Below are 72089 nucleotides of genomic sequence, written 5' to 3'. Positions count from 1 at the left end.
ATCATCCTACTTAGTTATGAGTGTGGGGTTTCCTTCACATCATTGTAGGGCTTAAGAGAAGGATAGAATCCAGGGACTGGCACTGCTAGTCAAGAGGTCTTGGCTTCCTTGGCTGTGTTGGCTGCAACTTTGGTGAATTATTTAACTTTTAGTTAGCACTGGTATGCTAATTTGGGGTCTTAAAGACCAGATAGCGAGATTTCAGAATTCCCTGTCAGAGGTTTTTTTTCCCCTTATACCAAATATGTGAGAGGAAATATTCACCTGAAATATTAAAACAAAAAATTTAAAAGTGTTTTTTTTTTTTGTTGTTGTTGTTTGTTTAATGGAGAAGAAGAAACCATTCCTCCTGGAGAAAAGCACTCATCTTTGAGTAAATGTGCATGAGTCCTATTTTGCTACTGATGGCGCATCAGTAATTCTTGACTTGTACCATTTGTGACTTGAAATCCAAGTCTAAACTTAGATACTTTGGATTACTCAGATAGTGGATGTGGCTGTGTCTCTGTAGGATGGCTATGATATTTTGAGTAGAGTGCCGGATTATTTTGATCATTCATGTTAATACATTCATTCAGCATATTATGATGTGCTGTTTCTCATCCACACTCATGTTTCCCTGGGTTTTAAGGAATATTGATGTCCCAAGAAATTCAGATATTTTTCTTGGGAGGGAAGGAACATGGAGGGGACAGTCTTTAGTCATCTTAAATTTGAAAAATTCTGGGTTAAACAAAAGTTAAGCAGATTTCTGTGCTGAAAGACTTCCCTAGAGTCTCTAATATGCTGTGTGTATATTTTGAATCTCTACTTCCTCCTTTCCTTTTTTGGTAGGCTATCTGTTAATATGATGCATACGACTTTTTCCTGTAAGACAGTTTGGGAAAGCTACTCGATTCTAAGCATACAACGAGATGCAATTGTTTAATCATGACCAGAGGGATTTTAGCCTCACCAGATGGCTGTGAAAGTAAGGCCCTAGGAGCAACTGTTAGCTCCATTTTTGGAAGGCCTTGGGAAAAAGATGTCTATTTAGCTCAGATACCATTATATAGTCTTTTTAAGAAGGAAAATGAACCAGAAGACCCTATAACTCCCTGATTCTAGAATGTAGTCTTTTAGAACACTTTATCATTTTATCAATCATGTTTGTCTGAAAATGTTAGACTAAATCTAAAAAAAAAAAGTGTCTCTGCTATCTACCTTTGTGCAGTAATTTCCCTAATATGTAGTGGGTTAAAATGAAAAATGTCTCATGGTTTTTGTGACTTGGGAATTCAGGGGTTATTTAGCTGGATTGTTCTAGCTCAGAGTTGGAGTCAGGAGGTAGGCAGAGACTGCAAATCCCAAGGACTGACTGGGGCTGGAAGTTCTGCTTCCAAGATGGCACACCTCCCCATCTATTGGCTGGTAATCTCTGTTCCTCACCAGTTGTACTTTGCCTTAGGTTGCTTGTGTATTTTCATGGCATGATAGCTAGCTTCACCCACCATGAGCAATTCAGGAGGGAGAGGGAAGAGGAAGCCACAGTGTCTTTCAAGATATGGTCTCTGAGGTTGTATAATGTCACTTCAGCTTTATTCTTTTTGCTAGAAGTGAGTGACTGAGTCTAGTTCACACTCGGGAGTAGATTTGGGCTTCACCTCCTATACAGAAAAGAATGAAAGAATTGTGGACATAGGTTAAAGCTACCGCGGAAGGTTTCAATAACAAGGACATGAGAAGGGGCAAAACACGGCAGTGCCTAGATGATTTAGTTCAGCAGATGAGTGCCATCATCAAGGATCCAAGTTCTTTCCATCTTCTGTTCTGCCACACTCACTGACTTGGCTTTGTGTTCAAGTTAGTTCCCCACATAGTTGCCAGATGACTGCACAAATACTGGCTCTCATGTCCAGTCACAACAATATCCAGAAGAACAAATGGATTGCATCTTTCTTGTGACACGATTTTTCCATTGAGAAACCTTTCCTGGGATCTCTCAGTGGCTTCCTGTCTTGCCAGGGGATCAGAACTGCATCATATGCTCAAGACTGAACCAGTCACAAGCAAAAGGAGTGGGATTGCCATGAATGACTTAGGTAGATTTACATAGACTTGGGGTCAGGGTATGTGCCCTCAGGGTGATCCTGAAACAGATCAGAGTTCCCTTGAAAAGGAAGAGTGGGAAATGACTACTGTGTTGACAATGAGCTGGTAGTTTACTGTGGATCCTTCAGCTCTGTCCATAATGGTCTCCAGTCACCATGCCGTTTGTACAGGGCACCATCACTTCTTTGGTAGAGTATAAGGGTTTATGCTTTAGACTGAAGACCAAGTCTAGGTAACCCTTTATATAAACAATCCCTTAGTTGTTTATATAAAACTCTTCCTAGTAAAAAGTGTAAAAAAAATTTCAGAAAATGTCATCTCAAAACACATCTTTAATAATATTCAGTGTTGTTGGAAGAGAGGGGTTATGGATTAAAATAAATCTACCACTCAGAATGGGACCATTATATCATTAGGGCTGTGGGGAGGCTCCATTTCTTCTTATTTGGAGTTCGTAACAGAGTAAAATTTGCCATTTGTCTTTATGGAAACCTAACATTGAAAGAGGAATCTTGAGCTGTGTATTAAATGGCCTAGTATTGAATTGGTTGTCTTATATTTTATTTCCCCTCTGTTTCATATCCCTCAATAGTCTTGCTAAATCAGAGCCTTGCATAGGGCCTTCCTCTCTCCCCTCCATGCTCCTGAGACCTGCAGAGCTATTCAGCTTTTCTGAGGTGCTCACCCCAAAGTGAATCTCCCCAGCAGTTTGTCATGTCTCAGCTTTAATCTGTTTTAGTCATTTCATGGAGTTTTACAATTGCTGGACAACTAACTGCCTGAGACAAATTCAAGGGAACTGAAAGGAGAGGAAAAAGCAAAAATAATCTGCCCCTTTTGAGAGGAAGGCCAAACTTGCTTAGTTCAAAGGAATTCGGTTAGGTTCTTTGCATGGAGTAGGTTTTTCCTCCTTCCTTCTTTCCCTTCCTCCCTCCCTCACCGAGCACTCACTTATTTAGCTTGAAGTCTACCTAAAAGCTTCAGTTTCCAGTCACTCAAGGAGCAAGTGAATGACTGGGGGTGGAAAATGTTATTTGCCACACAGGAAATGCCTTGACAAATTGAGTAATGGGAGTTCCAGTACACGGAATTAATTCCCTCAGGATTTTGCCAGCCCTGAAAATATGTGAACATTGCTGTGCAGATTTCTTATTTCCTAAAAAATTCTGCGTCAGTCACGCACATGTTAAGAAAAAGAAAGATTTTTTTTTTTTTTTTAATCAGTTTGACAGCAATCAGGGTATCTAGCTTAAAAGCGTCTAAATATGCGTGGTCAGCACAAGCTCCTTAGAGCATGTGGTGAGGAAAGGTCCTTGACCGGAAGCCAGACCTCTGCAGGCGTGGTTTGCTGGTATTGGCTCCTGAGGCCCGGAGGCTGACCATTGGGGTAGGTGGAGGACTAAGGACTCCTTCCCCCCTCAATCCATTGGCTGTCTTCTTTAAAAAGCTGAGGCAAAATCCCTTAAAGTTGCCTCGTTTTGGATTGTATACTTGCTCCAAAAGACATAGCAATTTATAAAATATTCATATCATTTTACAAGAGCAAGATTTTGCCAAGATTAATTTGGAACCAAAGGCATCGTAGGACCCCATAAAAATTTAAGCTTTCACAGCTAGCTACCTGCTCGTCAACCCAGTAGTCCTTTCCTTCTCTTCCTTGTAAAGGGAAATCTCATCGGCTTCAGTGTGTACCTCAGGACAGATGTGCCGACCTGAGCTCAGGAATATATCAGGATCTGTATGAGTCACTCATGACAATCCCATTCCTTTTGCCTGTGATTGGTTTAGTGTTGAGCACGGGATGGTGTTATTTCTACTTGCAAAGGCAGTAGGAATCAATGTATCATCTAAACTATTATTTCCATTTACTAAATGATCCTTTTCCTTTTATTGGGGAAGGGCTGGGGTAAAGAGTGTTAACCACTCTACCATAGTGGCCTGTTTGGCTCTAAATCTAGACAGAAAACATAGACATTTATTATATTTATCCTAATGGGAAGTAGATGTATAATGATGTAAAGAGTGCCGTGTTAGATATTGCTCCAGGATAGGGGTGTGTGTGTGTGTGTGTGTGTGTGTGTGTGTGTTTAAATATTTATTTATTTATTTATTTGACAGAGAGAGATCACAAGTAGATGGAGAGGCAGGCAGAAAGAGAGAGAGGGAAGCAGGCTCCCTGCTCAGCAGAGAGCCCAATGCGGGACTCCACCCTGAGATCATGACCTGAGCTGAAGACAGCGGCTAACCCATTGAGCCACCCAGGTGCCCCTGTATGTATGTATGTTAAAGTGGGACACACAGGAGTGCCTGGGTGGCTCAGTTGGTTAAGTGACTGCCTTTGGCTCAGGTCATGATCCTTGAGTCTCAGGATCGAGTCCTGCATCAGGCTCCTTGCTCAGTGGGGAATCTGCTTCTCCCTCTGACCCTCCCCTTCTCATGTGCTCACTTGCTCTCTCTCTCTCTCTTTCAAATAAAAAAATGAAATCTTTATAAAAAAACAAACTGGGACACACATACACCAGGAGGTACGTGAACATTTTCCAGTGAGTATATAAGTTGGTATCGTTTCAGGAATAAACTTTCATTCTTTAACTTCTAAAAGTATTCTTTCTTAAATAGTCTACCTAAGAATGTGTCTGTGGTCTATAGGTTCTCTCTTCCCATCTCCCCTTTTACAGTTACCTTCCTTTCACTTCACTCACCCTAAATTTGGCCATGATGTATTGTCAGGATTAACCATCAAGGTGCTGAAGGGAACAATTGGAGACTTCACAACTCATAGGGAGCATTGTGTGTGTGTGTGTGTGTGTGTGTGTTTGTGAGGTGGGTGGTGGGAAAGGGCTTCTGTTAGATAAGTCTTCAGGAAGAATCACAGTATTTCATCAGGTTCCAAACTTAAGGATCCTTGTTTGCATTATCTTTTTCAGGATTGAGATTCAGAAGTCAGATGGTTAACAAAGAACACAGATTAATACACGCATTTTGATTCAAATACCATGCCAGATTTTTTTTTTTTCTGACAAAAATTAAATCTGTTTTCCCCAACTGATTTGAAACTGAGAACTTTGTCATTTTCCCCCTAATGACAATTTCTATAAATTAAAAAAGCTAAATCCAAGACTTCAAGGTTTTGAGGGAAATAAATTTAAAGCATGCATATTATATGCCAGAAATCACAAACTTCTTAACTATTTAATTTTATGATAAAAATTCTAGATGTTAAAAATCTGTGGGCGCAGATAGTTGGGAAAATTCTTTAGGAGATGTGTGACCAAAAATATTTGGAGACTGCTACTCCAGAATGTCATATTATCTCAGATGAAAAGGAACAGGGGGTAGCTCATGGCAAAATTGTCAAGTGAGGAAGCCTTTGGCATTTATCCCTCCTTCTGTCTCCACTTTTTCTTTTCCCTAGAGTCTTTCTTTATAAGATTGCTGGCAGTTGGGCTTCTCCAGTCCAGAGCCCCCAAAGCAGCAGACCTTTTCATAGTCTTTGCTCTTCATCCCACTCTGAGTTTCAGTCTGTCAGAGCCCTGACCCACAAGAGCATCACTTGGCTCATCTTTTAAACCGGTCTATCGGGTTATATAATGGACATTGGCCATTCTTTTATGCCTGCCATCATGTGGTTTGGAAATTTCCCCATCTTTTGAGTCTTGATTGGGTGTTGAGCCTGTCTCCCATAATAAAATCTGAAAGGTCCAGATATTTCCTTCTCTAATTGCTCATGATAATAGACATCATCACTTCTAAGCATTTGACATATAGTAATTCAATCAATCCTCAATAATCTTGTGAAGTAGGCACTATTATCAAATTGATGCAGTTCAGGAAACTCAAGCACACAGAGAAAAAGTAAATTTCTCATGGTCACACACAAGTAATTGCAAGAGCCAAGATTTGAACTCCAGGAGTTGATTCCAGACTCTAAGCTCTTAGTCACCATGCAAAGGTACATGGTCCAGGTTCAAACAGGTATAATCATTGCAGACTTTAATTCAAGAGCTGGTGTTTCAGAAAAACAGAGACAAGAGACTCCACCTCGGACCAGGGAGAGCCACCATTCAATACCTAGACTCTCACAGAACAATGACAGTTGGACCTGGGCTGGCTCAGAGTACTGGCTCTCTACAGTGCAGCTTGAAATGCCAGCAAGGGCAGTTGTGGACCACTTCGAGAATGTGCCTATGACTGTGGCTTTGGTCATGCAACTCTCTACCTGATTCTCCATCTCTTTTGATAGACTTGGGAATGACAGCTAACTATCCATCTTTATCTATCTATCCGTATCTATCTAGCTATCTAACCATAAAACTCTTTATAGTTATATTTATAACTATATTCTATATATAATAGATAGTTCCTATCATTATATATAGGCTGATATAATATAATTTCATATATATATATATATATGTATATATGTATATATAGACTATATGTAACAACCTAGTGCTTGCAACTAAGGACCCTGATAGTCTGTTTCTAAAGGTGAGGGTGGTTTATTCCCTTGTACTCTTCCTGGCTTCCAGAACAAGGCCCGGAATGAATCAGGTGCTCAAAACACATCTGTTAAATGAATCATGAGCTGATGCACAACAAGGTGTTAGCGGGTGATAATCACTTATAGGGCAATTCTTCTAGTAATATTAGCATTTGGATGCAAGTCCTTAATGTCCCAAGGCACTGGTTGTAACCCACTAATGAGCCCTGAAATCAATTTAGTTGGTTGCTGCTGGCATTTAGAAATGAAATAGATTCATTTATAACAGAAAACATTGGAAAATAGAGTGCATCACAGGTAATAAGAGCAAATATTTCACAAAATGTTTGTTTTGATTGTGTTTATGTTTAGTATGTACGAGCCTGTGTGGTGGTATATTGGGTTGTGGGGTTACTATGGACTAAAATGTTTGAGAACTATGGCCATAGGGTTCATGTGACTAATGATCGGTATGTTACATCCTCTGACAGAAGAGAAAGGGGAAGGATTGGGGGACAGGGTCTGAGCGGTCTCAGTGATTATCTATACTGCCAAGTTTAAGGCAGATCCAAGAAACATCAATATTCACTCACGCTGTAGTAAGGTGGAAAGAAAAGGCCACAATTCATTTTGCCTCTTACTCTCTTCCCTGCCACACACACATATACCTTTCTAGGGCAAGATGGATTATTTCTTAGTGATCAATTCGAGAATATAAAGTAGTTATACCTATGTGAAAGGCCACTAACAGTTTTAAGTTGGCATGCCTACATCGTTCTTTATGCATACAAATTTTCGGTATATATAATTACTAGCATACTTTCAAGTTAAAAATATTTACAGGAGGGGTGCCTGGGTGGGGGTTGAGGCACCCCTCCTGTAAATATTTTTAATATTTAAAATTATTGAAATATTAATTTCAATAATTAATTGAATTATTTCAATTCGGTTGAAATACTTGAGGGTCCAGCTCTTGGTTTTTGGCTCAGGTTGTGATCTCCTGGGTCATGGGATCCAGCCCTGAGGCAGGCTCCATAGTTCAGCAGGGAGTCTGCTTGAAGATTCTCTCCCACTGCGCCCCCCCCTCCACTCACTCTTGCTTGTTCCCTCTCTCTAAAATAAATAAATACACCTTTTTTTTTTTAAAGATTTTATTTATTTATTTGACAGAGAAGTAGGCAGAGAGGCAGGCAGAGAGAGAGGGGGAAGCAGGCTCCCTGCTGAGCAGAGAGCCCGATGTGGGGCTCGATCCCAGGACCCTGGGATTATGACCTGAGCTGAAGGCAGAGGCTTTAACCCACTAAGCCACCCAGGCGCCCAATAAATAAATCTTGTATCTGTGTTTCATAAATGGCTTTTTTTCTGCTCCCCCTCAGCTTCATTCACATGTGCACCCTACAACTTAACAGGATATGTGTGTTTGCTTGTGTGTGTGTTTGTGTGTACCTCACCTAGGTAACCAGTCTTCTGCTTCTAACTTGAGTGTCCTTGGATATGACTGCCTGAAGTTGGGGAAAGCTGTCTGCAGTGAGGGGAATGGGATAGCTAGATGCCAAAAAAGACACACAAAAGATACCAGACCCCTATGTGTAAGTGACACGGACATGTGCTGAGGAGAGGAGCACTGACTGAGACTCAGACGCTCTTGAACGCTTTCCCAAGAACACGCAGGGGGCTTTTCCTATGCCTGTCATGGCCTTCTTCACAGTCTTACCCAAAACATGCAAGCGAGACTTTATTTGTCTAGTGTCTTAGGTCACGTTTCCTAGAGGATAAATGAGATGAGAATTCATGAGCAAGTAATTTATTAAGGAAGTGCTCCCGCAAGAAGCTGGAAGGATGTGGGGAGGAAAGCACTCTAAGAGAAGAGGAGACGAAGTTGTGACTTCTGGTCAAGTTTATGGAAGGTTGGGCTCCCTTGACCAGAGTCCGGAAAGCTGGACTCTGATTGTCCTACACCGTCTGTCACTGGGTTAGGACTACCTTTGGGAGAATGCAAACTCCCAGGCATGCCTGGTTCCCTCTGTGTACATCTCAACAGCCTGAGGGGGGTCCCCAAAAGAAAGCCACTGAATAGCACAACAAAACCAGTGCAAAGGCACACAGAAGAGGTCTAAGGAATCCAAGGGCATCAGGCTGGATTCATAGCTTTTGCTGTATCCGGTCGGGGTGGGTAGCTATGCCTGTAGTTAAAAGGATATTTTTGGTACAACATAATCATTTGATATTTGTATGTATTGTGAAATGGTCACCATACTAAGTCTAGCTAACTTCTGTCATCATATAGGAATTTTATTAATTCATATTGTGTAGCTTGAGAAAAGCAGTTAAAGAGAAAAACAAGATTTTTACAAAAATAGGAAGGCCACTCCCTGAAAGTGTTGTTGGGCACATTCCTAAGTTCATATCCAAGAAGGCTGCACATTTAAGTTTCTTGAGGTTCTCTACCCACCTAAAGTGGAAATGTTCTGCCTTAAAGGTGTGTTCTGTAAGCAGAGGGAGAGAGGCTGAGAACCTTTCTCAATAAGTACTTCAGCTAAAGACTTAGCATGTCAGGCTAAAGATGGCTCATTATGGTGATTTTGGGGTCTGAAATAAGAATATTTCCCTTAGGCTGGTGCCTACTTTTGCACATGACTGCTATTTCCATATCAGGTTTTTTTTTTTTCCCTGTCAATGAATTCTAATCTGAAAGTACCTATGACCACCAAGTCATCTTTGCTTTTTGATGCCTAAGGATGCTTGCATTCCTTATCACCTATTCCTTTATCAAGCTGGGCATGCTTTTAGTTTTCGAAAGTACATCTCTGGCTTGACTTGAATTTAATGATGAGCTGCCCTCATCTATCATTAGGTAAAAGCTGCTATTTCAGAGTAGAATCTGTCCTACTTCTCTTATCTTCTCACACTTTGTTAGTCTTTTTGCAAGAATAGTACCATCCCTCTAATCAGAGCCAGAAATGGGGAAAAGAGAGAAATTGGGAAATTGACCCTTCACCCTTGTGAAGCAGGAAAGCCTGTTTTCAGCACCCATGCTTCCTCACCTTATTCTATTAGTTCCTTCTTTTGGCTTCTGGTTCTGTTCTGGCCGTTGGGTGCCATCACCTTACTTTTTGGTCATTTAGGGCCCTGAACTCTATAATCATTTCCCTGCTAATCTGGGAAGATACCTATTTAAATATTCTGAAACATCCCTTTCTCACATCAAAATGCACCTACCCTGAATTCTGTTCGTAGGAGGTCATTCTTTCTGCCTGGAGATAACTTGATGCTTTTGTCAACAAGTCTGTAGTGGTAGATGAGAGACAATATGCTAGCTCCCTATCTCCTGAAAACACCTGCAGGTGTTAAGAGGAATGTTTTTATGAGACACTCTCAATGAGGTGGTGTGGTAGAGTGAAAAAAGTGAAGTCTCCTATTTGAAATTAAAGTGACATTGGATCCAGGCCATCTCTCTTATTCCCTAAGAGATCATCCATAGTTACCTAACCTCTCGGAATTTGCCAACTTGCCTTTACCAAACTGTAAAAAGGGGAGATACGAATACTTATTTACCTTCCATATTTTGGGGACTGTTTAATTAAAAATTATAAAAGTATTTGTTAATTTCTGATACATAGCAGGTGCTTCATATATTGAAACTGATACAGTAACAATATGGTAAACCAAATAAGTAACACGGGTAATCTTAATGGACAGATATTCCTTAGGCACTCTGTACAGAAGGAAAGAGATGCAAGTGGTGCCTCTTAACTTAGATTGTTTCACCCTATACCAGTTCTTCTATAGTCTGTTCATTCCACCAGCCAACTATCCATTCATTTATTTGTGCTCTTATTAATGTCCTTACCATGTACAAAATGCTGGGCTGCACACTCTGAAGGACACGATGATATATGGTACATAGTCCCATGCTGGCTTATCACAGAGTGTGGCAAAGTCTTGAGGCATTTTGGATATTGGAAAAGCAGGAAATTGAAAATACCTCAATCCTCTCTGAAGTGTTGTCCGTGAAAGTTCAGAGTCAAAGAAGAGAGACAAATCTGTATCTTTCAGGAAAGTTGAGGAATAGGTCATTTTTGGATGTGTAGAAGAATAGATTATGAGTCAAGCTCCACGGGCCGGGTCAGTAAATGGACATACAGAGGATCTGTGACAGACTGGTTGTCAAGGGCACCGGGAGAACAGGAAGGGTGCTGAGTGGATTAAGAGCTTTCATAGGTAAATCATGCTCACTTGAAATGTGGCCAGCCAGACCCTTACCCATTTGGGATTCAGTCACTAGCGGGAGTTACACCAGACTGAATGGGGGGGTCTGAGAGAAGAGTATGATAAATGCAGAGAGGAAGGAAAAGGCCAATGAGTGTTGTCATACCAACTTACACTAATTCATGAAATGGGAAGAAAAATACAAGCACACAAAAAAGTATGAAGACCATTCTAATTAAAATGTTGCATATTCTAGCATAAAATTTGTAACCTTAGATATGTTAAGCATACTAGATTTACGTCTGTATAAGGCAGATGGCGTAGTGCTTATTAGCTGAACTCTAGAGGCCGTGAAAGACCAGAGATTACCTTTGTCCTTGCCAATGGTCAGCTGTGTACCTCTGGACAGGTTGCTTAACCCCTTCACAACTTAGTTATGTCATCTCTAAAATGGGATAGAGACTAGTATTTGCTCATGGAATGGTTCTGGATACTAAATGAAAGGCTATACGTATATGTCTAGGCACAGGGTTTGGCACATAGTAGGTAGGCAATGAGTATAAGTTATTCGGGGTTTGGATTTTATGCCTGTTTAGAGGTCCCCTCAAGCTTATGCAACCCGTCATATGGTTGCGCCTATTTTTATGTCTTTAGCTGCTCATAAAAATAACTTTCAGACCCTATGACCAAAGCCAAAAAGAAGTCAAGCTAAGCCTGAAGAATAGTAGCACACATGTGAGTCATTTAATCTCTTCGGCATTTCCTTTTCTTTCTTATTTGTGAATTATTTATGGGATCTGTGTTTTTGGGGAAAAAAAATCCAAACACTTCTCCAACTCAGACTCCTGGGGGAGGGGGTGTCTCTTTGGGGCTCAGAATGAATTCTACCACATAGCAGGTTCCCAGTCAGTGTTTGCCTTGATGAATGGCATTAGAAATGTGGATACTACCAAAGCAGATATTTGGTATTTATTGGGTTGAACTAGCAATAAGTACTGTTTCTGGGAAAATGTGTAAGGTATGAAATAAGGAAAATAAACAGGTCATTGGTCCATCAATTTACTCAGAAAAACCTGCTGAGTAGCCACTATGTGGCAGACCTTGCTCTGTGCCTTGGAGATACGCAGAACAGTGGGTGACGGGGGGTATTTCTAGAATACTCAACAGCCAGTATCACTTAAATACTAATCATAACTGATACTAGTGATGGGAGAGGCGCTCTTCTCTGCCAGGTGATGCCCCCCACTGAAGCATCCCCCCTAGGAATGGGGTAGGGTTGTAGGAGACCCTTTGGGGGATGCACACCTGTAACTATATGGACTAATCAGAAGGTAATCATTTAGTATTTGGAAACTTGTTCTTTAAAAAGCCAGGTTTGCTGATGTATTCTGGCAGTGAACAAGGCAGAGAAGGTCCCTTTTCATGGGGTTTTCTTTCTTGGAGTTACTCCAATGGCATTAGAAGCCTTAGCTCCTGAGAATGCCTTGAGTGTATTGTAGTTTGAGGCCAAGTTCCTCAGCTCCACAGCCCAGGGGCGTGATCCTACCTAACAGCACCATGCCCAAACCCATCCTTGGCAAGTATTATCCTTAGCACCTTTCATATTATTTGAATCTTATCTTAGATCCAATTTGCAATTTACCATAAGTTTCTTCTCATGGAGTCAGCCAATTCTGATAAGTACGTGAGGCCCTCTGAGTCGTTCATTTCTTAATATCGTTTTGGTTATGAGAACACCCTGCTACCAATCCCCCATAATAAAGACAGCAGCCAACTAATTCCCACACATTGGCCCTCTCTGATAGTCCCTGTGAGAACTCTCATGATGGAAAAAAAAAAAAAAAGATGATTTAACTTACCCTTATAGAGAAGTGACAAGCTCTTTATTTAGTCTATATTTATAAAAAATTTAAGATGCTTTCATGGCAGAGACTAAAATGAATGTTATCTTTCTTTGGGACCCAAAGTGAAAATTCCGGGAGGTATGTGGACAGTCAGGAGTGCGGTTGGCTTTTACCAGGGTATAATCAGGATAAATCTGGCTAGCTGAGGATAATCGAATTTACGGAAATGAATAATATAACGTTAGTCTACAAAAGAATCAGTAATTTATATTTTCTTGTAAGTGCGCATTATATGATAACAGTAAATTATATTGTGCCTGCCCGAGTCTTACTAATCAAGTCAGTCTTCTGTGTAGAAAGAAAGAAAGAAATCACAAATAAAGCTGTGGGCCAGAGACTTAAATCCTAACTGCCTACCTAACCTACAAAAGGAGGATTTTACAGTTAGAATTGCAGGGATGTCAGTGTGGTGATGTCGGAGCAATCTGTATCTGATTGTGTCTCACATGTTCCTCACAAAACTGTCAGATGAATTGTTACCGCTCAGTCTGTTCTCTGTCTTTGATTGGAAAGAGAACCTGGGAGAACACGGTTTGGTGTTGAGGCTCTGGGTGGAATTTGCATCAGAAAATGAAAAGCACGTGGAGATGGAATACATTTGAGGTGTAAGCCATTACAAAAGGATACATGGGGATCCCCACAAAGAGACTTCCCAGCTGTAACCTCTGTTCCAGTATCTCTGTTCTTGTTTTGGTGCTTTTAGATCATAAAGACTTAGAAGCCAGTTGGGCTGGAAGTACATTTGCTTCCCATGGGAAAAGCAAACTTACCACCCCAGTTCATTACCCAGCGATACTGTGAGCGGCTGAATTCAGTGACAGAGAAGCTGGTCACATTTCATTTCGTAAATGCGTAAGATAACGCTTGATAATAAATCCTTTAATGAAATGATCATCAATATAAAAATCAATGCTATTCAAAGTGCAGATTACGAAACCAACCCCAATTGTGCCAATGAGCACTTTATTTGTTGTTCTGCGCTGATGAAGGGAAGAAACTCAGCTCCGTGTCCATCTTCTTGTGCCGGCTTAGTTTTTCACCGAGAATTTGTCTTCCCCTCGCTGTGTGTACGGGGAGCGATGGGGCTAGGAATAGGACTTAACAAAAGATCCATATTCCTGAGAAAAGGGGGGCAAGCGAGTATTTTATAGGTAAGAACCCACAACTTCAGTGAGTTTTTAAGAGCAGGTTTAAGAAATATAAAGCTTTCACGTGCTTTGTCTTTAAATTATAGGCTTATCGTATTACGTATTTCCTAAATATTAAGAGATTAGTTCGTAGATGTGTTGGCCTCATTTTTCGTCCTGAGCCGTAGAAGTATTTCCCTATTTGCGGTGGTGGGTCCACGAAGTGATTTTCTTGCCCCCTCCCTCCCCTTTTCCAACTTCTCCCTTCCCCTCTCCTCACTTCCACCACATTCCCTCCCTCCCCTCCCTCTTTTTTAATCTAACAGGTGTTTATTGAATACTCATTAGGGAAGATTCAGTAGTCCACATATTACGAATTTAAAACATTAGTGTCACACGAAAACTAATCACTAATATTTAATGTTTATTAGACTTTGGTTATTACAATTAGAATAAAACATGGTTCTGTGAAATCACAGGGTTCATTATTCTAGACAGAAAGGCTAAATTGCTTCTTAATTTTCTTAGACTTCTTTTTACTTCTCTGGCATTTTAACTTTCTAACGTACTTGGTCTTTTAAGTTGAATTATGCTAGTGCTCTGCCTGAAACTCTCTAGTTATCCTGTCTTTCACTCCAGTAAAAGACAACATTTTCACAATGGCTGACAAGGCCCTCTATGCTCTGTCATGTTGCCTCTCTGAATTCATAGTCTTCCTCTTCCCCACAGAATCTGGCCAAAGTTGTACTTGGAGTAAAATTTGTAGACTTGAATCTCCTCACTAATAACAAGAAAGAATTTTAAATTGTGAACTAAGCATTTAATTCAAAAAGAACCCAAGTAATCAAGCAATCATATTTTACTCATCTTGTTTTAGTAGGAGTGTTGTAATTTATATTTTATTCTTTGTACTTGTATGTCATTTTTCTGTATTTTCATAATAACCTATGTTAGTCTTGAAATGGGTAAAAAAAAAATTTGTCAATACAGAATGAAAAATTTAGGTTAGGAAAAGGGAGTCTATTAATAATGGAGAACCAAAGTTAGAGTAAACCCACTAAGCATGGAGAAAGAGGCTATAATTCAAGTTTCATAGTCTGTTCCACTGTTTGAGTCATAATAGGATTGAAGTAATCATGGAAAAGTTAGGGTGCCAGCAAAGAAGTCTCGGGTAGATGTCAGCTAGGACAGGGATGAGCCAAGAGAGCAGAAGGAAAAACAGCATGTTTAACACAGAAGGCAGCCACATAAATTTTATCAAGCATGGGAAAATTAGATTGCAGAGAAGGAACATAGGAAAATTTGCCTGGGTTGAGACCCAGTTCAGATTCTCTTCAGGAAAAAGTCAAGCAAGAGTTCACTTTCAGTGTCATATGGTATGAATTAGGCTGTAGAATGCACTGGTGGAGTATTTTCTTTCAGTATTGGGTTATCAAACACTTATGTTCTAATTCTGTTTTTAATAATTACCAACAGGATCACGGGCAAATCATTGACTCCAGGTGGGGAAACAGTTTTCTTATTTTAAAAATATATAAATATTTGCCTTTCCCGTGTCACAAATTGCGGTGAAAATAAAATTTTATCCACATAGGAAGTACGTTGAAAATCACAGTGTGTTATTAGAATATAAGATTTCATTTATTAGGGCGCCTGGGTGGCTCAGTGGGTTAAGTCTTTGCCTTCAGCTCAGGTCATGATCTCAGGGTCTGGGATCGAGGCCCGCATCGAGCTCTCTGCTCAGTGGGGAGCCTGTTTCCCCCTCTCTCTCTCTGCCTGCCTCTCTGCCTACCTGTGACCTCTCTCTCTCTCAAATAAATAAATAAAATCTTTAAAAAAGAAAAAAAAAAGATTTCATTTATTATTAATAGTAATGTATGCTGACCTTTGTGAGCACCATGTTTGAATCTAATGAATGACACTTGGCCTCCAATATCAATAGTATAATCAAAAATTTAATATTACTAAGTGACATGCATGATGACTAAATGTATTGAATATTGAAAGAATAGATGGTATTTAATTGTGGGTTCCTGGACTGTCTGGGACTAAGAATAAGAAATTATATTGTGATCCAAACATCTTCTGTGAGTTTCTACCTCTGTTCTTGCCCTACCCCAGTCTCTAATAGATTTACATTCAATTTTCCATTATCAGGAAAACTTTGAAAAGGACACAGGGTTATTTGCTCAAGATTTTTCAGTAGAAAACTAAGTACAAAGGTCAGTATGTTTGTTGATTAACATTAAATGAGGCTGATCTTAGTTAAATGTAGGGGGGAGGGAATCAGAAGTGCTGGTAGGTAGGCCATGAACTATGGAAGTTATTCCTCAGAAAATGAGCAGATACTCCAGTCCCAGTGGTTGGTGGCCTTTCCTGTATTAATTACCTAAATTTATGCATAGGTTTCTGGATATTAGTTATTTCCATATTCCATATGCTGGTTAATGTCACATTTATACAAGTACCCAAATGGTACAGGTACTTGTTACACAACCTCTTGTGGGTGCTTTATAGGCATCTAAAACTTAAGGTACCTAAAATAAAATCCTTGATCTTACCCCCAAAAGTCTGTTCTTCCCCTAGTTTTCTCCATCTTAGTAAATGACTACCATTTACTCAATTGTTAAGCCAAAACTTCATTATAATCCTTGATTCTTCAGTTGCTCCCCACCTCTAGTATGTACTGTGATCACTTTGACTTATCTCCACTGCTGTGACTCTACTCCAAGTCACCACAGTCTTGAATACAGACTTTTCCCAGCAGCCTCCCACTAGCATTGTTGCTTCATCTCATGTTGCCCTGCTCTGACTTCTAGTCTCTGCTTAGCAGCTAAGGCGATCTTTTTGAAAACAATTTGAAAAAAAAAAATCATTTTGCTCCCTCCTTTTTTTTTCCCAAGTTCTTATTTTAATTTATTTTAGAAAGAGAGAGACAGATGAGCTGGGGCAGAGGCAGCAGGAAAGACTGTCAAGCAAACTCCCCATTAAGCATGGAGCACGACTTAGGGCTTGATCTCCTAACACTGAGATCAAGACCTGTGTGCTCCCTTTCTTAAAGCGCTATGAAAGCTTTCAGTCACAATTGTAAGAAGATCTGGACTCTTTACTGTGATCTATGGCAGAGTTGATACTCATCCAGGATCCAGTGGTACAGCCATATGTATTATTTATAGACAATGCCTATCTTGTTTGGCTGCTGTTCATGCCCCATGCGGTGTTACATATTTTGCCCATTACTCCTGCTTCTAAGGCCTTCCACGAGCTGGTGGTTCTCAGCTGGAGAATTTCGGACATTTGGCGAAGTCTGGAGACATTTTTGGTTGTCCTGCTTGGAGAGCATTCCTGGCATTAGGGAGAGGCCAGAAACAACACTTCAGTTACATGATAGGAAGAAGAGTTTCTCTGCCGCAGCATAGAGAACAGTGCCTTGATATTTGCTGAGTGTTTGTCGGTCCCTTTCATACCCATCCACCTACCCCAACCTCATTTGCTTTTTCACTCTTGCCGGTTCCTAAGCTCTAGTCAATCCCCAATCTCTAAAGCGTGTAGTGAGGTTTTAAGATAACATGTGCGTATCTGTTCCACACATCACTGGGTACTAAAAACAGTCAAAAGTGTATTGGTTTGTTTTTTAGTCCCCATCAGATTGTCTTTGTCAATGCCCCCAGCATCAGCAGCACACAGCAGCTTCGAAAGGCATAAATAAAACCAATCTTGAGAGCCTTCCCCTCAATGGTATTCTAAGAGCTGTGCACCAGGACTGTTTGCCAAGACATCCTCTGCTTACCATGAGTTATAACTTTCCTGGTGATTAAACATCTTACAATGCTGTTGCAGAAGATCTGATTTCAATTTATCCTGATAACTGTGTAAATATTGTGGTGGTTCCTCACTTAATGTGAATAGCCTTCCCATCCTGACCTTGAGATAACTCCACTCTGGTCATAATCTTAAGGTACACACCCACAGGGCTGTCTGCTGTGTCCATCAACAATTACAATCTCCGTGCCTGTCCTTCAGGCAGGCTGGATCATCAGTAAGAAGCTGGGCCAACGTTTGAGTTGCTTCGAATCAGTAGATTAATTTGTCTTTGGAACTGAGGAAATCAGGTTTCAACACAAAAGTACTCATGCTTTTGGAAAACATGGTTTTCCACTTGGCTTGACTCTGAAAGATCAGATTTCAAGGAAGAATCACAACTGAATCCCCAAATTTCACCATCCTGAATTTTGTTCCAACAGGACCTCAAACAAATGAAAAAAAAAAAAAAAAAAAAAAAAAAAGAAAAAAAAAAAAAGGAAAAAAAAAGGGCAAAACAAAACAAAGGGGAAAAAAATGCCTCAAGGTGTGCTGACAGAAACCATGAATTCATTCTAAGCCTTAATTACAGAAATGTCCATTTCTCTTTAAACAATAAAATTGCCTATCTTAAACATAGCTATTTAAACTGATTCTACTCAATGTGTTCTGTTTGAACTGAGATGAACCAAGAGTTTTTATTTGGAAAATGCATTATTTATCATTATTTACAAACACTGAAGAAATTCAGAGGATTGCAGTTACTGTGTTTTTCAGACCTCTCTGTAAAATTTCTTCTCTCACCCTTTCCTGCCTCATGATAATTGTAAGACTGTAAAAGGAATCTCGAATGCTCAGGCACCCCCGATATTAAATGGTAAATCAACTCTTCAGATTTAACCCTTAAGGTAGATGTATTTTCACACACCATTTTATGTGGCTTTAATTTGTTATTTTCCTGTTCTCAGCTGATTGTGAAGTTCTCATACTTTAAGTTCTTGTTTTGGAAATAAGGAATCAAGTTTCCCTAGAAACATTTTTAAATGATGCTTGAATGTCCCCCCTGAGCTAGCACCCAGTAATAGCCTAGAGATAGAAAAAGTGCCCTAAGGGTTTTTCCATTTTGTCTTTGATCAGTGAAACAACTGCACCGCTTCGTTTCTAAAAGCCTTAATTTTTTCCTTGACTCAACTTACAGTGTATATAGAATCTACCAACTGTCTGAGTATTGCCCAAGTTGGTGTTTTCGTGTTATTTCCCTATTTGGCCCTGAGCTTTTGTATGGTAATCGCGGTGAAAGCAAAGAGCCATCCTGATGACTCGACAGAAATTATTTGCAGCTGCTAGGCTTTTTACCCTCTGTTTTGTTTTCCTGGGATTTGGATGGTATCTTCATCTAGACAGGAAGGTCTGGCTGCAACTGCCATGTCACACAGCAAACACTCCGCCTGAGCTGACTTCCTGTGTAACATCATGGGACCTGCTGCTGGTAGGTCAGTGGCAGACATGGGGAATCAATAAAGTTGTTTTTCCACTGGAGTTCTAGATGTTCTCCAATTTAACATTTGGCTCAGTTAATCAGTATTTTCCTTTCACGTAGTAGAAGGTGGGCTTGGCTTCGGTTAACAAAAGATTCACTGACCCTGACAGCCTAAGAAACCCAAGACCCAAGGTGGATGGAAGCCCAGACAAGTGTCTTGAACGGTTGCCTGAGGGGAGCCGCTCTCAGGAGACGCGCTTTGTGTCTTCTGAGTGGTTTTCTTGATACACGCAGAGGAGAAATCACGTTTTTGAATAAATAAGATTGTAGACATCTGCATGTTCAAGTCTTGACCTACATTTTCTTCAGACATTCTTACTGTGTTTTTCTGCAAAATAAGGAGCAAGGGAATTTTTTCAATGTATCACAACTTTTTTTTAATCACAATAAATCACTCTTTCAATTTTTAGTTTTTAATCCAAGTTAACATGTTTACACAGTGAAAAATAAATTAGTTTATTCTTGCTCAAAATAAAAAGAGCATACCTTCAAGGAACTTCTCGGTGTAAATGGTGTGGGATCATCTCAATGTCATAGTGCACACACTGGTTCCCTTCTGGTGTGTTCTGAAATGTGGCTTCTCTTCCCTTTTTCATCCAGTCCAATCTATTCAGTGTATATTGCAGTAGGTCCCCAGCTACCACGTGCAAAGCACATTATTATGAGTAATTTAAATGGGTACCCTCTATTATATTTGTATCCCTTCTTCCCTAATCCCCACTTTCACTTCTCCCCTATTGGAACCCCCAGTAATGTATTGATATGCCCTCAAAATATACAATATGCAGTTTTTATAATATGTTGTGTATTTGAGTCTTTCATTTATACAAATGATATTGTGCTTTCCCATTCTGTTTGTACTTTTGTCACGTAACTTTCACTTACTCTGTTTCTCGCTTTTCTACTCACTGCTGCCCAGGGCATCACAGAATGCATTCACTCCTCTTCAATTATCCAATTCCCTTAACTTTCTTCCAGCAACCCACTACCATAATGACCGCTGTGTACATATCCAAAGGCTATGTACCCAGCACACCTAAGTGAGAATGAGTCTGATCTGTATCCCAGGAGTGAAATAGCTGGGTCATAGCCTACGCACATCTTCCCATTTTCTGTCTTTGATAGATTTGCTGAAACCCATCAATCCATTGATAATCACCACCCCACTCTCATTCTCTGTGCTGTTATACATTTATTCATTTTGCAATTATTCTTTATTTCAGTGGAATCTTGAGGAGGATTGGAAACAAATGTGTGTGCTCAGTCTGACATTTGAACTGGAGGTCACTCATCTTTTTTTCAGTGTATTAGAGTTAGCCTGGGGTGTGGCCCAAGGAGGAGGACTAGGAGAGAGAGTGCAAAAGACATTCCTGTTGATGTTAAGCTATATAATTGACCATAAACTTGTCATTGAAATGCATTACCTCAAAGTGGAACATAGACTAAAAGGAAAGATTGCATCTAACTAAAGGTGGGAGTTGGCAGTCATCCATGTTTCATAATTTATAGGGTAATAGGCTGACTTTCAACCCAAAAGCATGACAGTTATTTCTGGAATCAAAGGCCTATTGCCTTAGCTGACCCTCGCCCCAGGCCAACAGCTGTTGGGATTGTATTCCGAGTTTACGGATTCTGTTCAGTACTACAACAGACCATTCTGTGTAAGTTTGCAAAGTAAAACTGTTTCCATAGTTCATTTGACAGGTAAGGCCTTCAATTTGGGATGGTTTTGTGATGGCTCTAACAAGACACCTCTGGGAATACCGCTATGAACTAATCAGAATTGTATTTCCTGGGCCAGTCAACTAGGTGGCTATGAGAGGGCTAAATCCAATTTGTACTTGGAAAAAGCCAGAGCAGGACTTTATAAAAAGGTGAACGCGTTGCCATCAGGTCAGCCTACATCTCAAGAAAGACGCCTGTAGTCATGTCAGCACTTTTTTAAAATTAGAGTATTCTGGGTGCTGCCTGTCAGGGATGTTGGTTGGATTTGAACAGACTCAGTGAAAAACAGCCAAGCAAACCCCAGGTGACAAGGTATTCAGCTACATTTCAAGGCATTTAACACCCCTGTTTCCATTATTTGCATCCATTAAATTTTCCAGGGTACAGGCTACTATTCCATATTGTTTGGGCCAGTTGTCCCACGGCCATCCTCCTCTGCTGCCCAGACCGGATCTCCGCTATCTCACTGAGATCAGTGGAGGTGACAGCGTGTAGGTACCGATACTGTGATATTGGGGCCTGGGCACTTGATTTAGAGTCACGATGCTACTTATGGTTACCCTCAGTCATCTTATCTATGTACTAGAGAAAATACAAGTCTCTTTGCTATGTTAAAAGTTGCTGCAGGTGGTTCCATCAGTTAAGCATCCGATTCTTGGTTTCGGCTCAGGTCATGTTCTCAGGTTGTGGGATCAAGCCCTGTGTTGGGCTATGTGCTTCATATGGCATGTGCTCGAGATACTTTCCCTCTCCCTCTACTTCTCTCCCTCTCCCACTCTCTCTGAATAGATAAATAAAATCTTGGGGGGTGGGAATAAGTTGCTGTGAAGACCAAATAAAATAATGTAACGAAAGTTCTAAAAGGTTTGTATTCTTGATGTTATGGGCTGCGTTGTGTGTATTATGTCCACAGTGCTCCCCTCCCCAATTCATACATTCAAGTTGTAAGTCCCAGGACCTCACAATGTGACTATAATTGGAAATCAGGTTCTCAAAGAGTTAATTAAATTAAAATGAGGTCTTTAGAGTGGGCCCTAATCCAGGATGACTGGTGTCCTGGTCCCATCAGGAAGAGGAAATTTGGACCCACCAGAAACACTCACAGACAGAGGGAGGATGGTGTGAAGACACAGTGAGAAGGTGGCCATGTACATCCACTTGTGTGGTATTTCGCTGCGGCAGCCTGAGAAGACTGATACAGGTCCCCCCTAGCACACTGGAATGAGTTGCTTTCATGTTATTCTCTTCATCCTTTACAACACCAACAAATACTCATTTAGCACCTACCACATTCGACCAAGCACTCAGCTATGTGGTGGGAACAAATCAGTATTGTACCTGCCTTCAGGGATACAGACAAATATCTTCTAACAGTGCCATCCATTCTGTACTTTTAATTTGTCCTTATTATTGATTACTCTTCAACATCCTATAATTTTGTGTATTTATTTTGTTGTGTAACCATTTTCTCCTCTAGAACGTAAGCTCCATGAGAGTAGAGATATTTATTTTCAACACTATATTCAAGGCTACCAGAACAGTGTCTGGCCCACAGGGAGGGATCAAGGATATTTGCTGAATGAGTCATGACAGCTTAGGCTAAATAACATAAAACATGAGAATGAGGTGTCATGATCAGGAGGAACGTAGGGAGTATCTAAGTCTCAGAGACGGTTGGGACCTTCTTCTCCATAGTTGGCCTGTGCATGGTGGGGGCGCCAGGTAGGAATCCTATGGATACCAAGCCTCTACCAGTTTTCTGCATCTGTTTGCTCGCTTCTGAAAGGTTTCTTCACCTTTATGAAGATAACACAAGGATTAGCTAAAAACTAAAACTATTCTATAAAACAGACTTCTTATTTAGCATATTAATATTTAACTTTAGCAGGCAGAGCAACAAATGATAAATAATATACAGACAACCTTGGGCTTGGTGGTCAATTACTCACTACAGCCTTCACCGGGGGAGATTCTGGCCCTGTCTGGCCAAGTCTTGGCCTGGGTCTTCTTGTTCAGTTGTCCCCCTTCCATATCTCCAACCAAAATTACCCCCAGTTGAAACTATTCTCTTGGCTTCCAGTATCAATGAAGATATTCCCTGTGGTGGACCCTACTCCTCTCTCCCTTTCGCATAGCCATAGCTAGGCCACCATATTCCAGTGCGGCTCTGCTGGTGTCCTTGGTCATACCAGATTAGCCCAGGGGAACTTGCTCATTGATTCCACTTGGTCATTGAGCTGCTTCTCTGAGAATCCAGTCAGTATCTCTTTAGAGTCTACAACTATGAGATCTAAAACTTGGGAGTTCTGTCAGCCATGCTTTCCATCACAGGCAGCAAGACGGAGGAATGGAGCCGAGCTGAGGAGTGGGGATATTCCCAACAGTGTTCAGGTCCCTGGTTCAAATTATCCTTCATCTCCAGCCCCTCTGCATTCTTAAGTCTGAGTTTTGTAAAACTCTCTGATATCATTACACATAAGATTTTCCTTTTCACCGTACTAATTCTAGTTGGTTTCTGTCATGTGTTTATAGCCTCTCTGCTTTCAGTGGCTCCGAGTGTGTTTCTAAAGAGCAGGCTTTCTATGTTAAACTGCACAGACTTCTAGTTCTAATACTTTAATATGTGTCTAAAATTTCTACTGTACAGAAAACAAAACAGTGATAAACACAGCTTTGCCAAGAAGTTTCACCTTGATGGACACTGAATGTAGCAGTGGGAAAGGTTTTATGGGCCTTTTTTGGTTTTAGGCAGGTAAAGGGTGACCTGAATGTGGTCTGGGATGTTGCTTCTCTTGTCACCTCTAAAGACACTTACTCTTGCTTTGTCCTGATGTGGAGTTATCCGTTGCAAGGAGCTTTGTAAACTTAAGAGCGGTCACTCAGCAAAAATTGGTCCGTATCTCTCTCTCTCTATTCCAGGCTCTCTAGTAGAAGTAGATGTAAAATCCAAAAGCAACAGATATTACCCCCGAGGAGTTGACAGTGCAACAGGAGAGGCAGGTGGGTAGAGGAACAGCACAGTGCCTGCTGGAAGGTATGGGGACAGTTGGTGAGGAGAGAAATGGAGAAATGATTCATTTGCCTAACACAGTGTATTCAAGGCAGGACTCCTGGAATAGGCGATGCAGGAGATGTGCTTCAGAAGATGGTCAGAGCTCACTGTCCCAAGCACACAGGGAGCTGCATGCACGGAGGCAACACAAAGGCATAGCACAGGGGAGCCCCGCTGAGGACTTTCGAACTGCGCAGCGAGCGGAAGTCCTCCCATCCAAGAGATAGGAGAATGAGCAAGGACTCAGGCATGGGACACCTTTGTGCCCTGCCTTGAAAGTTGAAATTTATGTGATAGATCTCTGATTCTCTAATTTTAGTACATTCAAAAAAAACTCCTGAAGAGTTCATTAAAATCCAGACTCCTGGGACCCCTCTTCAATGATTCAGATTTCATACGTCTGTGGCAGCAACTACAAATCCTAATTTTTTAAAAAAAGAGTTTATTTCTTTGAAAGAGAGAGAATGAGAGAGAAAGAGAGAGAGAGCACAAGAAGGGGTGAGAAGGAGAAGCAGACTCCCCACTGAGCAGGGAGCATGATGCAGGACTCGATCCTGGGATTCCAGAATCATGACCTGAGCTGAAGGCAGTTGCTTAACCAACCAAGCCCCACAAATCCTAATTTTTTAAAATAACTTTTTAAAAATAAACATATATTATTAGCCCCAGGGGTACAGGTCTGTGAATCGCCAGGTTTACACACTTCACAGCACTCACCATAGCACATACCCTCCCCAATGTCCATAACCCCACCACCCTCTCCCTATCCCTCTCCCCCCAGCAACCCTCAGTTTGTTTTGTGAGATTAAGAATCTCTTATGGTTTGTCTCCCTCCCGATCCCATCTTGTTTCATTTATTCTTCTCCTACCTCCCAAGCCCCCCACGTTTCCTCTCCACCTCCTCATATCAGGGAGATCATATGATAGTTGTCTTTCTCTGCTTGACTTAATTCATTAAGCATAATACCCTCTAGTTCCATCCACATCGTCGCAAATGGCAAGATTTCATTTCTTTTGATGGCTGCATAGTATTCCATTGTATATATATACCACATCTTCTTGATCCATTCATCTGTTGATGGACATCTAGGTTCTTTCCATAATTTGGCTATTGTGGACATTGCTGCTATAAACATTCGGGTGTATGTGTCCCTTCAGATCACTACACACAAATCCTAATTTATGAAAGGTCTTTGGAATGACTAATAATGTGTGTGTGGGTTGTGGAGAAACACTTTGTGAGTCACTGGTTGAGAGGTTAGGAAGTTGTGAGAGGGATTTTGTCAGCCAGAACAGCACGATCAGGGTGCCTTGTAGAATGTTTGGAGAAAGAATAACTAAGATGTGGGAGACGTGGCAGGGTGGCCGTGGAGCCTCCTCAGGGGTCCTGGGAGAGCTGACAGGGCCATAGTAGAAGCAACAGAGAAAATGAGAGTCTGGGAGATCAGTAAGGAACAGAATTGGTAGATGATAGGGTCAGAACAGCTTAGGTAATTAAGAAGAGGGTATCTGACTTAGGTTAGATGGGTTGCATGGGTTCTACCTGTAAGCAGAATCAGCCACATGGTAGAGTACAAGCAAGTTCCACGAAAAGATGGTGAATTCAGTAATTTGCATTGTACAAAATGCGTCACTATTTTATTATTAGGGGATGAGAATCGACTTAGTATAATGGTTAAGAGCAGGGACTGTTTGGGTGTATATCCTGGTTCTGCCACTTACCAACTTTGTGATCTTAGAGAAGGTATTTAACTTTTCTGGGTCCTTAGCATCTTCATCTATAAAATGAATTTAATAATTTTTCCTTCTTCATGGGTTCCTCATGAGGATTAGCTGAGTTAATATTGGAAAAAAAACACTTAGAACAGTGCCTGGCAGATAGCAAGGACTATATGACGAGTGCATAAATCATAAAATCTGGTTAATAGGATAAATATGGACAATTAGACTGAAGAGTGTTGTGCTTCACTCGCTATCCTGAGCCCTGGTCATATCACAAGTTTTACAGCAGGAGGTACATTTGAAATGTGAGAACGATACTGATTAGTTGCTCCTCATGGTGGATTATGTTTTCTTTTGTTTGGCTTTGGGAAGTGGATGGGTTTGACACTCACAGCCCAGTATCCCCAGTCCACCTGTGGAGGCTGTGTGTGAGAACTGAACATCATCGGAAACCAATGAGCTGCCTTTTGGAAGTGCTTTGGGATTCCTGGTCAAGGGAAAGAGAACTGAAAAACTGGTCTCCAGACCTCACTCTCAGTTCTGAGCCCCATCATTTCCAGTGGACACCTGTAGAAGAAGGAACCAACTGGAAATGACCTCTCTCGATCTGAAGTATAGTGAGAGTTAAGGGGATGGCAGTGTGATTGTTTCTGAATCACAATGTTTTATCCATAATGTAAGGAGACAAACTGAGGGGGAAAAAAGACTGGGAGTAAACTTACTATCTAAGGAGTTTGAGCTGGCAGAGCTCGGTGCCTGAGAGCCATGCAATGCGTTACTGTGGATGTTCTGCATGGTAGAAACCACAAGCCTCTACTGTTATCTAAAAAAAAAAAAAATTTTTTTTAAATATATTTCCGAAAAGTGATTCTCTCAGCAGAAATGTAATCGGAGCAATTTTTGTTTTAAATGACAGCTCCAGAGTCAGTGGAAAACATTTTCAATCTCCTTTTCTGTTAGTCCCATAAAGGCCTATTATTAACGAATGTTTTTAGGAAAAGTATTATTTTAAAATTGAGTAGTTAAGGGAAAGTTTGGAAGGAGGAAATGTTAAGTATTTTTATAACAAAGGAAGTCACAAAATGAGGGGAAAAAATTTTTTCCCTTGGCAAATTTTTGAAGTAGATGGGCCTTGTCTTAGGTACTTCTGATTGTACTTGTAGGGAAGCACTGCTTGCCCTCACATTTGCTTATTCTCCATGATTCTCCTTATAAAAATCTACTCCATGGACAATTTCCAATATAATCATTGTCTTGTTCAAGAGAGGAGTGACTGGTAAAGTTAATTGTTTTCCTTTCCCTGTGGCATTTGTATTTAACAGAGTTGGTAGTGCAAAGTACAACTCTTTATTTATTTATTTTTAATTAATTTTTTAAAAAATTTAATTCCAATATAGTTAACAACATACAGTGTTATATTAATTTCAGGTGTAGAACACAACGATTCAACACTTCTGTACATCAGCTGGTGCTCATTAGCAGAAGTGTACTCTTAACGCCCATCACCAAATTCACATTTCTACCCACCCACCTTCCCTCTGGTAACCAACACTTTGTTCTCTATAGTTAAAAATGTGGCTTTTTGTTTGTCTTTTTTCTTTCTTTGCTCATTTTTTGTTTCTTAAATTTCACATGTAAGTGAAATTGTATGGTATATATTTCTCTGACTGACTTATTTCATATAGTATTATACTCTCTAGATCCATTCATGTGGTTGCAAATGGCAAGATTACATTCTTTTTCATGGCTGTGTAGTATCCCATTATATATGTGTACCACATCTTCTTTATCCAGTCATCCGCCAATGGATACTTGGGCTGCTTCCATAATTCAGCTGTTGTAAATAACCCTGCAAAAGCATAGAGATGCTTATATCTTTTTGAATTAGTGTTTTCATATTCTTTGGGTAAATACCCAGTAGTGGAATCACTAGAGTGGATCCTAGAGTAGTTCTGTTTTTAATTTTTTGAGGAAACTTCATACTGCTTTCTACAGTAGCTACCTCAGTTTATATTCCCACCAACAGTGCACGAAGATTCCTTTTTCTCCACATCTCACAGAAACTGTTGTTTCTTGTGTTGCTGGTTTTAGCCATTCTGACACTGTGAGGTGGTATCTCATTGTGGTTTTGATTTGCGTTTCCTTGATGATGCTGAGCATCTTTTCATGTGTCTCTTGGCCACCTGGATATCGTCTTTGGAGAAATATCTGTTTACATCTTCTGCACATTTCTTAATTGGATTATATTAGTGTTTTGGGTGTGGAGATTTATAAGTTCTTTATATATTTTGCATCCTAATCCTTTACAGATATGTTGTTTGCGAATATCTTCTCCCATTCCATAGGTTGTCTTTTACTTTTGTTGTTTCAGTTGCTGAGAAGAAACTTTTTATCTTGATGAATTCCCAATAGTTTATTTTTGCTTTTGTTTCTCTTACCTCATGACACATCTAGGAAAGTGCTGCTATTGCCGATGGTAGAGAAATTATTCCCTGTGCTCTCTTCTAGGATTTTCATGGTTTCAGGTCTCACATTTAGGTCTTTAATCCATTTTGAATTTATTTTTGTGTATAGTGTGAGAAAGCAGTCCAGTTTCTGTCTTTTTCATGTTGCTGTCCAGTTGTCCCAACACCATTTGTTGAAGAGACTGTTTTTCCCCCCACTGGATCTTCTTTCTTGCTTGGTCATAGGCTAATTGACTGTATGATTGTAGGTTTATTTCTGGGCTTTCTGTTCTGTTCCTTTGATGTATGTATCCATTTTTGTGTCCATACCATACTATTCTGATTACCATAGCTTTGTAGAATATCTTGAAACCTGGGATTGTGATACCTCCAGTTTTATTCTTCTTTTTCAAGACTGCTTTGGCTATTTGGGGTCTTTTGTGGTTCCATACAAATTTTGGGATTATTTGTTCTAGTTCTAGTTCTGGTATTTTGATAGAGATTGAATTAAATCTGTAGATTGCTTTGGGTAGTAGGCACATTTTAACAGTATTTCGAAGTACAATTCTTGAAAGTGATTTCAGACAGGTTAGTCAACTCAGGAGGAAAAAGACATTGTTTTAGATCTGGTGTGCTGACTCCATCTGATTCATCCTTTTAAAATCACTTTTTAAGTAGAGAGTTTCAAAGAGAGCGGTCTTTGAGCCCTCTGCTCTGTGACAAGTGGCCAGGAGCAAGGCTACACGGAGATAGGCCTAAACACGGGCTGTAAGGTGCCAGGTAGCCATGTTCACAAGTCACCCAAAATGGGTGTTTTTGGAAGGAGAGGCATCTCTCTCCTTAGTCCCAGCTCTGTGTAATTCTCAGAAAACTTCCTCTAAAGGCTTGTGACCTATATAGACTTTGGGCTTATGTATCTATAAGATAATAAATCTGTGTCTTTTTAGCCGCTGAGTTTGTGGTCATTTGTTACAGTGATGATAGAAAACGAACTCACCTCTCATTCTCTCTGTCCCTTTTATCATCACTCCCATATGGCTCTCTTCTGGCCTGGCAAACATAAAGATTAACAATAATAATGGAAAGTTTTAGGAAGTGCTTAAAATGTGACAAGACATTATAATAAAACATGTTACCTGAGTTATTATGTCTCATTTTCACAATGGTATTTGAGGGTAGGTGCTTTTATATTCCCCAGTTTACAGGTGACCAGGCAAAGGCTTGGATTGAGCAGTAAACCAAGATCACATTGCAATTAAGTAAGTAACATGACCTACATATCACCTGGGAATACCTTATCCCTGGGATCCTAGTGAGAATGGCTGAAATACTGGCAGTCTCTCAGCCTGTGAAAAGTTAAAGCCCATCCCAGTGATTTAGTCATGTACACATTAATTAATTAATTCTATTTTGGTAGTTGAGGTGACACAGAAGTTTGAGAAATGTGAAGGTTAACTTCTTTCTCCCAAAACTTGCTACCAAGATATTAATGAATTGTCTTGCCTCAGATTATGCCATAAACACGAACACTTGATAAGTGAATATACATTAGAATGCTAGGCTAATACTGTTCATAAATCTATAGTTTAGCAAGTTCTAATATTTTGTCCTTAGGTGCTCCACCTGTACAAAAGGCTTACTTAAGCAGAATTGACTATATTTCAGAGACCAGATTCTGTTACCTTTATAGGTGGCCCAGGCAACCATCAGTTCTTTCAAACTAATGATAGAACATAGGACCTCTTAGAGATCAAACTTGAATGCTGTGAATTATAATTTTATGGGTCAACTTGACTGGGCCATGAGATGCCCAGATATTTGGTCAAACATTATTCTGGGTGTTCCTGTGAGGGTGTTTTCACATGAGATTAACATTTAAATGAACATAAATTGGTAGCTTAACTGGAGAAGATTCCCTCCATTTTGTGGGTGGGCCTCATTCAGTCACCTGAAGGACTGAATGGAAGAAAAAGCACGACTCTCCCCTAAGTAAGAGAATTCTTCCTGCCTGACCACCTTTCAAGCTTAGACACCCACCCACCCCCCCCCCCCCCCCCCCCCGCCTTTAGACTAGAATGGAAACTGGCTCTTCCTATATTTTGAGTCTGTCAGCTTTCAGGTCAGAGCTATACTATGAGTTCTTCTGGGTGTCCAGCTGCTGACTCATCTTGTAGATTTGGGGACTTGCCAACCTTCACAGTTGCATAGGCCACTTCCTTATAATAAATAAGTATATACAGAGAGAGAGAAGGAGGGGGGAATATAACACACACACACACACACACACACACACACACACATCCTATTAGTTTGGTTTCTCTGGAGAATCCTAACTAATATAGATGCCTGAGGGTGCAGGGTATGATCCTCTCCAGAATCTTATATGTTGTGTAATAGTTTCAAAGTAATAAAGTACCACAAATTGGATGCCTTAAATCAATAGAAGTTTGTTTTCTCATAGTTCTGGGGACTAGAAGTTCAGAATCAGGACGTCAATAAACCCATGCTATCTATGAGGCTCTGGGTGGAATCCTTCCTTGCCTTTCTGGTGGTGGCCTTCAGTGCTTGGCATTCCTTGGCTTACATCTGTACAACTCCAGACTGTGCCTCCATCTTCACATGGCAACCTGCCTGGATAGGATTCTTTCTCTTCTTTTTAACAGACACCATTCATTCACGACAATGACCCACCTTACTTCAGCATGACTCTATCTGAGCTAATTACATCTGCAACAGCCCTATTTACAAATAAGTTCACCTTTTGATGTACTAGGGGTTAAGATCTCAACATGTCTTTTTAGAGGACACAACTCAACCAAAAATATTTGTTTGTGCACTAGTTTACCAATCCACATATAATGAAGACCTTTTAATTTCACCAATGAAATCCATTTCAGAAATTCATCATGCTAACTAAACCTTTAATTTCACCAAAGAAAATCCATTTTTGATGTGCTAATGATCAGTGTCATGCTAAGAGCCTCAGCTGTTGATGAAGATATGGAGAGCTTTGGGAACAAGCTAGATGACCACTGGTGTGATGCATTATTAGTCAATAGTCTGTCTTTAGAGTCGAAATTAAAACTGACTGGCATATACACAGTATCACAGTTTCTTTTCTTTTCTTTTTTAAGATTGTATTTATTTATTTGACAGGGAGAGACACAGCGAGAGAGGGAACACAAGCAGGGGGAGTGGGAGAGGGAGAAGCAGGCTCCCTGTTGAGCAGGAGCTGGATGCGGGACTTGATCCCAGGACCCTGAGATCATTACCTGAGCCAAAGGCAGGCGCTTAACGACTGAGCCACCCAGGCGCCCTAGTATCACAGTTTCTATGCTGAAGAAGTTTAAAGTAAACCCACATTCTAATGTGCTCTTTTTTGCCCTACATCAACTCAGCCACACATGTATTTCTCTATGAAGAAATTAACTCACAGAAAACATTTCTTGCATTTGGTCAACTTTACGCTCATTCTTCCTCTTCTTACCCACTCTTTCTATCAGGAAAGAAAGCTTTCTCTCCCTGCCCCCTCCTGTTGCTTTTAGTATGCTCTAAAGGTCTCTAGAACTTTCCTCTCTAGAACTTCTCAAAGTATATTCCTTCCAAACAAATCCATTGTGTCTCCTAAGAAGAATTTTCCTAATTCAATTTGTTCTTTCTCTCCATGTGGTTATACTGGATCATTTATATACTATTAAGCATAAAGAATGGTAGGAGTATAAAACAATGAGAGCACAGCATGCAGTTGCTGATAAAAACTTAGGATATTTAGTTAAAACTAAATAGTTAGTTAACGACTAATAATTAAAGAACAACCACACCGCTCAGTTTTAGAAAAGAAGTAAAATTTAAATAATTGTGGGTAAGTTTTTGCTTTTTTGTTGAAATGGGGTGATCAGAAATATGTATTTTTGAAATAACTTTAGAATAGTTTCTAGCAGCATATCAACAAATGGAATTTAAGGAAATTCTAGTTATTGTTCTTCCACGGAGCTGATGTACAATTTTGAGTAAACCTCTGTGCTTCACTTGCTTCCTCTGATGTGGATAAATGATTCTCTCCTTAACTAGTATGAGGATGTAAGTTCTATAACTATACCTGTATCCGTGCCAGTATCTATATTTGTACCTACATGAGACAGACACACATATGCAAATAGACCCTCTTTTGTAAACTATTTGCTTTTGCTCAAATTACTCCCACCTTATGGTCCCCACCATTTTTTTTTTTTTTTAAAGTTCAAAGTGAGCTTCTGTGTACCTACTATGACAACAAATATACAATGGCCATTTGCCACTCAGGCAGAACTTTCCAAATACCTTTCAAAATAGTCACATTTAGTCATTCGCCCTCCACTCAGAAACTTTGTACTTTCCAATCCACTTGGTAGATCCATAAGAGTGGTACCCATCATTCATGTTGAGTATGGAAAGTTCGAGATTGTGGTGAAATATCAGACTATACTTCAGGTTTGCCTGCCATGAAGAGGTTTCGTGCTTGAAGTGCGGTTAAAAGAATGTGCCTCGGCAATCTCTCTGTAGAGGCTGTTCTGCAACAGGAGAAGCAAATTCAAGTGCCATCAGCTGTTAAGGAGCTAGCACCTGAGAGAAGTGGACTCAGTGGCAGCTGTGGTCAAGTTGGATATGCGTACTACTTCTAAAACAGCAATTTTTTCTCACCTTCACCCAATTGTTGCTGATACTCATAATGGCCCAGAGTTGCCTCTTAACCCAGTATTTTTAAGCAAAGCTAGAAATTGATGTATTTTGTATGAAACTTACAGGTAGTATATTATTGGTTCAATTTCCTTGAAAAACAAAATCCATCTGTGATTTTGATCCATTTGTTGTGAAAAAACACCAGGTTGCAATTGGTATCCTACACTGATAATTAAAAAACCAATTCTCCCTGACAATGCTCTATTCATCCTCTTTGCTTGGCCAAGAAATCTGTTAACAGTTTAACTTAGAAATTCCTAAATGTATTTCAACAGAAAATCTGCCTCTTTGTTCAGGAGGCTGTATGAGGACATGATATCTGTTGCTTTTTCTTTTTCTTAAGCTGTTTGGGATAACATTTGAAGATACCCTGGAAACTGAGATCCTCCATATGATCTTGACCTCTGTGTTTCTGTGAAGTTGTCCTTTCCTGATGAATTAAGACACAGCCTCAATTTCTATGTGAAACTCTGAGTTAGTGGTAACAGTATTTTTTTTTTTTAACTGCGTTATTATTTTTTCTTAGTGGAGAGAAGAACTAGCACCTCTTCATAACTTCCTCTCCTGAACTTTAGAAGACCAGTGCCAGGGACTTGGGGTAGAAGGAATGGGAAGTGAGTACTTAAGAGGTACAGGTTTTCTTTTTAGAATGATGAAAATGTTATGGGCTTGGGTAGTGGTGATGGTTGTACAGCCTTGTGAAAGTACTGGAAGTCATTGAATTATGCACTTCAAAATGGATAAAATGGTGAATTTTGTTAGGTGAATTTTACCTCAGTTGAAAGAAAAAAGTCATCACCACAGGGCCAAGATGTGTATTCACTAATCGAGGGATATGCAGTATCAGGTAAGGGTGCCTTATTTTCTTTTGTTTTCAGAAGAGATGTCTCCAATTTTCAAACCCTTCTGATGTGATTTTTTTTTTAAGATTTTATTTATTTATTTGACAGACAGAGATCACAAGTAGGCAGAGAAGCAAGCAGACAGAGGAGGAGGCAGGCTCCCTGCCAAGCAGAGAGCCCAATGTGGGGCTCGATCCCAGGACCCTGAGATCATGACCTGAGCCAAAGGCACAGGCTTTAACCCACTGAACCACCCAGGTGCCCCTTCTGATGTGATTCTTAACCTCTCTAATAAGTAACCTAAAATTTCCTTGATGCTAGTTATTTATTTATTTATGAGTTAGGAGTTTATTTAAGTAATCATTACACCCACTATAGGGCTTGAACTCACAATTCCAAGATCAAGAGTCTCATGTTCTTCCAACTAAGCCAGCCAGCCACCCCTCCTTACTGATATTTAAGTATTTCTTATCTGTGTTTATGTGTGCTATGGCCTATATGGTGAAACCCCTTCTTCCCCCAAATGTACATATTGAAACCTCAACCTTGGATGTGACTATCATTGGAGACAGGGCTTTTAGAGGGTTAATTAAGGTTAAAACAGGTCATAAATATTAGGTTCCTAATCCAATAGAATTGGTGACCTTATTAGAAGAGGGAACTCTCTCTCTCTCTCCTCTCCCCTCCCCCCCATCTGTAAGGGCACTGAGAAAAGGCCCTGTGAGCACACAGCAAGAAGGAAGCCATGTGCAAGACAGGAAGAGGGTTCTCACCAGAACCAGACCATGCTGGCCCTCTCATCTCAGACTTTCAGCCTCCAAACTGTGAGGAAATAGATTTCTGTTGTTTAAGCCACCAATGTATGACATTTTGCTGTGGCATCCTGCCATTCTTTTTCTAGCAACTCCTACTTTGAGTGTCCATAGAGAAGCCCACAAGAGAGCTCTATATTTCAAGGCAACAGAGTGCATCTGAAGTTGGCTGGGAGTGGCTATGTATCCCTGTAGTGCTTTTCAGCATTAGCTTTTATGCACTGTTGAACAGAACTTATGGTTTAGGCTGCACCACATGTATTCACAATCTTTTCTAAAAGATGGTGGTGATCAGAGCTGCACACAGAGTAACCAGGGAGTTAATCTGGGGAATGATGGATGGTCTCAGGGCGCTTTGTATTATCCGTGCAGTCTCTGTGGAATTTCTATGCAGTTAAGTCTGCTTCTTCAATAACAATTGGGACCATTAGAGGGAGGAGATAGGAACTCTGATAACAAAATAGCCACTGTGTTGGGTATCAGCCAAGCCATAACCCTTCACTGCTTCCAAGTCTCTTCCTTATCATTTCAGTCTGTCCTGGTGGCAACAAAGCACCACATAGCCTATGTCCCCAGCAGCTGCCTGCAACACTGGGCGAAGCCGATTCCCTCACTAAGACATGGTCCAGCTCCCAGTGTTACATGTTGCCATCCACATACTGGGGTCAAGTCTAATATAGCTCATTCCCCAGGGACTTTAGCAGTTAAAGAGCTACAACCCTACTATGAATTTCCAGTGCTAAGGAACACAGATTTCAGCAAGGACATGTTTATTCGGCCAGTTTTCCAGATGGGTGAGCCAACAACAGGAGGATTGCCAAACATTCACCATGGCCACATTTTTTTGTAGTGTTGATTGTGCCTTCAGTACAGGTTAAAATTTTTTTCCAAATCTATATGTTGCTCAAGACTTTTAATTGTTCCTATTGCATCAACCTCTCTAGACCATAGAGTTGCTTCTCCTATCCTGGAGTGTGAAGAAGAGAGCACTCGAGCACTGAGAAAACTCCAGTGGTCCTTCACGCCCCTGGGATGGGAAGGTGTTCCCTATCCCTTCAAAGTGAAGCAGGTTGCTCCACTGGCCTGTCTTTAAAACTGTTCCCCTTGAAGGTATAACAATCAGTGAATTTTATTTTAGTTATTTATTTTTTTCAATAAGTGAATTTTAAAGTTCTGCCTAAAGTGTCACGTTACCAGCTTCCCTTTTGAACATTTAAGATAAGTAAGTGAAATTATTTGTTCCTTGCCCAGACCAGATTTTCTAAAGTGTAAGATTTATATATAGTGTGATAAATGCTGAAAGAAGTCCTATTCAGTAATACTATATGATTGAATAAAATGGATAACTGCCTTTTAAATTTGGTTTTTAATTTAAATTTTGGTAGATATTATCTTCCCTTGGTTCTAATATCAAACAAAGTGAAAGGGTACACCTTGAACATTTTTGTTCCCATTGCTTCCCTTCCCCAGTACCCCATGTCTACCCTTTGAAACAGCCATTTTGACTCATTTCTTTATGTCCTAGCATCAGTGTTTCCTAAACTTTTTCATCGTCAACCCACTAAGGAGTCTTTGAAGACATTTTCCTTCCTGATTATTTCACCTTCACCCAGATTTTAATATGCAGATACAGTGTAGATCTGTTTTTATATTATATAACTGTACTTTATATATAAAAGGATTAAGATTCCCCCTACCCAAGAACTACTTTTTGCCCCCTTGGGGGTGATATCATCCCATTGAGAATGCATGTTCTAGGCATGTTTTATGCATATGCAAGTAAATACAAAAGTGTTTTATTTCCCTCCTTTTTACCATTTGTTACAAATGGTAACACTCTATCCAAACTTCTCTAATCTTTGCTTTTTAACCCAATAATATCTCATGGTAATATTTCCATAACATTATATTAAAAGTTTTCCCATTGTTTTTTAATGGGAACATAGTATTTTATTTTATAAATTTAAATAAATTTATTTAACCAGTATCCCAGTGATGGAGGTTTAGGTTATATCCAAGTTTTTCTGCTTATAAAATATGTTACAATGAATAAATGGTTCATGTCAAATATTGATGTCTGTGGGAAACTAAATCTGCCATGATTTCTCTGATAATACTCCTGCAAAAGTTGTGGTCTATGTCCCATACTGTTGAATCTTGGTGAACAACATGACTGTTTGACTAATAGAATGTAGTAGAGATGATGTGCCATTTTCTAAGCTCAGACTTCAAGAGACTTCCTATATCTTAGAATGTTTGCCATGGTGTGAGGAAAGCCAAACTGTCCTCATGGCATGGCCATATGGAGAACAACTGAGGATTCCAGGTGACAGCTGGAAACCTGAGTTTCCAGCTGAAAGATAGCACCAGCTTCCTGGCCATGTTTATAAACCATCTTGGGTGGGGAATAAGAGATCATTGGATTACGGTTTTTATCTTATTTAACTGTTCATCACCAATTGACATTAATTATGATTGCTTCTTGAAATATTCCTTTCCCTTAATTCAGTGGGACTGTACTCTCAAAGTTTTCACTTCTCTACCATTTCTCAGACTCATTGTCTCATCCTCTTGGCCTCAAACTTTAGATGTTAGTTATTAAGGCTTGGTCCTAGACCTTTTGTTTTTTTTCTCTTACTAATAATGTCTCTAAGCAAACTCATCTATGCCCAAGTCTTCAACCTTCTGGGAAGAGACAATTTCCAAATGTACACTTTCAGCACAGACCTCTTTTCTGATTTTCAAACCTGGGTATCCAACCACCTACCTGCCCAATTCCACCTTTCTTTCTTTCTTTCTTTTTCTTTTCTTTTCTTTTTTTTTTTTTTTTAAGATTTATTTATTTATTTATTTGATGGAAAGAGAGATCACAAGTAGGCAGAGAGGCAGGCATAGAGAGAGGGGGACGCAGGCTTCCCACTGAGCAGAGAGCCTGATGTGGGCCTTGATCCCAAGACCCTGAGATCATGACCTGAGCTGAAGGCAGAGGCTTAACCCACTGAACCACCCAGGTGCCCCCACCTTTCTACTTGAATGTTTTATGGGTATCTCACATTTGGCACATAAAAAAATGAACTCCATCTTTTTTTTGTTCTATTGCAGTTTACATCAGTGAATGGCACTACCACCAAAGAGAGACCAGGAGATCATTCTCTCTCATTCATTCTCTACATCTAATCCATCACCAAATCGGCTTGATTTTAACTTTTAATCTTTTTTATGTTTTTCAACCTTATCTATTTCTACTGCCCATCATTCTGTACCTAACTACCACCACTTTGACCTGGATAGTACCACAGCTTTTTAACTGATCTGCTGGGGTCCATTCTTGCCTCTCTTGACTCTGTTTCCAACCAGAAGCCAATGCAATCTTTTGTAATTGCAAATTACAATATCATCCCCTGACTAAAAACTTTCATGGGTCATCCTCTTAGAATCGATATCAAGATATATAGTCTGTTTTCTAATGCCCCACATAATTAATTTCCTGTTTACCTAATGGAGCCTACTCTGGTCTCACCTTTCTTTTTGTTAGATGAGATGAATTATACTGGTGGGCTCTAGATTTTTACTTTCTTCTTTGTTTACTTGTCACAATTATAAACAAATAATTATGCAATGGGGAATTTTAAATCTGTCTCCTTAATTAGGTTGTAAGCCCTGTCTCTTAAGTTAGAATAGAGTCTGAAAAAACCTAATGAAAAGCATTTCAAGTTGTACTCTGTAGCAATGTAGCAGGTGCTGTACTCTCATAGGTCTGAAATCTAATCATGAAAATGACATTTATGTTTGTGATGGCTCTTTCTGTTATCAAATACAATGCAATATAATGACTGATAGAAGGGAGATCTGTAGACAATACTATGGGCACAGAAAAAAATGGAGCCTAACTAGTTCTGGGAAATCAAAGACTTCACTGAGATGATGTTTACCTTGAGAATTCTAGGTATGTGGCATCAGTTTCTCCTTGTGATTAGCACTCCCTTCATTCCCCCTTGTGTATCAAATGCCCACCAGAGGCACTGCCACATCTAAAACATCCCATGCATTAGCCTGAGGGTGAAAACCTTTGAGGCCACCAGTTAAGCACATGCAGAAGTCAGATTGCACATTTGGGTATTCCAAAGTCACCACCATGGCCGTTGTCACAGGGGCACTTCTCAATCTTTATACCTGAAGCCTTGGAATCTTTAGTTGCCTTTGACATTTCCTACTCTCTGAGAGGTTCCCTTCTTTTTTTGTTGTGGTTTTTTTTTTTAATTTTTTATTTTTTATAAACATATATTTTTATCCCCAGGGGTACAGGTCTGTGAATCACCAGGTTTACACACTTCACAGCACTCACCAAAGCACATACCCTCCCCAATGTCCATAATCCCACCCCCTTCTCCCAAACCCCCTTCCCCCCAGCAACCCTCAGTTTGTTTTGTGAGATTAAGAGTCACTTATGGTTTGTCTCCCTCCCAGAGAGGTTCCCTTCTAAATGCAGTCTAGGTTGTGGTTTTCTCCATTATTCCTTTCTCATCTGTTTTCTTCAGGGATTCCTCTTCATTTTGTGTTTTTTCTTTCTTTTTGTGATTTTAAGAATCTTTTCTGCCACATTTAGGGATTTAGGGCAGAAGTGTGTTCTCAGAGCACCATCTTGATCCAATATCTGGAGCATTCATTGTTGACATTTTTTATATGCAGTGAACCATAAAATTATGCATAAGCATGTTACAAATGTTTCTCAAATGTTTCTGAAAGGTTTTTTTCTTTAATTGCTTACATTGGTATAATGCTTCTGAATACATAAGGCCTTTCATTTGAATTATCCTACTCCTTCCTAACACAACAATTTTTCACTTTGCTTTTTCAAAATGATGTCTCTTGTATGTTGGTTGATGAATAAGAACTAGAGTTTAAAATAAAGAGTATCACCCTTTTGGATATTGCCCTGGAAAATAGGCAAAATGGTTTTACTTTGGTGTACAGATTGGAAGCTGAATTTAGGACAGATTGAAGGAGGAAGGGGTTGGAATCTGTGCGGCTAGCTAGGAAATTTATGCAGTGAGCGAAGCACTATGTGATAAGACCCAGGATTAATGTGCAAATAGAATGGACAGAAGGTATAAATGAAAGAAATATTTTAAGTAACACATGATAGATGCTGGTGAAAAGCTAGATATAAGTGATGAGAAAAGGCAGTCAAAGGGAGGTCAAGCTTTTCAGCAGAATCTGAAGAAGGCAATGGGATCATTTGGGGAGACAGAGCACTCAAAGGGAGCATCTCCTACTTCCCAAGTGTACACACACTCACACTGGTGCCTTGAAATAGTTGCTTTAAGCCTTGAATTTAGTATAAGGTGATTTCATCTTCAACCCCATCCAAGAAAGTTTATTCCTGGAAGTCCTAGAAGGATTTCATTACAACATCATTTTTCACTTACAACATGATTATGCAACTCGCATGTAAGAGGAGAGTCAACAGTAAGGCTCCAGGGTATTGGCCGGCCCTGTAAATTAGTCCAAAGGCCTGAAATCTGAAAGAAATTTTGGTGAGCCAATAGAGCCAAATTGATGAGGAATAAGAATACTAATAAAAAGTTCAACATGATCCCAAATTAGTTTAGGTTTATATTCACTGCCCCAAGAAACATTACCGGGCACTGTTAGTAGTCGGATGACCTGATTAAAAAATACTGGGCAGATAAAGTTGCCTGTGGGATGGTAGATATTTTTGGACTTCTCAGCAAGATTCCTGGAACCATTTTGTTTTCAGCATGGCCGGGCTTGACCTCCTCTTGCAGTCCTTGGAAAAATAAATACCAACAGGTATGGTAGGGTGGGAGAGGGGTGAGCCAGCAGGGGGAAAGATTGTGCCTGGCTCTGAATCCTTAGCAGATCTGTGAGCCCATTAGCATTGCCCTTTTAAGCTTTGTCCCCTTCGCTTCATTCCCCTGGCCTCCAAGGAGCTCCAGTTTCCTAATTTATACTAAACAGCAAGAGGAGATGCTGTGGGACACAGCTGCCTGGGATATTCTCATCTCTGACTCAAATATGCCTTTTTTTCCCTTGGCAAAAATTTTCATTCGGAAAGCAATTTCTCCTGTCTAAACTTGTTATCATTTCCCTTTCTATGGATAGATCTTAAGCTGTACCATTGAAATTGTGCCCAAGATTTTCTTTGGCTAGCCAGGACTAGTGTCACCTACTACTATGGAATCCCTTGTTTTTGGTATCCAATAATGAAAGAGTAAAATCTTTGCTCAAAATGACTCTTCAGAGAAGGGATTTTTTTGGGTGAGAGATAAGGGAGCATGCCATTTAAGCTGTAATTCGAAGTATTCGAAATGATCTCTTTGACCACCTTTGTTCAACCCTAAGAATTCACATTCTTTGTCAGCCCATCTTATCAGAGGCATGTGGTCAGCAGGATTGACCCCCTAGAGCTGCAGAGTAGGAGGTAGAACTTAGTTTTTTCCTGACTCAGTCATTTATTTTTCAAGACTAGTTCTTTGGCTGGCCATCCATACGTGGCCTTTTACTTCGTTGAAGGTTTCTCAGTGAGAAATGGGAATGAGGCTAAGGGTGTTTGTGAGAATCATTATGACATAAAAGGGTTCCGTGTACTCTTGTTGGTGTTGGATGTTCTAGAAAGATAGATCATAAGTGTAAGTACGAGGGTTTATGAGGCATTTTGCAGTAGTGGTGGGGGAAGCTGTCTATGTGACCAGATTGAACTCTAGTCTTCTAATTGTTTTTGATCTTGGCTAAGTTATTTAGTGACTTTGAGATTCATTTTCCTCATGTATAAAATGAATGATGCAGAATGTAGGATTTCCAAAGCACCTATTAGCTCCCAGAGTCTTATGAACTTTGCTAAAGTTTTTGTTTTGTTTTTTTGTTTGTTTGTTTTTATCTAGAGCCCCTTCATGAGTGCTACCCTGTTCCTAGCAGACAAAAAACTGGACCAGGTGCTCTCAATACATATAAAGGCGAGGCTAGACCAGGCAATCAAGACTTTTTTGGAAAGACGTGGGCTGTGAAAAACCCAGATTGTATAGGTGGATAGAGGTAAAATGGAATAAAATTAAGAGGAACCTCACTCTGTAGGGATGGGTGGGGGTGCTGTAGTACAGGAACAAGGACTGTGGTGGACTCTAGGTGGACTCTGTGGTGGACTGTGTGGACTCTAGGTCAGTGATTCTCAAACTTTAGCATGATCAGAATCACCTGGAAGACCTATCAAAACACAGCTTCCTGACCCCACCTCCAGAGTTTCCATTGAATAGGTCTGGTATAATGCCTAAAAATGTGATTTCAAACAAATATTCAATGATGCTAATGCTGTTGTCTCTGGGGACCTCTCTTGAGAGCTATTGCTCTAAGTTGTTTTCTCATTTTTCGGTGTTGTAGCCTGAAAAATGTTTTTAAATGCTCCAAAGTAGGTTGACATAGTCGAGGATCACATGTGTCATTTTTTTCATATCCTCCACTGTTGGTTCCAGACTTGGTATTAGAGGGTGCTGCATTTGGGGCAGTGGCTGTGGTCACTTCCTATTGCTTTTTCGGTGCCACAGGAAGGTGGACAGCTACTAATGTTCTCTGCTGCCTTCCAGGGGACAACAAAAAACAGCACATGCATTCCTTTGTTTTTCTATTCAACATGTATTTTGTTGAGTTCTTACTATGTTCCACTCACTGTTCTAGAAGCTGGGGATCTAATGATGAATGGGACAGTCAAAAATCCATCTATCATGGAGTTTATATTTCCAAGTATTGTGAAGAGAGCTCAACTCAAGGAATTCCTTTTGTCCCAAGAAAGACAACTTAGTGATCAGCTATTTTTATTGCTTCCCTGCCCTACACCCAGCAGCCTAACACACAGCTCAGGCTAGTAAAATAACCAATGATCCACACATTTAAGAGACTTAAAGCTTATTGAGTTGGTAAGACCAAGTCATAGGAAGTTACTAGAGTTTGATTGGGCGAGAATTGAGTATATCTTTAATTTTTCCCAACTGCTAAATTATGTGATACTAATTTTAAGGTCAAAGTTCCAAGAGGGATAGCCATAATGCACGCCAAAGGACTGTCCATTGTGCTATCTACGAAGGTTCTGCTCTCTTGTCTGTAATGTTGGCTACTTGAGCTTATGGCAAAGCCAGTATCATGCAGCTTTGTAGTCCATGACCTCAGTGCCCAGCCAAGTTCCTGTGCAGAGAAACTTCTGGATGTAGTGACCCCTATGACCCACAATGTGGGGATGACAGACAGTTGTTTGCAGCTAAAGCCTCCCAAGCCTGCTCTTGGTAATCCCAACCCTGCTTTCCAGGAAAATGTAAAGGCCAGCTCCCATTTGGAAATCCAGCATGTGCTTTTTGAATTCTGTGCAAATTTCCCATTACATCTGTGTTTTATCATCATGCAGTAATATTCAACTAGGATGTTTCTATAAATAGACAAACTGGAAGTAAAATGAAAAAGACTACACTGAAACCTACAGAAATGAAAGCAACAAAATTAAGAGAAATCAAAGTTGGTATCAAGCTTATAAAAACAATCTAACACACAGACAAGAGCTGTATGTTGAAAGTATGAATAGTCAGCAGTCAAACATCCATATACCATATCAAGCTCTTTCCTTTGGGCTGCAAAAAAAGATACTTGGGGCCTATTGTGACTGCAACACATTGAGCATCTTTGTATTTTTTTCTGTAAAGATTTTGTTTAAAAAAAAAAAAAAACTATGTTCAGATTTTCTATCCCCTTGAAAACAGGGACAGCATTGCTAGATTTAGTAGACCGCTGGAGGGATCATTTTTGTGGACAGGTAGCATCCTAAGTGGAAACATCCCAGACCCTCAACCTTGCTTCCTTTCCACTTCATTGGCAGGTGGACTGGCCTACACCTAGCAAGGGAGAGAGAGGGATGAGACCAAGAGACACCTCTCCAGCTGGAGCCCAGCAAATCCACCAAACTGGTCCAGCTATCATCTGTTCTCATTTAGGTCTTCTTCAAAACACAGGGTAGATGAAACAAGGCTTTTTTTGTATCTTTAAAAACATCTTTACAGCTGCAAATAGTTTCTTTCACCTTTCTTCTCCCCTCCAAGCTGCCTTTGGTGGTCGTTTTAGCCTGAGTTTACCTGCATAGAAGCACCCCTGGGGAGGAGTACGATTTGTCCTCATCCTGTACCACTAGGAATGGATGGCCTTGCATGTGGGGTCAGGGTGGCCTGTGTCCAAGGTGTTTTGCTTCTGCAATATTAATGAAGTCAGCCTCCTCCAAGAATGTCCTCAAATCCCCTGAAGGTTCTTAGATGTTGCAGTTTGCATTTCGCTATTTACATTAGCAAAAACTGTTGTACAAACAGGCCTGTCAGTCAGGGCTCGCCTGGCTTCACTTCAGAGAAGGAATCAGAAGTGTGAGTTAAATGAGCCCAGCAGGCATTTAACCTCTGGGTCTGGAAAAATCCTGACTCATGGAGCGATCTGGGAGGTGGGAATGCAGCCCCATTTGGTGAAGAAGCTTGAAGGATCCCAAACCAAGGCTAGAACAAATGATGATGGTCACAGCTACCATAGGATAGTCACTCTGTGCCAGCCACTGTGCTGGTAATCCTCAAAGCCATTTGTTGTGTTAGAGAGGTTTTATTCTTAGTTACACCCATGGAAACTGAGCTGCAGAGAAATGATCTTGACCAAGGTCCGAGCACGATAAGAGGTGGTACAGGAATGAATGCTTGCCGTCTGTCTTCTGATCTTGTGCTTTTAACCATAATCCCATACGGCACTGTGAAAATGTATGCCCTATAGGTATGTAATTTGGTAAAGATACTTTCCGAAACAAATTAGTGGTATATGTTAAAACAAACACTCATGAACTAACTCAGCAATTCCACTTACTAATGTCCATCTTAAAGAAATGTACTCACTCATTTACCGCGAGACATTGGTTGTACGTTTTTGTTTGTGTTGGTGAAAAAAAATGCAGTGACCTAGATAACCATCAGTAAGAGTATGGATGAATAAACAACAGTGCTCATACTATGGAACGACACCTAGCTATTAAAAAAGGGGTCAAGGGGCGCCTGGGTGGCTCAGTGGGTTAAGTCTCTGCCTTCGGCTCAGGTCATGGTCCCAGGGTCCTGGGATCGAGCCCCACATCGGGCTCTCTGCTCGGTAGGGAGCCTGCTTCCTCCTCCCTCTCTGCCTGCCGCTCTGCCTATTTGTGATCTCTCTGTCAAATGGATAAATAAATCTTTAAAAAAAATAAAAAAGGAGTCAAGGTGGGTAGGTGGGAGGTTGGGGTAAGGGTGATGGGCATTAAGGAGCGCACTTGTTGTAATGAGCACTGGGTGTTGAATGTAACTGATGAATCACTAAATTCTACCCCTGAAACTAATAATACACTGTATGTTAATTAAACTGAATTTAAATTAAAAAATTTAAAAAACAGAATGAGGCATATTCTGGAGCGATCTTTAAGACCTATGTGATAGAGTTGCAGAATGAAACAAGTAGTATGATACAATTTATGTAAAACAAAAACAAAAACAATACTGCCTATTTTCTCTGCATCTATTTGGGTATGAAAAGTTCTGGAAGGTTGCAAGGAGAGTGCTTATTTCTGGGAAGGCATGGAAGGAAAGGTTATGGAGATGATAATCAGGAGGATTCTGGCCTTATCTGTAAAGTGGGGTTTCTTTTCCCCCCATCTTTTCTTTTCTTTTCTTTTTTTTTTTTAAGATTTTATTTATTTATTTGACAGAGCGAGAGAGCACAAGCAGAGGGAGAGGCACAAGCAGGCTCCCCACTGAGCAGGGAGTCTAACATTGGGGCTTGATCCCCAGACTCTAGGATCTTGACCTGAGCTGAAGGCGGATGCTTAGCTGACTGAGCCACCCAGGTGCCCCCTGTCACTCATTTTTATTTTTCCATTTTCATGTTTTACTCATACGATAAAAATAAATAGAAATTGATAGATGGATAGATACATGAATTAATGATTAGAAGTATTTTTAGTGTAGTATTCCAGATCAGGAGAAACTCCTAGTAGGGATTTGGAATCCAAAGATGATGGGGTTGGAAGGGACCCTAGAGATTTTCTAGTCTAACCTGCGTGGTTCACCAATGAAGCAAGTGAACCTCAGGGAGGTTGTGTAGCCTGAATATGGTCCCCCAGAGAGTGCTCACCACAGAGAGCTTGGGATAAAAGCCTCTGACTCATAGGAAGTGCTTATGGCACTCACTGTGAGCTCATCAACCAGTGCTCCCCATTGGCAGGTGACCGTCCAAGGTGCCACCCAGCAGAGCAGAAGAGGTTTGGACTTGTGCTCCATGAACTTGTTGTATGTGCTTCAGAAGCCCTGAGCGGTGAAAGCTGCTGAGCCCCTCCGATGAACAGCCTTTGTTAAGATTTTTCCCAGACTTTAGGACAATTCTTCCACATGCATATTCATCATGGAGAGTGTTTCTATATTTGAAACTATTTTTTTGTTTGTTTTCGGTGGCTGTGTGGCTTGGATTTTTGTTTTTAATTCTTCTTTGAGAATAAAGAGAAGGAAAAATCCTACATTGCTTTCAGCTTATGCAGCTTCCCCAGAGGTGTGAGATATAAACACAGTCTGTTTCCTGTATGGTTTTCCCAAGGGCACTAAAAATGTGATGATATTTAATTGGCTGTTCCATGTCTTCAGTGCCTCGGTAAAATAGCAGACACAATCATAAAATGAGAAAGAGCATCTGTGGCTGAATCATGGAGAACATGAGCAGCTCAGGAGAAAAGAGCAACTTCCATGCAGTTCAGACCTTAGAAGCTCAGAGAGGAGATATTTAGGAGGTTATATTCACCTTGAAAAAAAATGAATATTTAAGTAGTCCAGATTGGGATGGGCCACTCTATGTTGCCCATGTATGTGCTCTGTTCCCTACAAGATGTATAGTCCAGGCCTAGGTACCTTGACATGTTTCTAAGGGTGGGGAGGAACCACTTTGTTATTATTTTCTAAGGGAGGAATAGTAACTAACTTCGTGCTTATTTCTGTTAAAGACCTCTTTTGAAAAAGATTAACAGATTTTATTTTTTAGGATAGTTTCAGGTGTACAGAGAGTATGAGCAGAAATTAAAGAGGTGTCTCACATTCCCCTATCACTAATATCTTATGTTTGGATAGTACATTATAACTGATGAACAAGAATTGATCCATTTTTATTTTATTGATCCATTGATCCGTTATTATTTATTACCTAAAGTCCACAGTTGACATTAGGGCTTGCTCTTTGTGTTGTACTTTCTATGGGTTTTGAGACCTGTGTAATGACACGTATCTGCTGGCACAGTATTCTAAAGCATAGTTGCATTGCTCGAAAAAATCTCTGAGGGATCTAGGCACAGAGAGGTTTAGTGATTTGCTCAGGGTCACACAGTGACTAAAAAGGTGGAACCAATATCTGAAGCATGGTGATCTGAACCCAGAGCTCATGTTCTTGGTGTCTCGTTATGATTTCTTAATGCCCTACTTGTGCACTGCAGAAATAATGGTACTTAGGTACTTACTGCATCAAAGAACATAGGGTTTGGTTTTGTTTTTTTAGAACATGGGATTTTTAAGGAAAATTTCCTGGGGTGTCTGGGTGTCTCAGTCAGTTAAGCCTCTGACTCTTGATTTTTGGCTAAGGTCATGATCTCATGATTGTGAGACTGAGCCCCAAGTTGGACTCCATGCTGGGTGTGGGGCCCCCCGAGATTCTCTCTCTCCCTCTCCCTTTGCCCCTTCCCCATCCCTGCTCACATGCTCTCCCTCTCTCTCTCTAAAAGAAAGAAAAGAAAGAAGAGCCTCCTAATTTACTAGTAAAGTATATATGCCCCCCTCCACCAAAATGGAAAGGGCGTTCTCAAGGTCCCAAATTAAGCAGTAGGCTAGAACTAGAACCCAGGACTCCAGACTTTAACCAGTTTCAAGAGCATGCTATGCTCATAATAGGCACTTCATTAATATCTCTTTATTTGAATTGAAGTACATTCAGATTCCTAAGGGAAGTGATGATAAGCCAGGGTGACTATGAGTCTGAGAAATTCTAAGATGCTACCTACCCATGTCCAGCCTTCGAGGACATGCCAATATTTTGAACCATTCCCCTGGTCAGAGTGTTGTGTGGAAGGCCTGAGGGTAGCAGGAGGACTGAGGAGCTGAAGGGCATCAACATAACTGGATGATAAAGTCCCTTGGGGGGTTTGACTTGGCAGCAGGAGATACAGGAAAAGAGATTATACATGAGAAGGTAGAGAAATTATACAACATCGCTTCTCTCTCCCTACCTCACCTTCCAGCCACAACTTGAAGAAAAAAGCTAACTGTTGACAGCCCATCCCCCAGCTGGTCTCTAGAGCTCCGGTCTCCTGACTGAAAGCTCATTAGCTATTGCCTGACTTCTCTGGAGGAAGAAATCCTTAGGAAATGGATTCGTGTCTTGTAGGACACTAAGTCTTTATCACAAATATTCCGTGTTGGGGGAAAAAGGCTAAAAAGATGGTTCTGAAGTCTCTGACATTATTTATGTAGGCAAATATGGTAACTTGTTGTCTAACCTGGTAGTATGGCTGTAATTTTTTTTTCTTAAGTCTGAGGTGAAATAGTCAGAGGTTTCCTTTCTAAGCCACAGACATTAGAGTAAAAGTAATAAGAAATAGTATTTGTCAATTAATTACTATCAGGGAAGAAATACCAAGCGGAAATGGAAAGGAAGTGTGACTGATAAATTCTCCAGCCAGAAAACAACTAGAGAACAACCAGGTGCAGCACAGTTAGCACAACAGCAGTACAGAAAGAAGAACATTCTGTAGCGGGTCACTAGAGTATCTGCAGAGGCTTTCTGGAGCTTGACCACACCATAGAGGCTGGGTAGGATTTAAGCAAGTGGCTAAAATGATACCTGGTTCATGGAACATTACCCATAAATACTTGCTGAACAAAAAAGAAAGAAAGAAACTATATCTCTCATGGATAGAACAGTATGGGCACCATGAGCACACTCAGCCTGAAGGAGGCTAAAGAAAGTGAACTTAGATGTGATAGATAGAGTAGCACTAGGCTGTAGTGGCCCTGAAGGGAAATGACATTTAATGGCAACTTCCACGTGCCAGACACTATAACTGAACCAGCGTTTGCTCCTCGGTATGTCAGAAACTGCACCAGGTTGAGTTGTCCCACAACAAAAACTTTTATTTGCAAGAAGTAAGGAGATCACAGAGAATGGCTTCCAAAGCCATGACTCCCCAAGAGGGGTTGAATGGGTTCCTTTGGTTTAGGGTTAGGATGAACAGATAGGGAGGCCTTGTCATCCGATGTAGAGGCGAGCATGAGGTGGCACATGCACCTTAGGGAACCATGCCTGTACCTACACTGTCTGTTGGGTAAATGAGGCTGAGGATTCTGCTTGGGCAGAGACTTTCCTTATAATGAGGTGAAGGTGATGGTAGGTGAGCCCATAAGTCACTCTATGGTCCATCTGTGCAGGCCTGAGTCAGACCTAGGTCTGGGTGGTCTGGATTGTCTGGGTCTTAGGGAGATTTTGTCAGGGTCAAGGTCACACACCTAGTGATCAATAGATTAGTGATTCACACCCTATTCTTTCTCTTGCATTACGCTCTTTTTCAGGGCACAAGCTTGGGAATGGTGTGGTAAAGCCTAGACACCCTCTATTCTCAGTTCTTGAAGAAGGAAAGGGAAAAACAGTGATTTAGGAAATTGTTCACAATGCTTCCTATTCAGGACAGGGTAGTAAAGGTTGAGAATGGGAGGTTGAGGGCCTGGCCAAAAAGACCACATTGAATAGTGGCAGAGACAGACCAATGCAGCAAGGTTTAGGGACAAGTTAGAAAGGAAGGATGAAGGAGAGGAGAAGCTCAAGTTAATCATAAGATTTGAGGGCTGACAGAATAGGAAATTTTAAAAAAATGATACTGCTTTGGAAAGCAATGACTGGCCTGGGAAATAGAATCATGTGGGTGAGGGACATGTTGATTTGCACATGGTATCTGGAGACGTAAATGGAAATACGCTGCAGGCTCCTGAAAATATTAGTCTAGCCAAAGATCAGGCTAAAATATAAAACTGGAAGTCTTTTGCGCTGAATAAAATCATGAGTCCCTTGGTGGAGAAGTGTAGAACCCACAATAGCAGAGAGAAAGACAGAATCCAGGAAAGCGGCTACACAAGCAGTAGTCAGAGAAGTGGCAGGAGGGCAGAGATTATAGATTAGATAAACAGAAAGGGACCTGTCATGAAGAAGAGACAGTGAACAGTTTAGAGGAGAAATGGTTAGCTCCCAACGCTGTCAGATGACGGAAAGACCTCTTTATTAGTTAGGCTGAGATTCTGTAACTGGTAAGTCAGAATGACACCATTAAATGGTTCAGGGCTGGTCTGGAGGTTCCAGTCATCCGAGTCCCAAGCTCTGTTTGTTTCATTGATCTGCCCCCAACACTGGGCACCATGGATTGAACATTTGTGTCCCTCCCCTCCCCCAAAAGCGAAATCCTAACCCGCACTATGATAGTATTAGGAGGTGGAGGCTTTGGGAAGTGATAAGGTGATAGATAATTTGGGATTAGAGCCCTTGTTACGGGGCCCGAGATAGCTCTTTCGCCCCTTTCCACTGCGTGAGGCTGTAACCTGAAGAGGGTTGTCACCAGAAGCTGGTGGCGCTGGCGCCCTGATCCCAGGCTCGCAGCCTCCAGAACTGTGAGAGACACGTTCCTGTTGTGCATAAGCCATCTAGTCGGCAGTAGTCTGGTAACAGCCTCGGCGAAGACACCGCGCTTCCTTCGCACAGTCTAAGTGAGTTCCTGCACTTCCTGCCCTCACACCTGTGCTCAAGCCTGCAGGAAGGAGTAAAGGGGGAACGGGAAAGGCCTGCTTTGGAAGCTACACCTCAGTTGCGAGTACATGGCCACACCCGGCTACCAGGGCATCTGGGAAAGGCAAATCTGCAGCTGCACAGCCTTGGGCCCCACTGAATTTTAACTACTGACTGTATAAAAAGGGAAGAAGTACAGTATTAGGGGCCACCAGCAGTCTTCACCATGAATGGTCAAGGATAATAATAATTCAGAAAAGACCCTTGAGGGGCACCTGGGTGGCTCAGTGGGTTAAAGCCGCTGCCTTCGGCTCAGGTCATGATCCCAGGGTCCTGGGATCGAGCCCCACATCGGGCTCTCTGCTCAGCGGGGAGCCTGCTTCCCACTCTCTCTCTGCCTGCCTCTCTGCCTGCTTGCGATCTCTGTCAAATAAATAAATAAAATCTTCAAACAAACAAACAAAAACAAAAAGAAAAGACCCTTGAATTTGACAAGCAGTTGGCTACTACAAAAGCTAATTTAACTCGGGGCGCCTGGGTGGCTCAGTGGGTTGAGCCTCTGCCTTCAGCTCAGGTCATGATCTCAGGGTCCTGGGATCGAGCCCCGCATCGGGCTCTCTGCTCAGCGGGGAGCCTGCTTCCCCTTCTCTCTGCCTGCCTCTCTGCCTGCTTGTGATCTCTCTCTCTCTTTCTGTCAAATAAATTAAAAAAAAAAAAAAAAAAGCTAATTTAACTGTCCGTTCCGTCATCAGCCTTGCCGTCTTCCAATCCATTGTCCATGCTGCAATTAGAGGTAATTTGCTCAAGGGTCCCTCCTCTGCTCCAACACTTCACTGTCTCCTCTGTACTTTCAGAAGACAGTCCAAAACGCTTAACATAGCGAGGCTTTCATGATTAGAACCTTACCTACCTGTGAAGATTCACCTCTCCCTACACCCCTCCCTTCCACAGCCCATTGCAACCCATATTCCTCCCTCAGTTTCTAGCTTTGATAGAAATGCATTGTTAATCTCCTGTCCTGTCCCTCTGAGACGTGAATCTCCCATTTCCTCTTCGCGGTATGCTGTTCCCCGTTTTGCCTGGATTCCTCCCGTCTTCCTTCAGACTAAATACCATGTCCACCAGAGTGCTGTCATGGACTTCCCAGGACAGACTTCTGTGCCCTATCCATATGTTCCAGAAACACCCTGCAGGTCACACATACCACTGATTTGAATCTGCTTGGGAATGTTTGGCTCCTCTGTGTTAACCACGAAGCCATCAGCAACTTGAGGAAAAAGGCCCCGCCTTCTCCAAATTTGTGCACACAGAGGCCAATGCACAACCTGGTACAGAGTGGGAAATCTAGAAGTATTGGCTGAATGAGCGAAATGCCCAACTCTGATGAGTAGAAGAATCCAAAGCTATTATTTACTGATGCAAGGGAACACACTTTGAATTTCCTGCCCACTTACTGTTGTTCCTTAGGCTCAGTCCCCTCTGCTACATAATGAGGAACTTGTTAATGTGCTGACAAATGGCAAAGAAAATGAATTGCTTTGACAAGGAACATTAGAGTGCAGCATTCATATTATAACCTGAAACATTGTTGGATGTCATGATTCCATGTCTTGGAGTTAGTCGGCAATCCCCATTTCAAGGGAGGGGAAATTGCCTATTGTAAGGGATGCATCCACAACCCACTATTTAGCAGAGCTGCGAGAGCTTATTTGCTTATTACCATGGCAACCACCAGCCCAACATGGCACATTAGTGTACTTGTCTAGATGGCACCAAATTTATCAGCACTTCCTCTTTTGTGTGCCTGATTTTAAACAGGCAGGTGTGGATCCAAGGTGCTACTGGGAGAGAAAAGATTTTTCTCTCCATGTGGGCAAATGAGCGTGTTGAAAGCATCCCAGGAGCTCCTAAATGGCTAGCACTGAAATCTGCACTAATTTGAAAGCTCTTGCGTTAATCTGTGTTTTTCTTTTTTAATAAAACCGTACTAGAAATAAAGAACTAGAAATACATCCATATGGCCTGCCAACTGAATCTAAAAATAGTTTATGTGAAACAAAGAGCTCACTGACTTTTACATTTATGGAAAACTAAGAATTTAAAATGTCTTTTAATTATGTTTTTCTCCTTGTCGTCAGTATTTGGACACAGATAGCCAACACCATAAGCCAAACATTTATCAGCTTAGAATATTTGTAATATTCTCTTCAAGGGAAGAATTTGGGCAAGACCAAACCCTTGGGACCCAGTCTCTTGAGGCTTGCTGAATCTCAGGGTCAGGGCCTTCTGCAGACAGAGCCCTTCCTAAGACTTGCTGGGTCTTAAATCTTTGACAGTGCTAGAAGGTCCATCAGCAAATGTCCTCTAGGAATGTCTTGGAATGGAGGACCTAGCAAGGACAAATGTTTATTTCCCTGTGTTGATGCAATCAGTGTTTTTGACTAGCTTATTTTTATGAACAGAAACTTTAAATTGTATCTGTACACAGTTAGCTATGTGACTGGTGACTGTGTGTGCAATTTATTCTAATTCAATAGTAAATAACTGGGGTCAGGAGGGATATTTGGCCCATGCCTCCCATTCACAAAGGGCAGCAAATTGAGAAATTGACCTTGTCTACAAACCCGCGTATAGAAGGAGTCCAAGACATAGCGACAGCATTGGAACCAGATGGCATTCTTCATCTAACTTTAAACCTGGGTCTATCACCGGACCACAGTGCTTTGCAGAGCACTTGGAGATGGTATAGTTTATAAATCTCATCATTTTTGCATGGAGGGCATAATTATGTCACATTGATTTTTGTGTATAAAAAGCAATGCTTTGTTGCATGTAAATATTTAACATGGAAAACAAAACATGCTTCTCATATCTTCGTTTTTAGAAACCTATCACTAGCCTCATGAAACCAAAGAGACCACGTTTCTCTCAGGGCTGGGAAGCCTCTGGGGTCAGGCAGCATTTGGTATTAGCATTTGGTCCTCTAAGTCTTTTTGCTTGACTTTATGACATTTGGTGGATGCTTAATAAAACATTCGTTTAATTAACGCATGAATGAATGAACCATGAATATGAATAAACACATTTTGGTTTCTAATCAGATTCTCTCTTTTTTTTTTTAAGATTTTTTTTATTTATGTATTTGACAGAGAGAAATCACAAGTAGATGGAGAAGCAGGCAGAGAGAGAGAGAGAGGGAAGCAGGCTCCCTGCCGAGCAGAGAGCCCAATGCGGGACTCGATCCCAGGACCCTGAGATCATGACCTGAGCCGAAGGCAGCGGCTTAACCCACTGAGCCACCCAGGCGCCCCAGATTCTCTTAAATTATATACAAACAGCTTTAAATAGGCCTTGGGCAAGGTTAACTAACGAAAGCAATGTCACATCCAGGGAATAAACCCAGGTGATTTTGGTATCCTCTCATGAAACTGAGAGTCACAGGGAGGAACACTAAAATATCAGTGACTGGGAAAAATCAGGCAGAAGGTGAACTTGACTTAGGGGCAAGTGCACTGTGGTGTATCTTTTAAAAGAAGTAAAGTTTCATTCTTCTCAAGTTAATGTCACTCAGAAGAGACTGATCTCACAGAGGTCAGGTTAACCGTTTAACCAAAACATAGTGACTGCAAGAAACCCTCTGTATTAAGGTGCCTCTGGCTGCGGTAATAAGTTACCACCAATTTACTGGCTTAAAACAACACTCAATTTATTCTCTTACAGTTCTAGAGATCGGAGGTACAAAATCCACTCCGCGGGACGAAGGCGAGGGCTGGTTCTTTCTGGAGGCTTTAAGGGAGAATCGGTTTCTTCGCCTTTTCGATCTCCTGGAGGCTGCCTGCCTCCCTCGGCTCCCATCGCTCCATCTTCCGCTCTCAGGCTCTCATCTCCTACTTCTTCCTTTGACCTTCTCGCCTCCCTCTCCTAAGGACCCTTGTGATTACATTTAGGGCTCTTGTGGATAGTGCAGGATAATATCCCTTTTACAAGATTTCTAAGTAGAATCACATCTGCGAACCCTATTTTATGACATGGGGCAACATTCCCAGGTTTCGGGGATTAGGATGTGGCTATCTTTTGGGCCACCTAGCAGTTTGCCTCACCTTTTTATCCCATCCGTGCTTGTCTGGGTTTCCTTGTCTGTGCAAATTGTATGACAGTCGTTGTTCCCAACCTCTTTTTCAAAATTTTTATAGTAAGAAAAACCAAGGCTCGCTCTCTTTCTACTGCCACCCCCCCAGCATACACACACAACACACACACACACACACACAAACACACACATGTACACACCCAAGTCTGGTTAAAAGCACGGCTTCTATAACCAATCTGCCTAGCCTAGCATGCAGTGTCCACTTACTAGGTATGCGCCCGTGTGCAAGGAACCTCCCCTCCCGGCACCTCAGCTCCCCCATCTGTGGAATGAGGATAATAATAGTACCTCCCTCTTAGAGTGGTTGTATGGCTGAAATTCATTAAAATGTGTAGCGTGCTTTGGTTGTTCAGGAAGTGTTAGCTGTTAGTACTTACTAAATCTAAGGAACCAGTCATACGTCCGCTTAGGCAAACTCAGCAAAGAGTGACATCAACATAAAAAATGAGAACATTTTCTCTCACTGTTCTACTCAGCGCATGCTGACTTGGGGTGGGGGGCGGGGGCAAGGCAAGGGAAGGTGTGACTCATTGTCCCTCAGCTGATCTCCGTTCCCTTGTTCTCGAGCTTCTGTCCTTCCTTGTGTAAACATCTTGTAGCCCTCGGTGTGATTCTATAGTTTTAATATCTGTGGTATTTGGATAACAGTGTCACCCTCATGCAAGCTAATTTGCTCTTTTCAGTTGAAAAAGAAAATGCACTTAGCGAAAAAGAGAGCAAGCCTTCAGTAAGGGTGGAGCCTGATTTCGTTGTACCAACTGGGAGATGCTCAGAGTTCAGTCCTTCTTCCGAGGAGAGTGCAAGTGCCTTTGGTTCTTCCCAGCTGAACTTGCAGCTTACCCCTGCACTTAGGTAAAGCTCCTCGGCACACCTAACAGTATATCTTGCAACAATTCTTGCCTGCGAAAGATTGATATCTATGATATCTCCCCCAGCCAACCTTCTAGGACCTCCATTTCGACCATAAATTCGGGGCATGGATATATTTTCTTCTAGAAAAAGGAAAATGCAAAGGCATTTCAAGAACATGAGAGCATTAGTTCAGTGAAACAGGAACTAGTGTTGACACTAGCCTTAACTATCAGAGGAAGCATATAAAAACAAAGTGAAGGGATATACAGAAGTGTGTGCACCACCAGACCTCAACAGTGATGTTTAGGAGCAAAAATACCATGACACTGCAGTTTTCCATCCAGAGCCCCCTGTGTGTTTCAGGGCAGCATCGTGGAGTGCTGATTGAGGTTTGTCACTTACGCATGTCTTTGACGTTGGGCTTCTCATCTATACCTTCAAAAAGCATGAAACATGAACAATTAGAAAAAATTGAAATGTGACCTTCAACCTAGTATTTTTTATCTCTACTCTGATTATTTCTCAGCACTAGAGCTCCTAACCTATTCTGGATCCCTGAGTCCTCTGAAACTCTAAGACGTCCCCTTAAGAAAAAAATGCATAAGAGCATGTGGAGAAAGAGGAACCCTCCTACACTGTTGGTGGGAATGCAAGCTGGTGCAACCACTCTGGAAAACGGCATGGAGGTTCCTCAAAAAGTTGAAAATAGGGCCACCTGGGTGGCTCAGTGGGTTAAGGTCTCTGCCTTCATGATCCCAGGATCCTGGGATCGAGCCCCACATCAGGCTCTCTGCTCAGCAGGGAGCCTACTTCCTCTTCTCTCTCTCTCTCTCTCTCTCTCTGCCTGCTTCTCTGCCTACCTGTGATCTCTGTCTGTCAAATAAATAAATAAAATCTTTAAAAAAAAAAAGTTGAAAATAGAGCTACCTTATGATCCAGCAATTGCACTACTGGGTATTTACCCTAAAGATACAAATGTAGTGATCCAAAGGGGCATGTGCACCCGAATATTTATAGCAGCAATGCCCACAATAGCCAAACTATGGAAAGAACCTAGATGTCCATCAACAGATGAATGGATAAAGAAGATGTGGTATATATATACACTGGAATAGTATGCAGCCATTAAAAGAAATGAAATCTTGCCATTTGCGATGATGTGGATGGAACTAGAGGGTATCATGCTTGGTGAAATAAGTCAATCAGAGAAAGACAACTATCATATGATCTCCCTGATATGAGGAAGTGGAGATGCAACGTGGGAGGATTGGGGGTAGGAAAAGAATAAATGAAGCAAAATGGGATCAGGAGGGAGACAAACCATAACAGACTCTTAATCTCACAAAACAAACTGAGGATTGCTGGGGGGAGGGGGGGAGGGGGGGGGGGGATGGGGATGGGGAATCCCAGGATTAAGAACCTTCTATAAGAATTCAAGGGTTTGAGGTGCCTGGCTGGCGCAGTGGGTAGAGCATGCAGCTCTTCATTTCAGGGCTGTGAGTTTAAGCCCCATGCTGAGTGTAGACACGTGTTAAAATAAAATCTTTAAAAAAGAGAGAGAGAGAGAATTCAAGCTCCTGCCTACTTTTCTAGTCTCTTCTCTAAATATTATCTCTTCCACTGTGCCCAGACCATAGTGTATCAGACTACCTTTTATGCCAGGCCTCAGATCCTACTGGTGAACATTTTATTCCAGCTATTGCTGCAGAGACCAGCTTCCTGTCCATGTAACTTAACCATATTGTGCTTCAGCTGTTCCTTTTCTTTCTTTCTGCCTGGGACTTTTCTGGAAGGTAGGCAAAGATGCTGTTGAGAACTTTCGTGACATTAGCGCATGTGCAACCTGAACATGCGCAGTCATTAACAATCCATGGCACTTGTGGAGGATAAGAGCCTACGGGTTCACACTCCCATTTTCTAGCCCTTGAGTAGATAATTCTGTGTATCCTTGCAGAGTCCCAGCAAAGTAGGGTCTCACTTGATAACCCCCCCTTGTTTTGGCTCTTCCCCTGGCCTTGCTTCCCTTTTCCCTGACTTTTACACCTTTTCCCTGGATTATGTCCCCAAATAAATTACATGTGTGCAAGCTGTGGTCTCAGACTCTGATCTTCAGGAGAAACTCAAGTTCAAGCACACAGAAACTACACAAAACAGTTTCTAACTCTACCCTGTCTTCCATTGTATTTTAAGCCAGAACTGCCTTTTTTTCCTTTATTTTTGACAAATCGCTATATTCAAAGTCTTGCTCAAGTATCTTCTACATCAGAGGTCACAAGCTGCATTTGGCATGGTCTGGCCCACATAGTTTTTCCTGTAACACATCTACTCTCTATACTTGGGTACATGTTTGTTTTGAGACTTGGCTTATGTCAAGTAGAAGCATTGTGTCATGTTTCATGTAATTTCCATGGACTGGCCATTTGTAAGCATTAGATAATGTGTTGTCATCTGTTGAATAAACAAGACATTTTTTGGAAAGTGAAAGAGTAACTGCCTTAAGTCGGTCTCATCTCTGCCCTTATAGATTGTGTGAACTTGGAAATGTCCATTTTATGCATCGAGTCTCTGCCTCTGTGGGGAATCCATTTGGAAAACCTAGCTGCTTGTCTTTTAATCATATAAGGGCCTAGATTTTTAAACTGTAAAGTCCAGAAATAAGCTGCTGAACAAATATTTTGGGGTTGTTTTGTTCTTTTTTTTTTTTTTTTTTTTTGACCTTTCCTTCCTGGTCGCATAATGGCTATGGCAGCTCCTGCCCTCCCATTCACATACAAGGCAGGAAGGAGAGTAGAGGGCAGAGATAGCCGTGTCCTTTCCTTTAAGCAAAACGCAGCAAACATACAAACAAAGATGTCCCAGAAAAGCCCAGCAGATTTCTTGTTTCTGAGTCATGAGTCTGAACTGTAGCACATACCCCTAGCAGCGGGGCTGGGGGAAACAAATACCTAGACTATGACAGATCAGTCTCTCTCTCAAACACAATCAGGATCTGGTTAGCAAGGAAGGTGGGGTGGTGGGAAGAATGGATGTCAGGTAGGCACGCAGTAGTGTCTGCCACCGTCTCACTCCACAAAATGGATTGAATACCTACCCTTCCAACTCTCCAGAGTTGCATGAGACTCAAAGAGGACCATGTTTGTAAAAGTGCTTTGCAGAATGCCATGCAAACTACTAAGCAGGTGAAATGATGCCCATAACAGGAAAATTCCTGTTCTGTCCTACACTAAACTACATAGTAGCTGCACAAACATTCATTTACAATTCATATTGATAAAACAAATTTGCCTTCTACTTCTGACAGAGGACCTTTATAAAGCATTATGCATGGACTGGTGGTGTTTTCTTCTTCCGAAATGTATAGACTGTCGCCATAGTAATGATGGTAGTCATAACAGCAAGGCCATCAACACTGCCTTACAATTTAATGACAGGAAAGGAAGGAAAAATATCTCATCATTTTAGTTGTATGGGAGAATTTTCCTAAGAACATACTGTAGCTTGGCCAGGACATCTGCACTCTTAACGAAAACAATACAGAAAGCCAAAATATTGGTTTGACAGCTGACTTGAAAGAGTCATTCTGAGGCATGGTGCTTGTCCCTGGGTGTCATGTGGAGATGTGGGCAAAGTAGGAAAAACGCATATTTTGAATCACCCACATCGTGTCCTAGGACTCTGGTCACTGGCCTGCACACTCTGGAAGTAGAATGCCTCCTGGTCCCCCAGCTAGTGAGTTGACTACATCACACTTTAGATTCCCTCTCCTTTACTTTTGTCTTTTAAATCAAATGATCATGCAGTAAAAGTCTATTAAATATTTAGCTACAACTTTGTTAACAAATACTTGTTATGCTAGAGATGGTGTAGTAAATGTCAGTGAGAATGAGAGCTAGATTTATTTCCTTCATTTTACTAAAGGTTATGATTTCATGTAAATTTAGTCAGAAGAGCGTAATTCAGAGTCGTCATCTAAATACTAAATGCCTAATACTTGAGAAGGCATCTCTAAAAAATATGGACATTTCCCTCCATTGATAAATTTATGTTACGCCACCTATCAAAAATGACAGCGCCTCCTTAATTATTTAAGCCCATATTTAAAATTTTCTAATTGTCTCCAATGTGTCCCTTAGAGCTGGCTTATAATGTATACAGATATAAATATAGATATAAATATAGATATAGAATAGTATTCTGCATACATTGGGTTAGATAAAATGTACATAGAATGTATTACTAAAACTAATTTTACTGTTTCATTTTTTTGAAGTATGCTTACTAGAAAAACTTAAACAATGGATGTGACAACAATAATTTCTTTTGAGTAGCTCTGCTCCAGCTTCTGTATTTTCTGTAATTGAAAAATTAGACTGTAAAGATTTTATTAGATTAAAGTTGAACCTTCCCAGCAAGATGACATCAAAGGGTTACTTCATAAGGCAGGAGAAAGTATTATCTTGTATACTAGTGATTAAGAGTCTGGCCACTGGATGACTCTCTGATTTTTCCATGGTAAGATTATGTTTTTTTCTCCTTGTGACCAGAAAGTAATCTTCATGCTGTTACTTTGCCACCGTAAGAATGTCCAGTTTCTCAACAACAATTCTCCAAATGGTTTCAATAAAACTAATAATCCTTCCTTGAATAAATCATTTCATCAGAGATTACAAAAAGCTGACATCCATCTGTTTCATTCCTTATACGTAATTAATGGTCATTATTCTATAAAGTTTTCCTCTTCACCTCAGGGCCACTGGTGGCTATGAATGCTCATTGGAAAGGTAAGATAGATTTGCTATTTCCTTTAATAAACTGATTTTCAAAGTAATATCATTATAAACTTATGAGCTTGTTGAATATCTTTCAATCAACTTGAACCATTATTCTTTTTGATGCTTGAATTTTCATAGCTTGGACTATAGGAGCCCTTTCAATATGGTTCCAGTGTCCTTTTGACACAATCTCATCAATCCTGGAAAGATTTCTTACTTTCTGTCAGAGTAATATATCCCGGCCTCACCTTGTACCTTTCTGCTCAGATCTTAAATCAGTCATTGCTCCAAGAAGCTCTGACTCTTTGTATTAGGAAATGAACTTAGAAAGCAAGGTTTTATGCTTAGAGTCATGACTTTATTTTCTTGTAATTCTGAATTTCATAGTCAGAAACCTGGGGTAAAAAAAAAAAAAAGAAATGGAATTTCATTTTCCTATAAGCAACCTGAATTTCCATTGATGTCAGAAAACCGCAGCTTGCCAATCAAAATAAACTTAGTCCCTTCTGGATTCTTCTTAGCTTCAATTGGGTTAAAATTCAATCAAATTTAGGCCTGTCTCCTTCCTCTCAATCCTTTTCTTTCTGCAAAGATGGTGCAGACTTGGGGTTTCGGGTGGAAGGAATGTTTTGTTCTGTCCTAGTGCCCCAAAGTGGTGTCTTATTCACTTATGGGATGCCAGATTTTTGCAACACATAGGATGCTTTTTTCAGTGTCCACCGTCCCCACAACTAAAACGCTCAGGTTCTCTCTGTTTCTTGGTCACCATGTCTTTGTAGACCACTCTGTGTCCTCTGTCTCCCAAATGCTTGGAATTTTTAGGTCTAATGATGCATTCACAATGAATGCCAACACCTCCTGGGATATTAAAAAAAAAAAAATTAGGATGTTCTCTTCCTCAACTCTGGGGCTCTGAAAGATTCAAGGAATTGTCTTATTCCTCACCACACATTTCTACTTTAATGCTGTCTTCTCTATGAAGTGCTTTGTGTCCTACCCGAGGCAATAAATATGGCTAATATTGATGTAGAGTACAAAAGGCAACGTAAGGTATGAAAGTCTTGCGTTACTGTTTCCAAATTTTATTTCGCTGTACCTTCCTCGGGACGCATTTGCTGTTTTCTGTGTTCACTCCTGCTTTTTCCTACCTCCAACATTTTGCTCATGTATTCTTTGTGCAGAAGTGACCTAACCCACCCTCTAACAGTCTATGTATATTCAGATCCACCCATTCCCTAAGGCCTAAACAAACCTAAAAATATCCCTTTCTTCTTCTATTCTAATTATATTTCATCTCACCTTCTTTGTGGGATTTATTACTTTATTCGTTATTCATTCTGTAGACATACACTAAGAAGCTACTGCCTACCAATGTTTGTGTTCTTTTATCTGAACTAGATTGTAAATTCTTTGGCAGGAGAATCCGTTCATCACTGTATTTCCATATTCAGTAAACATGAAGGAAGGAAGGAAGGAAGGAAGGACTGAATGAGTAAGTGCATGAACTGCTGACCACCTGGATTGCAGGAACCTTCTCTCCTTCTCTCCTTCCTAGGGCTGGGGCCAAGATGCTTAGTTCCGGCTTCTTACACTTCTCTTTCAAACTTACTGTCATCTTTGCTTATGTTCTCTTTGCTTGTCTTTCTAATGGGAAGAGACCCATTTTTGATCTCAGATGAGGCTTATCCACTCATCTTCTAGAAACTACCTTTTAATCTTAATTGAGCAATAATCTCCCTGCTTCTGTCTTTGCCCATTCTATTGGCTCCTTCTATTCAGCTTATCAACAGGATCAGTGTTTCCAATCTTTAAAACTCCCTTCCCCTATTGCCTATGTGCTCTTACCTGCCTCTCCATCTTTACTTCCTATTACTTGTATCCCTAAAGCTCTGTTCCAGCTGTATTGAAATATCTGACCCTCTCTTGGTTCACTTCTTTTTCCTGCTTGTATATAATCCACTCATTCTTTGCTTCCAAGTCTCAGCTAGAGCGTTTCCTTTGGGAAGACTTCTGAGACTCCTACAGAAGAGCTGGTCATTCTTCCCTTCTATCATTTTATCTAGTATCGGATATAATTATCTCTTGGCAGATCTGCCTCCCCCAAGTAATTGTGGGGTCCTTGTGGGCAGGTTCAAGATCCTGTTAATAATATGTGTATCCCCACTGGCTGGCTATAGGAGGTCCTAAAAGCTTTAATTGAGTAGACGAATGAATGAACACATGAGACTGACCATCTCATTATCTATAGCTCCTGCACTATGCCCAGGAAAAAACCTATGATAGTCTGCGCCAATGGGTGTGTTCCTTCAGTAGCAGCCCTGGCGGGGACAGCATGACCTTGGCACGGCTGTGTCATGTATTGAGTAGGAAATCAACTACCTTTCCTGTTTATGTAGTGTGCTGGCCAAAGGAAAGATGGCTGTGTGTGGTGAAGGCAGCAAATGAAAAGACCTTCTGTGCAAGGAATGCTCTGCTTTTATATTTCATTTCAGAGGAGGTACCTCCTTGGAATGTAAACCCTAATTCAAGGAGGGTTAAAACAGATCTTACAAGGGCAGAGATGGGTACAGGGTTGTGAAAATCATTCTTTATTCCAGTGTCAGAACCTTTTGCTAAAACAAACAGGAAAAAGAAAACTTCTCATGATTACCCATCTTAGCTTTAAATTCTTTCTACAATTCTTTGAAAATAAGACCTAGGGAAAAAATACTTAAGATTATCTAGCAAAACCCATTCATTTTGCCCACCCAGATTCAGTTTTAAAGATGAAGAATCGAAGTACAGAGGAGTGAGAGGTAACCTGTCAAAGGACCCACAGCCAGTAATCGGAAAAACCAGGACCTGAGCTTGGTTTCCTGATATTTTACCCAATACCTTTCAACTTCATTATGCTAAGAATATGCATACACAGAAGAAGTACATGAAGAGAGAAAGGGATGATTGCACCCCTGGAATATATTATGGTACTGTAAAATAGTTTAATGGCTTGAATCTGTTTCCAGGTATTACTGCATTTGTCATTTCCTTACATTGATCTATGACCTAGTGTCACTCTTTCTTGGCACTGGAAGTATTTTAGTTGAAAAAAGAACTGTTTCATGTCTTGGTCCTTTAGCTACAAAATGCATGGTTGCACTTTGGGAAGGATCATGCAGATCAGTGACAGAACTAATGAGAGTCACAATGTTTAGTAATGAATCTGCCAAATTGCCATCATGTAGCTGTTAAGAACTGTGACGAGTTTGAAATTTTATCATACTTGTGGTCTCACACGTTAACTCAATGGTTGGTGACAGAAGACATGAAACTCATGGGTCAGGGATCAAAGTGACGAAGTTTTAGAATATGGGTGAGGTTCGGTGGTGTGAGATCTGGAGCCGAAGACCAAGAAAGAATTCTTAAGTTGCAGAGATGCTTCTAGTGCAAAAACAGTGATTTTATTAAAGCACAGGAACAGGACCCATGGGCAGAAAGAACGGCTTTGAGTTTGTGAGCTGTGGCTGATTATATACTTGGGAGCTGGGGAGGTGAGGGCAAAGGGGTGTCCTGAAGGACTGTCAAGTGCTAAAGAAGACTCTCGGGATAATGGAGACCTGGTTCTTGTTGAGCCAAGGCTGTTTTTCCCTCTAAGGAGGCACTAACATGAAGACAATTGGGAGTTTCCTGGAGGAAAGTTACATTACTCCTATCACACATCCTTATCAATGGGCTTCAGGTTTAGAAGAAATACATTTATATATATATATATATATCAGCCTCCCTCAACTTTATGGAGGGGACAGTGATGTTAGGGTTTCAGGAAACTGAGTATGGGTCTCTGGAAGTTAGGCTATTGATAAGAAAGCTTCTTCCTTATAAATCACTAGGACATTTGTAAACTGAGGGAGACTCCTGTCCTGCAGGACTGGGATCTCTATCAGTTAACCATTTGTTTTTCTTTTAGGGAAGCCAGGAGTGCCTGAGGAATGTCACATATATCACAGGGTGGAGAGTGGGGGGTGTAAGGTGCCAGCTTCTGCTTTGTCCTCAGCTAGCCTTCTGCTCCCTTATCAAAAGGACTTGATCACCCATGAGAATAGCAGTGGCCAGAGTATCAGCATGGGCACTGGTTTCCTCAACCCCAGTTCCCATAGGGGGAAGGCCACAGAGAAGACCAGGGGACCTCTGCCCTCACAGTGGAGTGGGTTGGTGCGATAGAGGAGGAACCTGAAGCCTAAAGAGTTTAATCTTTTTTAAAAGCCAGCAGGGCTGCCTGCTCTTTCTCTAGAGAGAAATGCTCTCTCTATCTTCTAAGGCTGCCTGCTATACAAACATACACAGATATCCTTCAAAAGATAATCTGAAGGGGCACCTGGGTGGCTCAGTGGGTTAAAGCCTCTGCCTTCGGCTCAGGTCATGGTCCCAGGGTCCTTGGATCGAGCCCCACATCTGGCTGTCTGCTCTGCAGGGAGCCTGCTTCCTCTTCTCTCTCTCTGCCTGCCTCTCTGCCTAATTGTGATCTCTGTCTGTCAAATAAATAAAATCTTTAAAAAAAAAAAAGATAATCTGAAGCAAAGACAGTACTCTGCTCATAAGACATTCTGGAACAAAAAGAACCCACAGAATAGTCTCCCACTAACTCCCCTTCAACTCTATACTGCCTTGGCTTCTGGTGAATTTTCCTGTAAGTGTGCCTCTCCATCAACTACTCTGATCTGAGCTACACAGGCTGGGATCAAGTTTGTCAAGTAGTTGTATAAAGCATTTCCTTAAGGCTACTATCATCAGGACTTCAAGCGCTGGAATGAAGACATCCTGTTGCACTAAAGAGTTGTACCCCCAAGGTCTCAGACCCCCCTGGATTTACAAATCCTATAAACCACCCCTGTCTGCTGGAGAAAGTCAGGTGGTTTCTCATTAAATTTTTTGGCCTGAGGCATTCGTCCAGGTACAGCAAAATGTATTAGTGATTGGATAGATTCCATCTTGGTCTGTAAGGAAGAAAGAAGACTAAGACAATTCTGTCATTCACGCCAACTCTGGCCTACAAATTCAGACTGACCCAAATGCCTTCCAGTGCTAAGGTGGTATCATTGATCAGTTCGGCTAAAGTCGGGGGAACATTTTTGTATTGTTTTTTATAATTCAAAGATCTCCATTGTAGGGCAAACTGTTCTGAGGGTGCCCATAAATAGCAAGTCAGTTCTCCCTCTGAGAATGTTCCCTGAGAAACTCAAAGTAGCCTTATTTTGGAGAGACCTTGACAGTTGTCTAAGGACTACACAATCTAGACATAGTGTTTCTTTAAACACTTTCAGTTCTCTCTTGACCATCTCTGAAGTACAAAACATTGTGCTATAGGAAGGAAGGGAGGTTTTTGCCTGGCTTCCACAAAGAAGCCCAGTCCTGGGGAAGTAACCATTCTTTACACTCGCTGGGGCCCATCAAGTGGATCTGACTTCAGTCAGAGGCGCAGGTTGACAGGGTGTTCTGTGTGGCTTCCTGGCCAGTTCAAGTTCCAAGTATACTTACAGTAATTGAGTATAATCCTTGCTTTTAGAGGAACTGCCTGAGGGTGTCCAACCTGGCCTTTTGGTCCATGGTACCACCTATGTGGCATTTGTCCAACTCCTCAAACTATTGAGTCTTGGCTATGGCAGTGGGAGTGATAAAAGTGATATGAAAGTATGGGAAGGTATTTTACATAGGAAGTGCAGAAGCTGGGGCCATACTCTGTACCTTCTGAGATTTCTTAGTGAGGTGAAAGGAACTGTACCTAAAGCAAGGTCAGAACCATCTGGTGGGGAATGGTGGACCCAGAAGCTAGCTAAATTTAAAATGCTTACAACAGTCAGGGTGATCTGCACTAGGGCATTTTCTTCCTAAGAAGGCTCCAGGGTGGTTCTGAAAGACAAAGATCACTAATGTTCCTCCTTCTCCTTTATCTACCAAGGTCTAATGTGTTCCTTTCCCTGGGGCGAGGGTTGTGGTTATCCTTCCAATGCCAAAAAATCAGTATGCCTCATTCCAGTAGAAACAATTCCAGAAAGTTACTTTATTTCAAGTCATTCTTTGCTCACTGTTAGAACTTTCATCTAGAGGGTTTCGATGCAAGAAGTTAAAGAGTTACAAAACTATGTAGATGCTTTATATCCATCCCTTTGGCTTGCATGGGCTACTTGGCAAGCCATGTACTCAACCAAATGGCTATTATCCTTATGATCTAGAACCATATCAAATCCACAGGAAAGTCATATGTTGGCACCAGAAGTAAGTTTAAATTTGTCGGGCCCCTTTTGTTGGGTTACCACCAAGAGGGTGTACCAACCAGGTTGACCTGAGGTAGCCATTAAGAGAAAGAAAGAAAGTCTGGTTGTCAATGTCTAAGAATAGTCTGGAGTGGAATCCAAGTTTTCAAAATAGATCTACGTAACACTCTGCCCCTTTCTTCCTAATTATTACCCAGGAAATGTCTGAGAAAAGATGATTCCTTTCTGGGGACATCTACATTTAGTGAACAAATTCCTTTGCTAAAGTATATGGACCAGGAGATGAGACAGGTAGTCATTAATGTTTTGGGGTTGTTTTTTGAGAAGGCCATTTCAACACTCCACTATACAGGATGTTTGTGGGTGGTAGAGAGAATGAAAGGCCCATCAAATACCTTGACAACTAGTCCATGTTCAGTGTTTTTTGCAATAAAAGTCATGTATTTTCAGACTCTGAAAAACTGAAAACATGGGACACCTAGATGGCTCAGTTGGTTAAACAGCTGCCTTCAGCTCAGGTTATGATCCCAGGGTCCTGGGACTGAGTTCTGCATCAGGCTCCTTGCTCTGTGGGGAGTCTGCTTCTCCCTCTGCCTAGTGCTCCCCCCTGCTTATTCTCACACTCTCTCTGAAAAATAAATAAAATATTTAAAATAAACAAACAGCAGAAAACCTGACACAGATTCATTTGAAGGGGCACAATAGTGGGACCAGAGTTGGCTGATGGGACTGAATAGTAACACAGGAATCTATAAAAGTGTCAGTGGGGGAGAGGAATCACCAAGAGCCTCAAGACAGAATAAAAGGTACAATGTAGTCAGTCTGCAAGGAACAGATAGAGTCCATGTGTGTATGGTGTGGTCTCCTTCACCTTGACAAACAGGTCAACCCTTGACAAAAGTCACCACTCTAACATGTAGTAGTAGCCTTGGCTTCAGAAAAGGTGTTCTTTTTGTTCAGTCTATGATGTGGATGTATTGCCATAGCTAGTAGGAACATGGATCTCAACAGAAATAGTAGCAGTTTGAGTGGCACAGATTCCACCAGCAGCTTGATTCTAGTTAGTCTCATTAAAGAAGAAGCCCTCACTGTGAGTTTCTACGTGAATGACCCAGATGGTTGACCAATAGCTAAGCTAGACCTTCAGGGTACCCTAATACTAAACCTACAAACCTAAGAGTGAACAAAAATAAAACGGGTTCATCAAAGGGAATAGCGGTCAAAAGTGTAAGAACAGCCTTGAGTCTTGTCCACTGAGGATAGTGACTATGCCCACTCCTGGCTCTGCATCGATGGCATTGAGATTCAAGTATCATAGCAGCACAGGGAACACCGTTTGGGTTTTAGCTTACTGGGCCATCAGTGAACCAGGCCCAGTCATTTAGGGGAGCCTCTGAGCATTGAAGATTCCATTGACCTAGTGGCTTTGCTTTAGGCAGGATAATGGGCAATAAAATTTCCCCCAGGAAGACAGTGCCATTTCTTCATGTGAAGCCAAATCCTGCCTGGGCCAGACTGGTTGCATTCTTGAATATTTCCCTTTGACAAGTGAGTGCTTGTTGTGCCCTTCATACTTTGTTAGGTGTTGAGTCTGAGTAAGCCCACCCCAGCATGGGATTATCAGTCTGGAGAGTTATAAGGCCTTTATAGGTCAGGTGTTCAGTGTCAACAAGATCCCAGTGGCAAGCTAATAGCTTCTTTTCAAATGGGATATAGCCAGTAGCCTTGTCAGAGAAATGAGTCCAGAATCACAGGGGTGTTTCTGGGTAGATGCTTCTAGTAGGCAAAATCATCAGTCACAGAGACTTACAGCTCCAAGGGGCCATTAAGGTCAGTTGGCCCCACATGGGCTCAAGAGAGGGTTGGATAGTAATTTATGTGTTTCACTTATACCATTTTACTTGCAGCTCTTCCTAATTAGGAAAATTCCTTCTGGCACTTAAACTGGAGAATATAAGCCTATAATGTCAGCTCTTCTTGTAGTCTCAGATGTGGAAGCTGCAACAGCAGTACATTGAATTGGTCCCAAGGGCACCACCGTAAAATCACATTACCTTCCCTACCCGCTGTAGGCCCCACCAATCCTTATTAGTAAAATCCTGATGCCCCCACCCCTCTGGGATTGGTAGGATGGTAGATTGTGTTCCTTTATCCAACAGAACTGTAAAAGTTTGAGTCCTTCTCCTCCCTAAAACTCCCCAGCATACTCAAATGGTTGTATGTAACCACTGGAAACAAAGTGACCTTGGCCACACCCCTAATCACACTTTCTCTTAAAGTAGCTCAGACTAGAGGGAAAAGGAGAGCTCAGAAGCATGGAGGGAGACAATGACTCTGCGCCAGTAAATATACCTTTTCCATTTACTCTCAGGTTAGAGTATTGTGGTAGTGGTTCATGGATCACTCAAATGAACTTCTGATGTTTGGGGCCTAAAGCTCTAGATCAGAAGATGAGATCCACATCTGACACCATCAATTTCAACTTTGGATACCTCTTGACTCAGAAGTGACAATCAGATTGGTTTTTTTTGTTTTTGTTTTTGTTTTTGTTTTTTTTTAAAGATTTTATTTATTTGACAGACAGAGATCACAAGTAAGCAGAGAGGCAGGCAGATAGAGAGTGAGAGAAGGAAGCAGGCTCCCTGCTGAGCAGAGAGCCCGATGTGGGACTCGATCCCAGGACCCTGAGATCATGACCTGAGCTGAAGGCAGCAGCTTAACCCACTGAGCCACCCAGGCGCCCCTCAGATTGTTTTTTGACATGGGGTGTGAAATGCCCACTCTTGGCCTGAGTGGAACTTGATTCTTTGAGTGGAGCTTTTTTTTTTTTTTTTTTTTAAGGAGTCCACCTTAATCTGGGGCATTTGCAGCTTCCTTGTCATAATGACATCTCTTAAGTGTCCACCTGATTTGATGTAAGGTCTAGGAGAGTTTTCTAAGGCTAATCATAAGAATTGATCTAGATTCGTTTGGGTAAGTTTCTCATCCTGTAATGAGTTACCTTCATCAGTGTTGTAAAACTCAGTCCAGGGCAGTAAGAGCCAATATAGGTAGTTGTCAATAACTCATCTATGATTTCTTATGGGATTTCTCTAGCCTGTGGCACTGTATTTGTGTGAGGTAGCTGAGTTTAGAGGGACAAAAATGGGTTGGACTAATTCAGTAGCTATTTGACATCCAGGTCCTTTCTCATCTAACAAAGAGGATGAATGGGGTGGTCGAGTGAGAAGCTGTGTTAAGGTAAGGTCTGGACTCACCAGGTCAGATACCAGGTATTTACTACGTATTTGCTCTGTTCAGTCATTGTGAGGAAAGATTTGTGATGGGAGAACTAAGCAAAGAAAGCAAAAAGAGTGGATGTAAAGGGGCAGAATTTGGAATCAAAGGTCAAAAACCCAAAGGGAAGTTGGTATGTGTGAGTACAGATAGGGAAAAAGCCAGAAGTATCAAGAAATACTGTCTTTATGGCCCAGTGGGTGTCAAACTATCTTTGAGGAACAGGTTCAAGATCATTGCCTCTCCTTTGGTCTTCTGAAATAGACTCAGCTAGTTTCCCTGACTCCAAGGCTCTTCCTCTGCCAATTCCTTCCCCATGTAGCTGCCAGAATTCCATTTATGAAATACAAATCTGATTATGTCAATACACTGCTTGAAAACCCTTCTTTGGCTCCCTCTGCAAAAGGAAAGTCTAAACTCTCCTGCATGACATTTAACATCCTTCACAAGCAGGACACAGTCTGCTTTGCAACCTCATCCCTGTGTCTCTGCAACATGTACCCAATGATCTAGCCACACAGAATTATATGTTTTTCCCCAAATACACCATCCTCTTTCATGCCAGTTTGCCTTAATTTTCTTACCTTGAATGACCTTGTCTTTGCCTGGAAAACTACTAGGTTCGAGCTCAGCAGTCTTCCCCTCTATACAGCTCTCTAATTAGCAGGCTATGTTCCCATGGTATCATATGCACATTGATTATGATGCCCTTCTATTACAGTGTCTATGCCTTTGCTGTCCACCAGACTGTGACCTTCTTCAGGCAACTTGTCTTATTGATTATGGTAGCCCCACTGCCTGCTACAGTCCTTAGCATATAGTAGGCACTTATTCAGTATTTGTTGAATGCATTAATATCATTATCATGCACCAAATTGTTTCCTTAAAGCAATAAATATTTCATTTTATCATGTTAAAAATTAGATGAGGGCCCAAGACTCTGGATTATTGTGAATAATAGCACCAATTCATCAAGTATAATATTAATGACTTTATATTAGATAGCCATTTTTCATTTCCAAAGCAATCAGCAGTAACTGCTATAATTAAGCACTCTAATCTTTAAGGTTATTAAGTGTGAAATTAAGCTGAAGTCATCCAAGGGACAGCAGGTGAACATTGTTTTAGGAAATGAATATTTGTGTATGGTTTTTTTAAAGAGACACATAGGTCGTAGTATATTAACTGCATTTTTTTTCTATAATACTCTTACTATGTTCCCAAATACAGCACATCTCTCCTGAACCTCCCACACACATATACATGCCAACCTTTCTCTTCAAAATGAATATCCAAAGGAAATAGATATTTTTGTGTCGAGACACCCATAATACAAAAGATACTTATATGAGCACTATTTGAAATGTTTTCTGAAACCCTTCACAAAAATCTTCTTATGAACTTGGTACCATATTGAATCTCTAGAGGGTGCTCTTCAGTCTGAAGGGCAACTGACATGGCCACACTCAAGAAAAGGATAGTAAACAGAAAATCTTGTCACTTTGGAGAAGTATCTTGGTTTCTCAGTATCTTGGGCATCAGGTGGCCATTTTGTGTTATGGAAGTGGAATGAAGAACATTTTGGCATCCCATAACACCCCTTCTGGTGGTAACACATTGACCTTCAAGGTACCCTAATACTAAACCACAAGTATATGTAGGAAGCAGACCAAAAGTGCTCATCTCTTACATTGATAAATATGATGCAGTAGTGCCCATTCTTCCACTAGTGAAGCTTTATTACACTTACATATTTAGACAGGAAATGATCCTTTAGTATATATGGAAGACATTACCAGTCAGTCATGACATTTTCCCATTGAGCATGGGAAAGCCAGATATTAACAAGCAACCAGAATTGGCTTTTGAGAAAGTATAAAGTATTCACTTTTTATTTTTATTCTGGTGTGTATGAATACATTTTCAAATATGAAAATAAATCCTGGGGCACCTGGGTGGCTCAGTAGGCTAATCCTATGCCTTTGACTCAGGTCATGATCTCAGGGTCTTGGGATGGAGCTCTGCACTGGGCTCTCTGCTCAATAGGGAACATGCTCTCCACTCTGCATCTCCCTGCCTGCATCTCTGCCTACTTGTGATCTCTGTCTGTCAAATAAATAAATAAATACTCTTTAAAAAAAAAAGAAAGAAATCCTAATTGCTGTGAAGGAAATTCAATAAATACTAATTGAATATTGGAATGTATTTTGAACATGGACTCATTCAATGTCCATTTCAACCCTCTTTTAGCTTGTTGTCTTCCATTAAATAGTCTGGAAAGCTAAAAGTTATAATTCCATACTACCTTGCAATTAGAATGTAGCCATGTGACCTAGGTGCCCTGGAGTTGCAACCTAGGTGTCCTAGGTTGGCCCTGGAGGAGACTTGAATATTAAAATGAGAAACTTGAGGCTGTGGCCTCCAAAAGACAACAGGTTTTTGTTTTTGTTTTTGTTTTTGTTTTTTAAGATTTA

Source organism: Mustela nigripes, chromosome 12 (genome assembly GCF_022355385.1).
Source record: "Mustela nigripes isolate SB6536 chromosome 12, MUSNIG.SB6536, whole genome shotgun sequence".
Lineage (NCBI taxonomy): Eukaryota > Metazoa > Chordata > Mammalia > Carnivora > Mustelidae > Mustela > Mustela nigripes.
Note: the sequence above shows the minus strand (reverse complement) of the source record.